Source organism: Amblyomma maculatum, chromosome 4 (assembly GCF_055883805.1).
Source record: "Amblyomma maculatum isolate TAMU_Amacu chromosome 4, ASM5588380v1, whole genome shotgun sequence".
Taxonomy (NCBI): domain Eukaryota; kingdom Metazoa; phylum Arthropoda; class Arachnida; order Ixodida; family Ixodidae; genus Amblyomma; species Amblyomma maculatum.
The window spans coordinates 143,654,016-143,726,104 of NC_139347.1; positions in this window are offsets into that span (position 1 = coordinate 143,654,016).

Genomic DNA, 72,089 nt, shown 5'->3' on the forward strand with positions numbered 1-72,089 from the left:
CGTCGGCCATTAAATACTGACGGTGCACTCCAAGCTTTGGACGGACTTCGTGGCTTTGTCGCGTCTGCGGAGCTGAGTGAGGAAACTGCTACTCGTTTCTATGAGTTCCAAAAAAGCTTTCTTCAGGACCTCGAAAAGCAAAAAGTGCAACGCAAAGTGACGGATTATTTTAACGTGCTTTAATAAAAGCAAGTTCTGTGCCAAGTATGTATTATTCGCGATCTTTTGGAGTCCGTTTTGGATAATGCGATTTTCGGATAATACGCTTTTATTGTCGGAGCCCGTGGGAATCGTATCAACGAGATTCTACTTATACATAATCATGGACAATTTAGGCTGGATAAATATTGAATTGGAAGCATGTTCAAACTGTAGTACATTGGCAGAGAGTGGGATTGGAATGAACTGAATGACATGAGCCTGATGCCTTGATTCTAGAGGCGCTGAAGTCTTTCAGTATGCGTTAATATGTATTTCACCAGCAAGACAAACAGTAGTTAAGGTTACTATAGAGGTAGGCATAATATAAAGAACATATTATGTGAGGTTGAAAATATTCACCACGGGTTTTTATTATGATGTGAATGCCGAACGAAACTTTATGCATGAGCGATTGAACATGCTGATGGAAATTCAAGTCCTTGTCGAGAATTACGCCCAGAATCTTGGAAGTTTATGAGATGGCAGCGCATGGTTATCAATGTCTATTCTAGGAAGAATATTTATGAAAGCGAAAGGAGAGTGAAATAGCACGAAAGTTGTTTTTTGGATATTTATTTTGTAACTTGCTATTTTTGCACCACGTGGTAATGTTATTAAGGTCTGTGTTAAGCATATGTTGAAGTGTGTCGGTGGATCTATGAGAAGCATAAATGGTTGTATCGTCCGAATATAGCATGCAATTTGTATGATTTAGTGCAACAGGCAGATCATTAATGAACATTAGAAAGAGCAGAGGGCCAAGTATCAATCCTTGCGGAACACTTTTGTTTACAGCCTGAATGGTAGAAAAAGTATTATATACAAGAACTACGTGACATCGATATACTCGAGGGGTGGGCCGGAGATTCCAAATGATTCTAGTTTATGATCAAGAATGTGATATGTTAATTGAGTCGAAAGCTTTTGTTCGATCAATAAAAATAGCTCCAACATTTAAACTGTTGTCAATGACTCGCTTCACACTTTCAATAAAATTTATGAGTGCTAATTCGGTAGAATAGCCTGGTTGGAATCCAAATTGTTGCGGAGCTAGAAGTTTAAATGTGCTTAAGTAATTCATTAGCCGTGTGAAAAAAAAGCTTCTCTATGACTTTGCTGAAAAAAGGAAGGATGCAAATGGGGCGGTAAATGTTGATACAAGTTTCTATCGCCTTTCTTGAAAATGGGGATTATTTTACCAAATTTAAGGCAGTCTAGAAGAACACCAGCTCTAAATATCTTGCTTACTAAAATTGCAAGAATTGCGCATATGTCTTCAGAGATAAGCTCAACTTTAGAGGGATGAATAGAGTCTAATCCTGTACCGGTTGTATTGTTTCATTTGATGACTTAATGAATTTCTTCTGCAGGTGTAGGACGCAAGTAAAACGTGTGGGAGCAATGTGTCAAGGAGGGTAAAGTGGTTACGGCCAGTGAACTCTGAGAAAAGGTGAAGTGCTGGTTAAAATCATTGGCAATTTCTCTGGGATTATTATATGTGGTGTTTTAACATGTTATTTTTGCTATGCATGCTTCGCGATTTTCATTGTTGAGAAATTGTTTAATAAGTTGCCAGTTGAGCTTACAGTCGTTTCCATTTTTTAAAATGCGATCTTGACAGTAGTTACGCTTTGCAAGTTTCAGCACTTACGGTAGAATATTTTCGCAGTCTACATCTCAACGAAGTATTAAAATGCTGTGTATTCAGCTTTCTGGGCAAATTATTTTTCTAGTTATTATAACGGACCAGCACAAAGGGAATCCATGGATTTCATGGGGTTCGAAACCACCGCACGGAAGGAATATCTTGATGCATTGATCAATACAAGTGGCAATTTTTTCGAAAACTGCTCAAACGCCTTATTTGGGCATTCATCCGCAATCTCAGAGCTCCAATCTATTTTAGGTATAAACCGGTAAATTCTTTGTAGTTAAATGTTGTTTTAGTATGGTTATTTACGGTCTTCTTCTTTTTCAACTCTAGTGATAAAAATGGGGTTGTGGTCTTTAATGTATACTCTATTACTCCTGCTGTGCAATCAGCATCCGTATTAGTCAGTATGTGATCAAATAATGTATTCGAACTAATAAAAACAGAACGAGTAGGAGGAAGACTTAGAGAAGAAATGCCACAATTCAGCATACATTGCACATATTCAGAATAGCATGAACTGCAAGGTCAAGAATATTAGTATTTCTATTTTTAGTTGCCCCAGGGTTGCGTTCAGTGACCATACCCCTCAGTCATGCGATTCTATATTCGGTATAGTCCTGGTAAGAAAATAGCTAACTGTGTCTTTTTCATGAACTTCGTAATGGGTTACATTAGGTTTAACTTTTCGTGCAGAGGAAATTCTCACTCTAATTACATAGGGTGCGATTTTTGTCATGCGTGAACAAATGTGCACCTTGCACTTTGATTCAAGCACTGGTACGCATGCGCTTCTTGTGAAAATGTTGCTTTTCAAAAAATATTGGCACCCTGTGCACACCTTGGAACAAGCGGAGACTGCATGCTACATCTCCGCATTATTCTTAATCCTTTTACAAAGTGGTGCCTAAAATGAAAGTTAATTTATGCAAAGCGCAATGTACACTTTAATTTCAATGAAGAATTAAGAAAGAACATGTGTACATACCATGCAAGGGGTTCCAACAGGTAAATAGTTGTACTCCCGGCCATTATTGCAACGAAATACACAGCCAACTTGAATAGATGATTGTAAAGTTGATGTAACAGCATGGCTCTGAAAGTAATGAGATGGTGTGTCGTGTTGACATCAGTAGTAACTTTTCGTATGGAGATAAATGACTAGTTTGAAACGCTGATGCGAAAAAGTTTAATGTATGGCGTAGTTGACGAGATTAAAAAAATATGACAGTACGGAATCAACCATGAATAGAGCGACGGGGCCTCCATAGCCGGATACGACACATTAACAACGCACAATAACTGACCGGACCATCCAGGCTAGCATCGTTTGCTACTGCCGGCATTTAAGGGCGATGCTACAATTCTGAAAGGCAGATGTTGCTGCAGTCACTCTGTTATTAATGTTCCATGCCTTCGCGGGAAGTGTTTTCGAGGAGCTTACGTAAATGGCAAAATAAAATTATCGCTTATAAATAATATAAGGCGTTTCTACCACATAAGGCAGTCTTCGCATGGTTGCTTGATACTCAAGTGTTGCGGCTAGGGAATATATAGGTGAAGGCAAAGCGCAGAAAGAAGAAAATCAGTGCCTGGAGATTTCTGCGGGATAGTGACTCCTGCATTTCTTAAGCGCATGCTGCTTGGGCTGATTGCGAAACACGACGACGCAAAAATCGTCATAATATGACTTCTTCCGACATTTATGCCGTTTTTGCCTCTGCCTCCTGAGGTTTCGGTGATGCACGTACATGGGCCTGTTGTTTTGTTTCGAATCAAAGGAAGACAGAGGCTGAGCTGTCATGTTTTGTAACTGCAAATAAAAAAAAACGGTGATTTCGGTGAGTTAGTTTTGCATTTCTTATAAACAGCGCATGGACGCGGGACTAAAGCGGAACGCCGTGTGTGTTTTTTTTCCCTCTTAGGTACGGGTCGGTCTAGGCGCTTTTATATGAGAAACATTGTTAGATTTCACAGTTAAAGTTAGCAAATAAGGAGTTGCCACGGCAACGTCGATCTTCGAGTTACCTACCCAATAGGCTAAGAGTGCGAGTTAGTTGGTTTTTTTTGTGAATATCCACATAACACACCGACAGAGAGAGCAAAGAAAAGCTAAATTTATCCCCTTTTTGTCTTTCCCTGTTTACTGCTGATAATCATCATGTTGTCAATTCGTTAGTGAGACTTTCTTCGTTATGTTTTTCACTGGCGTGATAACAATTATGCTTCCAAAAATAAGCAAATTTTTTTTAATGATGACTTTCGCGAACAAAAAAGACGCTGACAGGAAGAAAATCGAAGAGGACATATGAGGCGCTCACAGGAAGAAAACGAAGAGGACAGAAAAGGCGCTTTTACTGTCCTCTTGGTTTTCTTCCTGAGAGTGTCTTTTTTTGTGCGCGTGCCCTAGTGAAAAAACCTTATGAGTCACAATAACCTCATACAAATTATCATACTAAACTCATACTAATCTCACACAAATCTCATATAATCTCATACTAATCTCATTCATCATATGAGGAATATATGAGAATTAATGAGCTTTATATGAGTTTGATATGAGAAATCCGTATGAGGTTATTGTGACTCATACCGTGTTTTTTTATTTTTTTTTTATTTTATTTGAAAATAGCTTGCAGGCCCATTAGGCATTGTGTAAGGGGGACATAAAATCTATACAGTGCAATGTATACATAAAATGTAAGGAAACAGGCCAAAAATACAAAGGTAATTAATATATGAACAAGATAGTACTACGCGGAAATTGTAGCATCATTAAGAAAAAGAAATACGCGACACAGTATAAAGCACAATGATACACACACAGATTAAGCACAATAAAAAGCAAGCGGCACACAGTGCCCCGAAGGGCGCTTAAAAAAAAAGAAAAAGCCGGAAAGAGTACATAGGCAAACACAAGTAAATAAAACTCATCAAGACATTTAACAGCTGCAACAAATTTAATAAAATGTATATTTAAGACAAATAAGGCAAAATGAAGACTCAGTGATATAATGTGATGAGTTGGCGATGGAACGCTTCTAGATTAGGAAGAGAAGCGATAATGTCTTGCAGGTTATTCCATAATCTGATGGCTCGTGGAAGTGATAATGAGTTGAAGGCTAATGGGTCACCATATATTCTTGTAAAACTGAGGTGATTGTGCAATCTTTTGGACGTGCGGGGCGGAACATCGAGGGGAAGCGGACAGGATCGATTGGGATATGCATACTTGTGAAATAGTGTAAGGAGGGCTATGTCGCGGCGTGTACCTAAGCATTCTAACGAAAGGTTACTTTTAATCACAGTGACACTTGAATGGTAGGTATAGTTTCGAGATATGAATCGTGCTGCCCTATTTTGGATGAATTCTATTGCGGTGATCATGTTGTTATGATAGGGAGACTAAATGGATGAAGCAAATTCAAGTTGTGGACGAACAAAAGTAAGGTAAGCTAGTTTACGAATATTAGCAGGAGAATTCCTGAGATTACGTCGTAGGTACCCTAATGACTTTGAGGCGGCGGCGCATATGGATGTAATATGGAAGGACCATGAAAGATCAGAGGAAAGATTAACACCGAGGTATTTGTAATGGGATACGACAGTCAGTAAATCGTCTTGAATGCGGTATGGAAAGCTGGAATTGTTTCGTTTGCGGCTAAATGATATTATTTTGCACTTCGATACGTTAAGGGTCATTAACCATGAGTTGCACCATTCGTTAATAAGAAGCAGATCTGATTGGAGCGCCAGGTGGTCATCAGAAGATTTAATCGGGCGATAGATGATGCAATCATCCGCGAAAATTCGTATACAAGAGGATATATTAGTAGGTAAATCATTTATATAAATAAGAAATAATAAGGGTCCGAGCACGCTACCTTGCGGCACACCGGAGATAACAGGGGAAAGATTAGAGCACAGATTGTTAACAAATACGAACTGTTGCCGATGCGAAAGGAAGTTACGAAGCCATGTTAAAGTTAACGAGTCTAGGCGGAGTGATGATAATTTTGAAATCAGGCGGCAGTGAGCTACCCGGTCGAAAGCTTTCGCGAAGTCAAGGAATATACAATCAGTTTGAAGGCTTTCATTCATATGGAAACGCAAGTCAGTTGTTAGTTCGAATAACTGTGTTTCGCAGGAATGACCCTTCCTAAATCCAAGTTGATTAGTATAGAAAATGTTGTTCTGCTCAAGATAACTGAAAACGTGAGATGAAATTAAGTTCAAGCATTTTGCAACAGATGCATGTGAGAGATATTGGACGATAATTTTCAGCTGAAGTTTTGTTTCCTGCTTTAAAAATCGGTATTATTTTAGCTATCTTCCAATCCGCGGGCAGCAATCCACTAGTTAAAGATTGGTGAAGAATATGAAATAAAAATTTACTAGAGATTGAAATGGTGTTCTTTAGGATTTTAGAATTAACGCCATCAACACCAGCTGAAGTAGATACCTTAAGAATATTTATGAGAGAGATGATACCTTCCTCAGTTATTTCAATGGGTGTCATGTAGCGGCAATTATTGTCGGGTACCTCCGGTAGGTTAGAGCTATCTTGGGAAGAGAATACAGATGAAAAGTATGTGTTGAATATTGCTGGAAATTTAATATCTGAAACTGGAATGTTGTTACATTGTAGAGATATGGAGTCTCCATCCCGATCTGGACATATATGCTTCCAAAACTTTTTGGGATTAGTTTTTATAAGGGAACGAAGGTCGTGTGAAAAGTGCTTATCTTTCACGGAGGATAAGGCGGAGCAATATGTTTTTAGTGTGTCACTTTATTTATTCCAAGCAGAACTGGTGCACGCACGCTTGGCAGTCTGATATAACCGCTTTTTCTTATTTCGCAGTTGCTTAAGCCTCCTGGTAAACGAAGGATTGGAGTTATCTTTAGTTATTTTGATTACAAGAACAAACTGGCCAAATAGAGAGGAAACCTTATCGCTAAAGAGTACCCAGTTTTCTTCAACACAGCTGCTGTTGATGTGCGGTAGAAATGTATTATAGAAAAATATTTCAAGTTCTGTGTTGATAGCTGTGAAATTGGCTTTATTATAATCGTGAATCTTTTTTAGTCACATAGCCTATAAACGGATCTGGAATGTCAATACTTAAGTGAAGTAAATAGTTATCGCTGAAACCATTCAAATGTGTTATTTCTTTTATCGTATCTGGCGCAGTTGTCGGTATCAGGTCTAATATGTTAGTGTCGCGGGTGGGTTGGTCTACGAGTTGAGACGGGTTGAAATCAAGCGTCAAGTTACAGAATTCAGTTGAAATATGACAAGATGACAATAGTTTAGCCCAGTTGATTAAAGGGTAATTAAAATCTCCGATGAGATAGATGCTATCAGCAGGACACAGCTCAGTTGCTTTAGTTATACTACTAGGGTAACTCTTCATAAAGAGGATGCCATGCACCAACTAGCACAACAAGAGGGTTTTCTGAGCTGCTTAGCAAAGGCGGTCATAATTTTACTCGTGCTGGATGATATTGCTTGACGGACCAGGTCGAAGATATAAGAGAACACACAGCACACTGCTATCTTTGTCCCCAACCTTCGGTTGTAGTCTTCCACAAGTATTTCGCGGTATCTAATACGAGGTACTTGGCAGTCATTCATTGTTTAAGGAACCTGCACTGCATAGGTAGCACTGCACGTGTTCCGCAGCGTGCCTCAAAAAGTGTTGCTGTTAGCCGCTTGGTATGCGATAAACGACCGAGCATGTTCAGCAGCGTTATAGATACGCTTGTGATAGGCAATGTCCTTTCCCAGGCGCTCTCGACGTAGCCCAGTTATCTGACACACGCCACGCAAAGCTTCGAAAGAGCGTGCAATCTGCTCCCTATAAGCTCACGCAGGTGGCGAGAAAACACCCTAGAAAGCCGCCTCAGATGTATTTTCTCTTCTCTCTAGGATATGTGTTACGACGCTGCGATCGACACAGCAAACTTTATTGCAGGTTCCCTGTAGAACGCCATGAATAAATGTATTTGGTGTTTACTTTAATGCTCGAATTGAATTTCTAGCAGATATTTAGCATTGCATGTGATCTCACCAGCGTCATATAACATCATTGATTTTCTTATTATTAACAGTCTTAAAAAGAATGGATAAGCTCTTCCAAAGAATGATACTTATGAGTATGTAAAAAACATCTTAAATTGATAAGATGCTTTGTCTATTAGTCTGTAGATAATACTTTTGGGTATATATAAATTACTTAATGGGAATATTTATGAGACGAAAACATTTCACTTACGTTGGTGAACTGGTATCCCGAACATCCTAGGGCTACCTTAGGCAACAGGCATTGGCCATTTGCACAAGTGCCAGTACGCAAAGCACGCTCGTAAGAATGGTCCTCTTGGAACGTCTGCCATGCATATAAAATGCAATGCATTAGAAAAAAATATTGCATTTCAGTATGAAGCTTTCCATTTGAGGAAGTATTACTTTTCAATTTAGTACTGCTTTCTCTAGAGGGACACGATCGAATGCACGTTGGTTTTCAGCAATACGACAGCGTTGCACAGCAATTTGAGATATAAAGCCTGGACACACCTTTTGTTGATCAATGGACCAGTTAATTTCGTGATCAGCTTAAAAATTATCTGGAATACCCTTGTACACAAGGAGCATGATGGAAGAACGCCTAAGGGATTACTCAAAAAACCAAACGCATGAAATAGCATTTCTTCTTTTTTTAACGAACAAACGAAGTTTAGTAGTCTGGATGTTAGTTGGATGTTACCTGCATGTAAATCGGTGTTTGTGGGTTCGGTTGTTACCATTGGCTCGCTGTTTGTCCATCTTTCTTTCCAAAATATTATAACGCTAATTTTGGTCTAAGAAAAACAAAAACACAAAACATATCCTCCATGCTTTTCTTGGCTTCCCATACAGTTGTCTTCTTTCATTCGTGTTGCCAAAATGAAGTCACACAATGCACTCTCCCAGAAGTTGAGACACGAGTAGAGTGCGAAGCGTTATTGTTCAGTAGCAACGCGATTTTATACCACATATATTGTGGAGGACTGGCATTTGGCTCTGGAATCTCAGCGCCTGACGCACAAAAAGGACGACGTCGACAAACACATAACGCTAGCTCTGACGCTCGTGCGTGTGCTGAAACAAGCTACGACTGATCCCCGGATATCGTGTTCATTGTTCGCGGTGAAGTGTTCTGTGCAAGATCCCTTATTACAAGTGGTGGAGGTGACAGCGATCTCCTTACCCTGATCCTTGGCAGTCGAGTATTGCCTACCCCTTCCATGAGGCCCGAGACTGCCCCAACTTGCCCTATCCCCTCAATCAGCTGTCATATATTCCGGTGTGGTAGCGTGACCCAGCCATCTTCAGCGGCACAAATGACACAATAAGTGCGAAGACACCGCGAAGCCCACCAACGCTATATTTTCTTTGAGCGACGTTGTCAATCTTTGGTTTTAACCACGAGGCAGACATGTCTAGATGGACGGTCTTCAAGACCAGCTTGACCGAAGTTCTTGGCCGTCCCGTTCTCCGTAAGCTTCGCGCTGAGCAACGCTTGCTAAGTCGGGCGCAACAAACCGGCCAAAACTTCACCAGTTACACAGAAGATGCCATCGACCTCTGCGAGCTCATAAACCCTAAAATGAGTGAAGCCTATAAGATCGATTGACGATGATGCCTTCTAGATGCACGTCGCCAAAAACCCACAAACTATGTGCGATGTCATCAGCTCCTGCCAAAGCACCGGGAAGATGCGCAAACAGCGGCTCTCGGCACGACGTGCTGGCCTTCAGGAGGCCACCCCATGGAGCTTGGCTATCGATGGAAACAGTGCTCTGGAACATCAGTCGCTCCTTGAGCACATTCAGCAGTCTGTTCCTGAGGAAGTCGCATGCCAGGTTTTCTTGTCTACTTGCCCGCCAGCGGCTGCGCTGCTGCTCACTATAGGACACTCTAGAGTGTCATACAGAAGCAGGTCGCTGAGGTTCTCCTCCTCAGTAGCCCCTGATCGTGGCTGCTAGTAATAAGGAAGCTTGCACAGGGCGCTACGCCAACAATGAACATAACGCCGGGCGCACACTCATAGCTTGTTTCCGAATACGTATAAGCATCGCAGCGAGCGTTGTGTGGCTGTAGTCGTCGCCGTCTTTCTTGAATGTGAGGAGCTGAAGATTCCAGAGCCGAATGCCTGTCTTACAATTGTAGCAACATGCGCAACCCTAAAAAAGGACAAGATTAAAAAATGAAATTTCATAATTACGATTCACGTCATCGGCTTTCTTTCTTTCTTCCTTTCTTTTTTCCTTCTTTCTTACACCTGGTACTCAGAACCATGATCCTGGACTTAAATTGGAAGTGCGACTGCTGCTGTGTATAGACGGACAGTTAGTCCTTTTGAGTGAGTGTGATTGTTAGTTTTCGAGCTTACCCTCGTGGCACGAGGTGCGCAGGCGTTTAGTGGCAGATGCTGCTTTCGTTCCCTTTGTCTACTCATGTAGAAGTCGCATAGTAAGTTATGGTAATGTATGCAATATGAAGTATAAATTTTCAAGACTGCATATGGGTAAGTAAAATGCGATAGTGCAGGGTTTGCAATGCATATGGACAACGTTGGGATCCATAGCTCCATTTTGTGCGCTTGGTTCGGCTTTGTCAAATAGCGGTTACCTCTGCATCTCGGCATAGGCCGAAACTCGAAGCTGTTATAGTGAAGGTTTTAAATGAGAGCTTTCGTGGCTCTGAATGACTCTTCGCAATACGACGAGTATGACTCAACACAAAATCAGAGCAGCTCGACCAGCAAAAAATAGAGTGGCTGTTCTTGTTGAACTTTTCTAGGTCCACAAGTGAGTGCAATGGTACATTTAATGTGTTCGATATGACGACCATCAGCCAGCTAGCTTTTGTTTCCGGACGAGTTCTTTTTCTAGTTGTAATCAGTTATATAGCTATGTCCTGCAGAATTTGGCCCTAGCTTATTCTAAAGCAATGATCACTCTGATCTCTCCACAATATAAACTGCTGGTAGGATATGTGCGGCTTTTCATCTGAAGTGACTCAGGCTGTACGAGCATAGGACCACAGGGCCCTGAACTATTTTCGGCCACCTGGTGATGTCCTACGTGCATTGACATCATACTGCACATGGACGCCTTTAGCGTCCATGTGCAGTATGATGTCTACTGAAACTATGATGTCTACTATGATGTCTACTCTCTACTGAAACGCAGCACGTCGGGTTCCATTTCGGCTACGTCTGCACAGTAGCAGAACATCAGGTAGGTACCCTTCTCTTAAAGGTTTTTCTGTCGCCATAAATAACCTTCCGTTATAGTATTTCATTAGTAAAACCTGACCTCAATGAATCACAAGACCTTGCTTTGCTCCAACAATATAACACATAAAAGTTTACAGACACAACCTTTGTTTTCATTGATCATAGATGACGTTTATTTTGCTTCGGGTGTGCTCCAATCTCTCTTCTACTTTGTTAAACCTCCTCACAGTATGGTCCTTTCTTGTTGCAGGACCATTTTTGAGATATATATTTCGTTGTACCCGTCTCTACGCATAATGTCGGGGTCCTTGTTTGTGAAAAATTACATGCTTATTAGAAGGAGTTGTTCAGGAAGTTGCAGCCTCGCAATCTGGTGATCCCAAACTAGTGGACAATCAACACAGTTAAATCGTATTGTTTAAATAATTTGATAACAAAAACAAATTTATTGATAAAATGGGTTCTTACCGAGCATTTCGTTCCGTTTGCATACAATCCCGTGGCTCCATTCTCTAAGTTGCACGTGCAAGAACCAACCTGTAATTATTAAGAATGACCGAGAGACTTATTACAACAACGGAGTTTTATAACTAAAAACAGGTGGAAATGCGATCAACTACATTCATCTAGCTGCAGTTATTTACTGCCGATATCAACACTACTTTATTCATGCTTGCATTGCTGTACCAATATTTACTTAGGAATCAAAGCTACGGTATGCCACAGCATTATAAAGGTTCGAATACATAAATTAAGAACATTTATGAATTCTGTAGCAATATCTTGAATTTCGGCCTGTTGAGAAGGATTCTGTTGAAATAATACCGCGTCATAAAAGTATGAAATATTACCAGACATGAGAAAATGATGCGTTATGTCCACCATGGCAGTTTTCAATATCCTCGCAGGCTATGAAAGAACTATACGACAGTTTAGCTGTGTTGTAGATTGCCGCACCAGCATTACCATTTCATTTTGTAATATCAGCACCACAAGCAACATGTTTACATCTAAAGTACTTGCTCTTCAAGTTGCATCTTTATTTTGGTCACAAGTAGTGAATTTCTGTCCCACACGTGCCCAAACCAATTAAAACACAGGTATTTGGGTCGAAACGCTGTTCAGGTATGTTTAGCCAGGAAAAAAAGTATTCTAATCTATACACGTCTAAATTAGGCAGACTTCATTTGCGTGGAACCGTTTTGCGCGTGCAACACTGGTTTGCTACAGCAGCCTTTTTTATCTTCTTTACAAATTCGCTACTACCCAAGCATTGTTGCTACCAAAAGAACACGCAAGCAGATGGAGCAACGACAGGGCAGTCGCTAGTATACGTTCGTGTATGCTTTCATCTCATTTTCGCGCTTGTACTTTTACAATAGCCACATTGTCTGAGCCCAGCAACCAACTAGCAAAATTGGAGCTTTGGCAGTTGAAACATTTGTACGTGTCATGCGTGCTGTTCGTGATCAATCTTGTGGGTTGTCGTAAAGCGATAGCAAACCCTGTTTATAACTCAGCCGCATCGCAAGTTCATGGCTGTAGGGACTGCCAAGCGCACATGGCCCTCAATTCCTACCTCTAGTTACAACCTCGTACCGTGAACCTCATGCTCGATATCATGAGCATGTACAGCAATACGAGTTGACATAGGCACCAATACCTTTCCGCACAGCATACTGGCCTTTATTTTCGCACCATCGCGAGCGTAGCGGGACTTCACCGCATTCGCCTTCTCCTTCATTCCCTCTTTAAAGCTTTAAACTGAATTCGGCAGAAAGCAGCAAGCATAATGTACGGTAAGTATCGCCGCGTATATGCGTTGCTGTAGAGAACGCATTTGTTGCAGATTCCCGCAAAAGCCTGCAAGCAGAACGAGGTGGAGGAAGATGAGGGTTGGAACTCGGGGCATACGAAGGGAAGGACCACAACAACGATTGCGCGCCAGATTGACTGCCGGGAGGGCAGCCAGGGATTAAAATCAATTAGAGGCGGCCTGGTGTCTGCCGCCCTTCTATATTTATGGCATCGAAACTCGGGAGGAAAAGAGAGCTCCTGCATCAATTCTTCATGGAGGCTAGTAGGCAGAACGACATCGAACCTCCAGGAAGAGACCAGGAGCCCCGTAGAGAACCCCAAAGGAGACGAAGAGTTCTTCACCGAGCCATATACCCGCATAGAAAAGAAACACATCATCCAGCGCGCTTTTCAGACCCGGCTGCTTCAATAGGCAAACGAACATATTGTATCAAAAGCCGGAAATATTTTTGCGTTCAAGCTTATTCACGCGCTGTTGAGAACCTGCAACAACGTACGCGTGCTCACCGAGAAGGTGCAGACGTTTCAAAACAACATTTTTTTCAGAAGGCCGCGTCTGCTGCAGTTGGCAGAAAGTGTCGCACGAAGAATGATGTGCCTTCACCACCACACCGAGGTCTTTCAGGCGCCTGCCCCTACTGGCGACAGTCGTTTTATGTGGGCAGGAGTTCAGCTACTCGCTGAAGCTACATCCCCTTCACCAACTTTAGAAGCAAAAGCTTCGGCTGCTTTAGGAAAGCAGAATATGACATAGTACAAGGCCATTGACAAATATTCGCCAATTCAACAAACGTCAGCAACAGCCTATTTCCCACCGGAGGCTAGCGCACCACGACAGAAAACTACGGTGCACATTGGGAAGGCAACGCTGTCGCTCAGCGGACAATACCTGAAAAGATTCGAGGATGCACCTACGAGGTGGGTTAGATAGCAGCGCGCATAGCGTGCTTCGATCTACAGGTGTGAAAGAAGATTTCCAGTGGTTCCAGAAGACGTAAACTATAGAGTCTATTCTTGCTGTGGCTGACTGAACCCCTTCGAAGCTTGAACACCTGCTCAGTGAATCACCGCTCTACCTAAACGAGGAGCATGTCATCGAGCGTAAAGATACAGAAGTGGAATGTTCCACGAAGTTGGCACCGATGACCGACGTCTACTTTACTCGAGTCAGCTAAGGCTTCATTACAGGAAACCCATTGCGTCCAAACACCGGACAGAGTATAATAAACGGAGTGATGAAATCCAGTTGTCTGGACCCGACACCAGCCGTAGCTGAGAAGCGAGTGGCCAATACCGCTCGACACACGGTATGCATTTCATTCAGTTATCGATTCGAACGGTGATACCCAAGTCAAAGGAGCGGGTCGAACTGATCACACGAGTTGGACGACCGACCAGACAATCTGTTGACTTTCCCAGAAAGAGAGTTTGCAGGCTGCTAATGTAAGAAGACTTCGAGCGAACGCCAGTTGCTGAGTCACTTTATGACGATGCAAGTGAAGGGCGCCCACGCAAAGTAATCAAGTCTTTCAGCTTGCTGAAGAGCACGGCTGGCGAGGAGGAACTGCTTATGCGAGGAGGAACTGCTTATGCGAGCAGTGAAGATTACATCCCACAAGAACCTCTGAAGCCGGTAAACGGATACTCTGAAATACACAACGGCCAACAGGTATACACAGGCTTCTTCAAAGAGTTCTGCAGTGCAGTCTTCTAAAATAGAACGCCAGAGCAGGATCGCGCTGCGCTGATTTTAAGCACCACGCCGGTCACTGTATACATTACAAAAAGGTAAAAGGAACCACAAACAGCACGTCTCCGATGTTGCTAAGCTGACGCGAGGACAAATTCATGTTACGCAGCAAGCGTTTCCGCAGTACACACATTTCAAAAGGGAAGAGAGAACTCTTGGAATATCATAGCAAACTCGCCTTTGTTTCACAAGCACAAGCAGACAGAAAGGCCAGTGCGCAGACAAGGAAAACCCAGGAAACTGTACAGAGTGTTGATGTCTAAGCTGCGCGTGCAGAACATTATGCCGCTGTGAACTGATCTCAGGCCTCCAGCTCCAACAATTGTCTGAGATGCGTCTCACCTCACTGGGCGGAGGTTGTTGCGAATTGGCGCATGCGTCTAAGCCGAAAGAGGTACAAGAAGAAGTGGATTTGAACTGAGAGCGTGCGAAGGAGACTGCGCCATACTTCTGGGGAGACCGCCGGGAATTAAAAGCAACTTGAGGCGTCCTGGTTTTTGCCTTCATTCTTCTATAGTATTCACAAGTTTCGTTGTGAAGCTTTATTTTGTGGCGGCCGCATTTCTTTTCTGGCGACAAGCCTTGATACTTCAGGGCTCCACCGAAGCGGACGCTCGGCTTTTTCAGTGCACCTGCTGTCTTCAAGTTAAGGCTGAGTGTTTGTTTACGATGACAGAAACGTTCCCCCTGAATCAAAATGAAGGTAAGAAGCACTGTTGCGTCATGCGCCATCAGAAAACCACACGCAACACTAAATGACGAGGGAATGGATGGTATCAGCTCATTCCCTCACTTACTGCAGCATCTAGGGACAAAGAAATTCGGAATAAACGTGCGTTTTACCTAAAGGACGAGACTATATGTAAAATCCTCTGTGAGCTTCTGCGCAAGGCATGTTTTCTAGCGAAAGGTCTCGGACGTCTCACATATGTGGAAGCGAGAAGAGCCAAGTTTCGTCTGTTGCGTCTACACAAAAATGTCGCCAGTTGACAGCTGTGGCTTGGAGACAGCTGTATACAAAGAGTACAAGGAATAAATACCACAAACTTCAATTATTTTGCTGAATTGGCTGCCCTCTCTCTGCTGCGCCGACATAATACACACCATCCTTAACCCAGTGTTTTTGCTCAGTCACACCAACTCTTTCGCGGACAGCCTCTGTGGACAAGTTCTAAGCTCACGTTTTGCATCTCGTGAGCCATATAGCCTTCCACCATAGCATAGTGTTTCTTTAGGACGCCTTTCTCCGTCGTTCTGACTACTAAAAGGCAGTTACCTCCTCGTGATGACTTATATGCTTGTATAGGATTGTCTTAATGATGTGCAGAGTCTGTGAATTCATGCTAGCATTTCCCACAAGGAATACTAAAGAGTATGGCTTGTCAGGATGAGTTCTTCTATATTTAGCGCATTCCAAAGGGGACCAGATCTTGGTCAAAATACTGCGTTAGTAATGTTCTGTTCTCAGACTTGCATTTCTTTTCTGTCGTGTCATCGGCAAGGAAAAGATAATTGAAAAGGAAGTAATGCAAAATGCAACCAGCGGTATCGATACGCCCTAGAGTAATTAAATCCATATTCCGAGAAAAACGCGCGCGTTGTAGGAGACGGCAGGAAGTCAGTTGGGCTCAGCAGTCTGGAATATTTGCACAGATAACATGAACTCAGTGTTGGCACAGGACCCGGTAATTGGAGAGACATGCGAAAAGACTTGGCACTATGGTATATTAAGTTAATGATGACGTCGTGAAATGCTCGAAACTAGAGCATGCAGTATTGAATTTGCATATGCAGTATTGTCATGTACCAGTTGAGCGCTACATGAAAATTGCTCATGAAGATGTACCACCAACCGCTGTTGCAGCACAATTGAGCCCAACGCAGAACAAATGCCTCTCCTGTATCGCTCCCCCCCCCCCCCCCCCCAAGAGTAGGCTGCACTTCGCTAGAAGCGCCTATCTAATCTCTGCAAACTTTGCAATGTAATGCATTGACTTATAGCACTCTTTTCACGATTGGCTTTTCTTGGAATACAGTCGTTATCGTTAAGGATCATTGGTTACCCGGTATTTGGATTACGTACGTGCCCTGTTCATGTCCATTTATTCTTATTGATCTTGAATACGATGTCATCAACTCGCATTTCTTGCGTCGTCTCCTATCCCATCCCTTACAAAAATGAGTTTTGAAACTCTATTGTTGGACTATTGACCGCCTTTTGAATTTATTGAATTTCGATAGACATTCAACCCCAGCTGAGTGCAATCTTTACAGGGCCAACAGAATTTTCATTGTGTTCTACCCAATAGACTTTTTGTGCTATTTTTTCTATGTGCTTTTTGTTGTCAGTTTTCAACGTCCACGAACAATTAGCGTGTACTGTTCATGCTGACCCATGTTTTTAAGTAGTTTTAGGCACAAATGATAAGAGCATGATGTGACAATTTCGTTATAAATTTTTGGTCTCACTTGTAATCAACTATTGGCCACATTCTGCAAAGGGAAATATAAGAGCAGCATGAAGTTGCGTGCTCGTTCATGTTATATAATAGTACATATTAACGGTGCACACTTAGCTCAAGCTTCGCAACACAGTAAAAATATGCCCTAAAAACTTCATGATGGCAAAGCCTCCACTAATGATGCAAATACATCGTTGAATGTCAATCAGAATCCGTAATGAATCAGCTTCTGTATGTCGCAGAAGGTAACTTTAGTGGTAGGACATATTTTATATTTATCATAAAACAAGTTCAGTGAGTCATCATACTAACAAACAGGATCCTAGATTGAACCTACCATGTAGGGCAGGACAGAGCTTTTTTAAACCAGTTGCAAAGTTCACTATATATATGCTTCAGGGTCTGACATTCTGCCCGAGCCTAGGTATTTTTGCCCGTAGCTTTTGCCGCAAAATGAGGTGCAGTCTGTATTGGAATTCTCCACCGCTGTATGTCTTTGGAGAATTTAACTGTTATTTTTTCTTTTCCTTCCTTTCTTAAAGTGGACACCATGCTAAAATGAAGTCACTTTAAACATTGAGGGGTTCTAATAATGACGGATTGATCCCACGCATACTATAGAGTTAACACGCATAGCAAAAACATTCGCGTATGAAATAAAAAGAAAAAAAAATAGGATTACACGCGTCTTCTATCGGCGACTCGTCTTTTCAAAGAAGCATTCGGCCACTGACTTGCTACTGTCCACACCCATCTTTCCCCCGTGCCGCGAACGGCGCCAGCATGTCCGGAGGGTCGAGGGTTACTTCCTGTCGGCTGGGGGGAAAAAGGGGGAGGGGGGGAGGGGTTGCTCCCTCTGGGTCTCTGCTCTCTGCCTTCTCCGTGGTTTGTCTTCACGGAGATGACCTTGGCTGCAGCATAGCTGGAGTCGCGCAGCGGGGGCGGCGGCTCCCCCTTTTCACCGAAGCTGTTCTTCTGCGCCCCGTTTTCTTTGCACGCAGACGCGGGTACGCCGAGTGCTGCGATGTGCCAGTTCAGTTGGCGTTTTCCCGCCACCGTGGTCGCATCTTGCACTGTGAGCGAAGCACCGTATGTAGGTTTTTCACTGGTGATTATCACGAAGATCGTTTTGTTCAAATTGGAGCGCGAACGTACGCATTTAAGTCTTCGGAGGAATCCGCTCTTGGGTGGCAGCTTCTGCGCAAGGAGGACGTGTTTAAGAAGTTCAACAGTCGCAGGCGTTTTGGATTCTGGGCGAAAAGCCGGCGCGGGCGGAGGGAGCGTCTGCACATTGGTGAGTGTTTTACTTTTTCCTATTCGTGTTTGTGCCAGTCTTGTACAGAGTGTGCTACGAGGTGAAGCACGCATGTAAATATTTCTAGCAGGTAAACCAGCCTCATCGGAAAAAAAAAGGAGGGGGAGAGAGAGAGAGAACGAGGCTTGTCTCTACGCGGACGCTGGGGCCGATGGAACGCCAGCTGGAATGGCGACATTTTCTTTCTTTTTTTTTAGCCGGTGACCGTTTTTGACGGATTGTTCGGCACAGTGCTGTACTCTTTCGATACGCTACTCGCGCTGAGACGGACACATTATCGAGATCATAATATGCCTCTGTCACACATTGTGGATTATTGAATCTGTGCAGCTCCATTATTTTTGCAGTGTTTGTTTTTGTTTCCACTCATTTTAGTGCCTATAGTTGGTAATTTTGCTTCAAGTTTTCTGGGTAGTAATGCTTGTGACTTGCACTTTGCTATTTATATTCACAATAGGATCTTTGACGGCAGCATATATTGTTTATCAGGGAGAAATGAACGATGTGGTAGTGCTGCCGAGCTGTGGAGGCGGCGGTCGATGCCGTCTAAGCAGTGAAAGACAGTGACAACTCATTTTAGACAAGAAATTTCTTGAGCTATGACGTAGAGCAGCGCACAAATGCCTTTGCTCTATTTTTAGGTTAGTATATACCGCAACTTAATTATGATTTATATTGTTTATTTCAGCATCACATGCGAGGAGTTCGCGGACGTATCAGCGTTTTATGCAAAGAACAGCCTGGCGTCATACTTTGCACATGAATTGAAATAAAGCAAATAAACAGCCCAGCTCATGTTATGGGTTCACCAAAGATGCATATTTTTTCTTTCTCATTAACGCGCATTTTTTGTTCTGTGTTCCCTTTCCGCTGCTGATTAACAGAAAATGCTGCGTGATCAACGGTTAGCCAGGAGCAGGCACGAGGTGGTTTACATTAATGCAAAAGTAGCACAGCACATATCCTTGCTGCGGTCAGTCAACACATTCTATGTTCTGCTCGACCAATCAACAATTTAGTCAGTTTAGTGTAGGTTAATGAGTAAGTATAATGGGGCTTAAAAGATCAAGATCTGTTTTGTTCTTTTATGCCTCACTATGCTTATCATTAACCAGCACTGATCAGACAGGATTGTTGATTGGTCGGGCAGAACATAGAATGTGGTGACTTATCGCAGCTAGGAGATGTACTGTACTACTTTTGCATTAATGAAAATCACCTCGTGTCTGCTCCTGGCAAACCGATGGTCGTGTACTATTTTCTGTTGTTCAGGAGTGGAAAGGTAGCAGAAAATCAAAAAGCGTCACTTGCAGAGTTTCTGAAGCATTCGAGCCTGAAATCAACAGAATTTCAGTTGCGCGAATTCCAAAAGCGCTCTTAAGAAACACATGGGCCACTATTTCATAAGCGCTCAACAAGAGGTCAACACTGCATCATCCAAGATGTTGCCGATTATCAACAGACTTTCAACAGCGTGTATTGACACAACGCTTTCGAATTTCTATAGAAACCCTACATGCATTTTTGTAAGGGATATATTGTGTATGCTGAACGTTACACCCCCCCCCCCCCCAATTTTTCTTATCAAGGCTCATTGCGCTATCCAAAATTTGTTTACACTTTTTTCAAGTCACTACATTTCTGACACATAGATGGGCTATGCACTTTACTATGTACTTGCAGTTGTATATCTTTATTTTGAGAGAGTCGTATACTGGCCTCGATCACCTGAGATTGCCTGGTAAGCACATCGCATGTAACACTCCTAATTCTAGTTATTTCACTCTTCTTGGCCCGGTGTTTAGCCAAGAAGAGTGCATTAACCAAGTGCATTATTTATCTCACCATTTTTATCAGATCGCTACATGTCGTAAACTACTGCTCCGTTCAAGGCTGTTCAACATTGCAACATTGTTTTTGTTTTTCTAGATATCAGAGCGTGAGCTTTACTGCTCACGTTGTTCCAGCTCGCGTTATCGCGCAGTGCGTAAGCAATGGCGGTCGCCATGACGAAGAAGTGAATTCATCGCATAGCAACAGCGCGTGTCCCGTGACCTCGGATATAACCACATTATTAAACAAACAATTGATAAAAATATTCGCGCGGCATCCCTGGCCTAGACACGAGAACACTATGCTACCGCTGTTTTTATTTTCTCTATTGCCAACTTGAAAACCTCATTTTACACACACACAAAATGATCTGCTATAAAGACATGGGCTGACGCCACCTCGGGCTGCATAATGCATTAAAAGCTGACCACGCCTCGTGTAATGTTGCAGCACACCCTCGCGCTAGCAGTAAACATGGTCGTCTTCATCGAGTCCCAACTGCCACACACTCTCGCGCAGGGTAGTGAGTACCATCGTCTTCGTGAAGATTGATCGGCGCCGCTCCTTTGTTTAACGTAGGTAAATACGCCATCACATAGCCTCCTGGTTGAGTGCGGCCGAGACAGCGAGGGTTGTGTAGAGCGAATCCATCTGTCTGCATGACAACAGGAGAGAACTTGGCGTGAAGGAAGTTACTCTTGCTAAAGACAGAAACCGCAGCCGGGACAGACAGGTTGTCTAGATCATCGAATAACGAGAAGTCAGACTAGAATGTTGCCGAAATGTACCAAGCGCGGAATCCAGCCGACATCAAAGCCGCGGCAGCAGCCAATGCTCCGCCGGCAGATGGCAAACTGTATTGACTTGGTTCAAGGATATTCAAACCTCTACCATTTTTTTCATAGACTAATCGTTGTACTGAAAATGTCCATTTTCTCGATCATGCTTTGCGACATGTTCTCTAAGTACACAGCAAAGTGATGTCATCAGAAAATCATAAATTATTAAGATATTATTTCTGTAATTATTCTCGAATTCATAAAAATCTGGCTGTCTCAATTCCTCCTGTAAACATACCGGGACATTATAGGAAAGCTCGTGTTCCCTTACCGTACACCTTTCTCTCTCAGTATTTATGAATATATTTAGATTTGTCATAAGATAAAAACGTTAATATATGGAATAATTTTTCTATTGGGTTATGACACTCATACATCTATCCCGAGCTCTCTGAGAGGAAAATTTAAGTAAAGGTAAATGTCTCAAACAAAGAAAAGGAATGCGGTGGCAGTGACAGTAGAACGCCAGTGGCTCATCGCAAGGGTAAGAGCTTTTGTTGTTGTCTGTACTGTGCGTGTTTGAATGAGAGAACTGCAGTGAACAGGCGCCCGTTGTACTAGGAAATTATCTTATATAGCATGCGTACAGAACAGGAACTCGTTTTCATCGACGGGCACATTAGTGCTGCTTGGCTGGGGCTACTTCGAAGCTGAGTGTATTACAATATGAAATACTTTATTTTGGCTTGTGGCGAAAAGTGTAAAGACGATCAGCCTCTTTTTTTTTCCATGAAAAGTTATCCAGCGTATTTAGTGAGAACGTTTCTGTACTTTTTTCATATACCTGCATGACAAGACGTCGGTAATTAAAAGCTGAATTGTTCTGGGCGCTGCTATCAACAACTGAGTTTGACACGCTCTCTGCAATCCCGCTGTGGTGAATTGGTGGTCAGGGCACTCAACTGGAGGATCAGTGGAAGAAAGGTTCTTCCCGGGAGAGGCGGCCGCGTTCACTTTAATTCAAAAGGCAAAGCGCGTATGTACACAAAAGTGCTAGTTTACGTTACAAATTGTGTACAGCGTTCTCAACAGCCATGTTAAAATAAATTGCATTTTAACGAATACAGGAAAACAAGGAACAAGGGGAAAGCACAGTAAGACAATTGTAGGGCCACAGGCTCAAAATAATGCCTAGCGCTTTTCATTCTTTCCTAGATCTATAGTCGAGCGGAACGCTTTGCATTATGAACGTGTAGATATGTTATCCGCAGAAGCTTTTGTGACGGCAATGACAACTTATCTGTGACAGCAAGTATGCTTTGTAATGATGCTTTCTTTTTCTTAGCCATCTAGGTCCCTTTCGAAGATTGAATTTTTTTCTTTTCTTCGACTGTGTGCGTTCTCCCTTGGGTCTTTATTTATTGCTGTTGTCAAAATGCAATTCGGCATTATATGTAGAATAGTGTAAACACTCCTGCTCTGACTGGCAGCGGCTGCTGGCAGTTATAACAAAATATTTGAAATAAATAAATAAATAACCCAAAATGGTCGGAATAGTTGGAGATTTCCACTACGGCGTCGCTCATAGAAATGTGGCTTTAGGATGTTTACCTGTATATTTGGGACGTTAGCCTCTATTGGCACGTTAACCTCTATAAAGCGGCCGTTGTAAACTCCAGTTCAAGCACCCCCCCCCCCTTCGTGTAATGTCCCGCCTGAGGATCTTTGAGGTTCTAACATATAACTAAATAAATAAAATTAATAAATCGATCCTATGGGACCACATTCTATAGCACGACTCTATGGAAATCACATCACAAGGACTAATAACTACGCAGTGCATACCTTTGGGCAACTTAAAAGCCCGCATACTTATTTCTTTTTGCGCACGCGAATAATAATGACATACATTATCAATACTTCAGTGTCACTGAATGATGAAAAACTTGAATTGAAGGAAAATTCCGCTGATGGTCAAAAAACTTATTTCTTTCATTTTATTACTTGCTCCCCAGTCGGAAAAAACTACAGAAATTTTCTGATGTTACAACAAAATTTCTGTGCGGTTTTTGACGGAAAATTTGTTGTGACAACAGAACATTCTGTAGTAACATCAAAAATTTCTGTTGTTACAGCAGAAAACTGCAACAGCACTACAGACAACAGATATATACTAAAGAAAAACTACAGAACTACAGAAAAGTACTACAAAACTACAGAAAAATCTGATAGTTACGACAGAAGTATAGGATATTTTGTCGTATTTTTGACACAGTTCTGTAGTTTTTTTCGCTTTTGTAGTACTCATCATGCTTGCGTCCAATATCTCTAAGTATACCTTTAGGGGTAGTGAATACATTACGTGTGGGTTTTTGTTTTATCTGTTTTATTAACAACTGGTTCGTAAAACTGCATAAATGAAACCCCACCGAATCCGTAACATTATTAGACACAGCGGTAAGCTGAAGCGTTTAAAATCCATAATTAAACATGCACGCTTCATTTTTCGCCACCAAATCTTTCAGTATCACTATTCGCCAAGCATTTAAGACCATATCGGTAGCATTAGAACTTTGCAACCAAAAACTGTTAATGAGTATCTCAGTAAATCGATTATAGTGCGAAAGAACGGGCTTTTGTTTTTAAATTAAACTTGTTTTAACTTAGCGTAATTACAAATTTTACATAGAGCTTTCCTGATTGTTTAACATTCCCAAAAAACACTAGATGAACCGGTCATTCATAATGTTTCCATAGACAATCAGAGGTTACATTGGGATTGTTTTAATCAGATGTACACGTAAGGGTTTTCTTTAGCATGACCCTGGTGCGCTGCAGTTTCTGCTGGGGGGCCATCTGCGAGCTGCCGCGTCAAATCGCGAGACATGGCTTTCGCGATCAGCTCTGTTGCAATAGCGCACTTGATCGCACAGGCCACGGGTTTACTCCCTTCTTCTGGTGACACCTGAAAGTCGCCTTCTGAGAAGGTGGATGTTTAACCCTACTTAAACCTGACTATAACGATTGAAAGCGCTCGCCGTGGTGCCTCAGTGGTTAAAATTTTCAGCTACTGAGCCCGAGTAGGCGGGCTCGAACCCGACCTCTTCGAATTCGCTCCGATGGTTTCTGAGTTTAGAAATACGGCAAGAGGTAATGATCAGTCGCTGGTTAGGTATAGGCTCTATCACTTTCACTGTTGTCTGGCAAACTTGAAACACCTGTGATTGAGAGTCGCGTGTTGGGGCCGCTTTATGTGACTTCTTTTGAATTACCTGCGCGAGGCCACATATTTGTGACCTCACGAAACACCTTAGCCAATCCGAGCAATGACACACATACACACATACAAGATCGGACATGATTCTTGTTCAGTAGCGGTAAGCGCACGAATGCTTTTGCACTAATGTAGATATCACACCAGTTTGGCTCACCGCAGGTTTGTTTAGTGCTAATTGTGCCTTTCTAACTTACGTTGCCTTTAGCTGGTGGCGGGCATGTGATTTCCGGTTGTGGCGTAGTTGATGTTGGCTGCTCGGTGGTGGCCGCTGAAGACGATTCGCTGAAGCAATCAAGCGAAGTAGTTTCAGGACCGTCGGTGCTTTCGAGTGAAGAAACATCTACAAAATTGAAAAAATTCGCCTAATCCGTCTTCGCACGCCTTGAACACATCAAAAACACATCATGAGATTCCCTCGAAAGAAATTTAATTTTATCGCATATGAAAGCTGAACGAGCATTCAGAAAGGAACTCTTTTCGTCCATGTGATACGGTTGATACATCGTAAATTACCAGCGTGATTTATAACAATAACATTGATAACTGCGTACAGAACAGAACGCAAATAGTTGCGTTTGCTGCTGTCTGATAGGCATAAATTCGTTGAGGTATTTCGGCCTTACCTAAACATTCTCACCTAGAGCTCACTCTTCAATAGTAATTACGTAATGCATATTGCATTTAGTAGCAATCTCATATATTTCACATTAATTCATATTATTACCTGTATTTGTTCGTGTGTTTAGCATTTCTGTCTGACTCTTGTTTTTGTCATGCGCACCATGACAGTAATCTTTTGTCTTATTTGCCAAAGGCAGCATGGCTTGTAGAAGTATGCTACATAGTACTATGCTTTTATGTGTATTTTTCTCCACAGCTAGACGCATGCAGCATGTGCACTTGGTAATCGGTCTGAAGCTATACCCGCTAATAGACGGCGGGCAACAATATAAAATCAATAAATGTTGGTTCATGCGTTTCATTGGTAGCCGTGTTCGTACACGTTCGTAGTCCACTGGTGGCTAAAGGGAGCCGCCACACAATTGCTTAAATGAACTCCACAGGTTGTGTGACTCCTTCTTCAATGTGCGATGACTTTAAATAATAGGGAGAGCCAGGATGTTTTATCCAATTTTAGCAGCGAAATCCGACACAAAGGGTAAATAACACTTGGACATTTATAACAGTGCTCAGAGGATGTAGATCAAGTTCCCACAATTAAAAATCCTTCAAAATTGATATTAGTGCGGCTTTAATATACCGACAAAAGAATGGACTTGGATTTCCACATGGGCACTGAACTAAATATATATCTTCTTCATGAAATATATGCATGCTACTCAATAACGTTAAACCTGATAATTTATCCATAGTTCTGGGAATTCTCATCATCGGTTGAGCATCTGGTGTTTTTTCTTTGGATGTCTAGGAACACCTAGCGCCATGCAGGCCTTTCGCTCTGTGCATCTGTGGTAACAGACGAATAATGTACAGGGACTTTTGGAAAATACTAAATTCTGTTTTGTTTTGCTCATATCCGCATTGCTCAAAGAAACAATTTCGGAGATTTATTCCTGTAAAACTTATCCGAGGGTAAGCTCCGTTGAGGATGGCTACACATCAGCCGGACGCCTGCGCCGAAGCCATGACGGAAATGGACAGGTACGCACATCAACCATGGCGGGACTAAGCAACCAAGCGCCAACGAAGCAGGTATTAATATCTTGCCCAATGCTGTGATCAGTGCACGTTAAAGGACCACAGGTGGTGAAAATTTCCGGAGCTCCTCAGTGCGGTTTCTCACGGTTCCTAGCAAACACGAGAGTTAACCGTGATGCAAGTTGAAGGGAGTTGCAGCGCGAAAAGTGGAGCTCAAGCACTCATATTCCAGTGACAATTATGCTTAGAGAGATGTGACTTCTTATGAAAGCTTTTACGCGACGCATTGAACACGACGGCTGCTGCAGTAAAAACGTAAATAAGAAACTACGTCTTTCGCAGCATATGTCTAGTTTAGTGCTCAAAACACTGCAGTGTACTGCGAGGCCCCATAGACTCTAAGAATTACCTTCGTCAGAATAGGACTAAAATTGATATGTAACCTAATTTCACTATAACAGTTTCAGTGATGACCTTGAAATTGGGATGAGCCACTACCAAAAAGTGGCCACTGGACCCCCAAAATTTGACCTCATCAGAAATGACTTCCCAATTTGGATGGGCACCTCCAATATTTGGTCTTTGGGTCCTTGAAATTGCACCTGGTTGGAACATGACCAAAACTGATATCGAGCCTAATTCCATTAAAGCCAATTCAGTGATAGTCTTAAAACATATGTAGGCGACCGCCAAAATCTGGCCCCTAATACCCAAGATATGCCCTTGTCCAAATTTGCCCAAAATTTATGTGTAACCTAATTTGGGTGCGGCCAGCTCAGTGGCAACTTACAAATTCAGGTGGGCCACACATTTCGACTTTCGCCGAGTGGGATACAAAACAAAAGGCCACTAAAACCCGGCACTTAGGAACAAAACGCAGAACTCATAACGGCACTATTTCTGCATCGAAGTAGGCTTAATTGCACACAAGTAATATGTGGTACCATTGGAAAGAAGATTTCAAATCAAAAACCAGATTTCGGAGAGTAACAGAGAACGCATGTGGTACACTTCCAAACCTAATTCGAACTAAACGATGCAGGTGTGTAGATTATAGATTGCGATGTCTTTTGCTGCCGAATAGCCTCTGATGCATGCTAGAAGAGAGGAAAATCTGACATTAAACATCAAATTAGGAAAGTGCTGGCAGACGTCACTTCCATTTTGTGTGTTTCATTAAAACAAACATTCGTCTTTATTTTACGATCAAGGAGGCGGGTTCTTCATTGCGCTAGAGTCGGTGGGCGCGAAAGGCCCAGAAGCATTGCTCCCGATTCCGAGCAAAGACTTTGGCTCGTACAGCAGGACGGCTTCGTCCCGAGTTTCTTTAAAGGTAGGCACTGGCACGTGTTCGTCTCTTCTCTGTGTGTGCGTGTGTGCGTGTTTTTGGGGCTTATCCATGTGCTCCTTTAGGGTATTCACATGGGCGCTGGAATCCCTGTCTAAGCGAGGGCTACTGTGTGGAGGTCACGCCTTCGATAGGCTGCTGGGCGTAGAAGCTTCCGGTTTCTCGCAGCCGGCCACCATCTCCAGGCAGAGGAATTACCCTTGTTAAGACGCACTAAAGGGGGCTATACGCTGAAGCCGCCTTCTAGCCTCAGCGTGCCAGTCCTAACAGTGAGAGCTGTGACCGCCAACCCACGGTGCGAGAAGTCGGCACTGCGGTGGGTTCTGGTCAGAGTTGCGTACTCGAACAGTCTTTATTCTTCCCTAGTACAAGGCGAAATATAGCATTCAAATACAACCACGGAGGGAGGCTACCGGTGTGCCCTCCTCGCCCATCCATCCTAACAGCGTGCGAATTATCTAGCGTAATAATTACAGAAGGCAGTTACAATAGGACAGGGGATTCATGTGTATCCCCACGGGGAGATCTCAGCCGGCCCAGCACTAATGATCCCGCACTCTCTGAGTATCTCGAGAGGGTAAAAAGATGCACGGCAAGGTCCGAGCAGATATCTACCCTATCGCAAACTTTTGTATTCGATGTTTTTTCTGCGGGTCCCTTCCCTTTAGCAAAAATTTGTTTATTTCATTTTGCTCTCTGTTTTCCCTGAACATGTTTGTGTATTGTTTCCCTGACTTGCAAAGAAACGCTAGTGGTGCAGAAACGGCATTTTTGTGTACTTCTTCGTTCCTGTCGTGCTGTCTGAAGCTTCAATGGAGGGTCGCTGTTGGCGACCCTCCATTGCCCGCGTGAACGTATGAGTTCGGGAGCAGGGCATGAAGAAGAACTGAACAAGGATAAATGGGGTACGCTTTAGTTCGCAGATGAGCCAACGTTTCGACAAGGGGACTTGTCTTCGTGTGGGCAAAGCGATCATCCCTGGCCGAGTTTTAAATACGCTTTTGCTTCCGAAGAAAAGCTGGGGAGCGGAAAGTGGGCGCGAAAAAAGTAGGTGTGAAGGAGTGGGGATGAGAGGATGGATGAGAAGTAAGTGGGTCATGAAGTGAAAGAAAATAGAAAAAAAAATCTTCAGTATGTATTTATCAGCCTGGAACCAGGGATACTACGGCCTGCAAAAGAAGCAGGCCGCAGTATCCCTGGTTCCAGGCTGATAAATACATAGGGAAGATATTTTCTTCTTTTTTATACGAAGCATATTAACGTAGGTTACGGGCCTTCGCGCGACGCCCGGCGGTGGCCACCATTGACCCTGAAGTGGGGTCACGTGACATGACGTCAAGTGATGACGTCACACCGGCTGCAGATGGGGCCTCATATCGCGCCGTCGGTCGCCTCCCGGCGGTGGCCACCATTGACCTTGAAGTGAGATCCCATGATGTGACGTCACGTGATGATGTCACACCGGCTGCAGATGGAGCCTCATATCGCGCCGTCGGACGTCGCCCGGCGGAGGCCTCCACGCTTCGGTTCGCGCCGTCGCGCGCGACGCGGCAGCGGCGCCACCATCGCTGCATCACTTGATATGTGACGTCACACCAGGGATGAAGCGGCGCGCGCCCGCCGGCGCGTCAGTCTCTGTGCCCGCAACCACGCCAGCGTCTTTGCGCCGGGCGTGTATGCGGTCAAGATGCCTCCAAACGCTAAGGCCGTTAATAATAGGAATGCAAAACGAAGTGACGTGCAAATCAAGAGTCATGCATTTACGGACGATAAGAGTGTGTTTGTCGGGCTGCAAAGAATAAAGTACAACGATTAACCTAAAATCACGTCTCCGTTACTTAGCCCCATCCACACTGAGGCAGCTGCTTAACATGCTTCGCATCCACTAGGCTTAACCTTGATAAGCCTCCAATTTTTTTTTTTCAACTTCATGACCCACTTTCTTCTCATCCATCCTCTCCTCCCAGGAAAAACTGCAATACCGAATAGGGGATTAGTCACCACTTAAGTGGGTTTGGTGTAGATACACCTTATAAAGGGACAGGCAATACAAAGAACTCTGATAAAGCATATATCTAGGAGGACAATTCTTAAAAGGTAGGGGGAGGGGGGAGTATAAAGACACAGGATAATAACCGCAGAGTGATGAGCAGGGTGAGTTTGACCGGCCCGTGCATACATCCTCACCGAAATCCAGCGTGTGAATACTGCGGAAAGGGTTTCAATGTTAACACAATTGAGGACGTCATTTTTGTGTAACGGAGAGCAGTACGTAAAACGGGTGAGATGAGTGGGCATTTTAGCATAAGCATGAAAAATGAGGCTCAAGAAAAAACGGAAATGGCTACAATTTTCGTCAATATGTTCCTATATGCCACAGTTTTTTTCTACTATCGCTGTTTACGTTAAAAGGAAACCCGCTGTTACCGCGCAGTGACACTCTGTAGATCTCGATCTTTTCACCCAGTTACTGAATATTTTTGTTTGCACTGGGCATATGGTGTTTAATAAAGGTCGGAAATTTTTCGTTGTTTTTTTAATTGTAGGAGTGCACGACAGTGGAACTATCTGGGATGGTAGTTTACTTATATTTTATTAAATCATTGTTAGTTTTGAGACCGTACTTGGCTGAACGCGGACCCCTGCACACTTCAGTCCTTCAAGAGCCATTTATCTGCTAGTGTAAAGGAGCTTGATGGAAATTATGCCTGTTCTCTGATAATCTGCATCGAAATTAATATGCTGTCTTGTCAATCCTTTGTGTTGGTTTATGATCCATGATCAGGCCCGCCCTTTCATGCCGTCCAAAATATTTCCCGCGGGATAAAGTTTTTGCCTAATACGCAACCTCTTCCCAATTTGAGTCGCAAAAAGCCGCGCTATACTGCGCTGCATCTTGAAAATTAGCCGACTCAGCGAAACAATGTTTGAACGGTTTCCATATAGAGTGCAGAAGGCGTGAAGAGTCAAATTTCCAGTGCAAACATTTTCTGCCAAATAAGTGGAAGGAAGGTGGCACAAGAAACCCCACTTTTATTTATTATGCTTTGGTCTATGATTAGATCGAACGAAGCATGAATTGAGTGAAGGAGCGAGACATGAATGGACTTTGAGTGTTGCTCGGCCGTGGTCCCCCATATCATTAACAACTTTACACAAGATAATTTCATTCAAACACAGTTTTAAGACTGTCACATTAATGATTTTAATTTCAAGCAACAAATGTCCTTACAGATTTGAATCCTATTCACGCCGCCGAAGCGGACATCGAGCTTGTGCAGCGGACTCTCACGGCAGCAGCCGCGCTCAATTAGGCCCACTGACATCGGCGCCATCAATCGGCTTCCAGCCGAACTGCGAGGCGCGCCTCGTAGCGCCCGAACATAATCTCGACGCTCTCGCGAGCGCAGTGTCAACACCTCAGTATTCTTGCACCGTGATACTGACGATGAATTAAGCCTTGCAGATGGCTTTTGCCAACAATTTGAAAAGCAGCCGCTCAGTTCCTATATTAGTGTCCAGTGGTAAAGCAGGATCTCACCAGCTTTGCAAAGTTTTCAATCACTTAGACCCGCTTCGAGATGCTCACAAAGCTGCTGCATTTTCGCAAATAAACGAAGTGCCATCGGAAATACTCTAACTAAAGCAATCGGTATCAGCAGGGGTGCAGAAAATGACGATGCTCCAGTTTCTTCGGGCCACAAGAATGGCACGTAGGACAAAAATTCAATTCTGTTAGAAATTATCCGGCGTGTGCTAAAACGCACAAAATATTCCATTCCAAAGAGTAGGTGTGACAGGTGTTGCACGAATTATGATGGGTCGATGTAAACCTGGGACACGGCACTTTCGACCGCCACGCCTACTTGGCAACTGGAAAAAGTGACATTTCATAAAAAACTGTGGCAGTGTGCATCAAACGCGGCACTACGCGAAAGCCGGAAACGTTTGCTGGAGTGTTGGGCACTACTCATTCTGAACATTCCCCAAAAATCAGCAACCGCTGATGTTCTGTATTAGTTGGCGTGACTTCGACAGCAAGAGCAGTACAGCATTGTCTACATCCAGAGGATGTCTGACATATTCTCTGGATGCGTTTAATGTGTGGTACGCAATGAGCTTTCCAATTTATTCGCTTAATCTTGGACCAAGAGACCCTGATAAGGCGTGAAGATGCGTACGGAGACGAGTTTGCTTTGGCGTGGTTTCAGAACTTCGCTGCGCATTATATATTAAGTGCTATGCAATCAGTATGGCGCCGACACTTTCAAAACATTTTGCGAGTGGCGACGTTGTCGGTCATGTTTTGAAGTACATCTTCGGAGATTTGTGTGCTTAATTAATCCCAGACAGCTGAGAGTTTTCTCCAGATTCCTATTTGCACACCTTTTGTTTTATCTCCATCATAAAAACAGAAACAGATTTTTCTCCTGTACAACAATATTGTGCAGGAGAGATTTGGTTGGTTCACAATGTTTACCTCTATAATTATTCGGCAAGCACCTCCGTGGATTCTGTCAGGTATAGCGACCAAGGTAGAAAATACAACTCACCTAGAAACGGTTAAAGACGCTGCTGAAAACACTTGCAGTTGTTTCCACCAAGTTTACAGCAATATCTATCCATCATGGTCACACAAAAGATACAAATTACTCGTGGTTTAACTTTGGTTAATCCTGGGGGGAAGCGAAAGCTTCATGCACATACACTGATCGCCAAGCTTAGATTAAACACGTCCGTTTCTCCAAACGTAAAGCCCGTTCTTCTTTGGTCTGTTCGGCACGCCGTTTTTTCAGGACCTCATTCCGAAGTGCCTTCGCATTCCGACGCGTTATAGTAGCATGGTGTCGTCCTCCATCTCACGCATTGTTGTAAACTAGGGAGGAGGCCGGCGACTCCTAATCATACAAGTATCGCCTCTCTAGCACCCTCTAGCTCTCCGTCATACTGAACTTATCTGCATGGCTGGCTCGTCTGAATAGTCCAAAGTCTACAGCAAGGTGTAGCCTCTGGTCACTGAAACTATGTAACTAGGTACTAAGACAATCTTCTTTGCGCAGGCAAGTGTTGTAGGTTGAACTACAATGTCTAAATTCTCGCACAAATTTGTAGAATAAATAATGTTGATGAATTCTCGTGATATCGCATGTACAACTGTACCTTCAGACACAGAAAACACTGGTAAATTGAGCGACAAGGTTTCTACAAGAGCTGATATCAATGTAGTATTCAGCGAGATCTGCCCACTACGGCAGTGTAAAGTTGCACCACACTGTTGCAAAACGTCTATACCTAGAATTACTTCATGTGTGGAACGAGGCGACACTATGATTCGGTTCGAAATGCTTGGCCGCCAATCACAGCGTTCGCAAAGCACACACCCAAAGACACCAATGATTCACCGCCAAAACCACGGAATAGCACAGCTTGATTAACGATAAACATAACTTTAAGCCCTAAACGATTCTTAAATGCTAAATGCATAAAATAGACTGTTGCTTCAGTGTCAATTAGTGCCATGGTGCGGGTCCGTAAATGAATACTTCGAGTTTGTTCATCAGCATAAATACAAGCAGAGGTACTGGGAACGTTGATTCTCCGGCAACCTAACCCCCATTGGCCGCGCCTTCTAGTTTCCCGAAGGGGAAGAACGGCGCCGAGGAGACGGTGAATGTTGCTGTCTTTGGGTTGGCGGCGTCAGGCTGAGGTGGGAAGCAGGCGATCCATTTCGCATCAGTGCGGGGCAGTATGTATCCAAAGTTGGTGTCTGATAAAACAGTATCGAAACGATCAGAAACGTTGGGCAGCAGCCGATGGTTTTGTGGTAGCAGGTCCCACCAACTGCAATACCGGGAGATGTGTCCGTGTGTGCTACAGCTATAACACAAAGGTTGCTGGCGCCACCGGTTAGAGTAAAAGTGGGTGAAAACCCGTTCTGGTTGGCAGTTGTAATCGCGCCGCCGTTGCTGGCGAACATACCTCGCGTGTGTAGGTGGTTCTTCGGCCCATTTCTGGATGAGAAGAGACTAAACCGTCATACTGTCTGCTCTCGCCAAAGCATGGCGCATTTAAAACCGGTGCCCAGGAAGTTCATGTGGTCGCGGGTTCTACCTACAGCGCGCAATCGTCATAATGGTGTTAATCCCGGCACGCAGAATATTTTTCACGCAGCAATTCTTCCCGCACGATCCGGGGTATCACATCAGCCAGAGACTTCGGAGCACTGACATCAACTGTCGCGACGGGTGTGACGTTGGGCAGCCGCCCAAATTGCGGTGTGAGGCGCAACGTAAAGGTTTCGAAATTGCGGTAGTGCCTGATGACATCAGCTGTAAAGCTAAAATTGTATTTACGGACAAGAAATGTATAGACATATTCACGGTTCCGTTGAGCAAGTGCCCCACTTTATCTTCCTCGGACATTCCAGGGTTTACAATCTTGTGCAATTTCACAATGTCCCGATATATGTGGGGCAATCTTGCCAGGTATCTGGGCTCGCTGCAACAAAGTGCTCTGTGCGTTTCTTCGCGGATCTGTCGTCAAAGTACTCTTCTGTCTCTTCTGCGAAACAATCCCATCTGGTAAGTGAGTCTTCCAAATTACGGCAGTACCTTCGTTCGCTATTTTCACGGTCGAATACCAACAATTGTTCCGCCCACCCGTTCGTAGTTGGTTAGCTACTCGTCGACGTCCTGAGTGTGCAGGTCTTAAGCGAGAGCTTGAAGATACGCGAGAGACGTGTAACGAGCTCTCTCGCAAAGCTGATGAAATAATGAAAGTCTTTAGAGGTATCAGATCTACGTGAGAAAATGGTGGACACCGATGATAAGAAGGGCCAACAGAAGGGTACACCTTCCCCACTGCCGAAAGTCCCGAGGGTCGAACAGCATCGGACGACGTCATAAAAAATGTAATCATTCGGAGAAAGAGAGACAAGGGAAAGACGTACAACGTGCGTTTGCTCACGATGAGCTCCAGCAAATTGTCCAAAGGTCGTCAGGTCCAAGCATAAAGGCCAGGCACGCTAGCGCAGACATAAAATCACTACAAATCTGGCGATGAAACTGCCGCAGCTTCTGTAGAAAGCAGTGCAATCTAAAAGTTTACATGCAAATGGTTCTCGTCAGTCCAGATATTATAGCGCTGCAGGAAACCGACTGCTCTTCTAGTCTTTTGGGGTATGTTTCGTATTCGAGTCTGAGAGAGGGGAAAGCGGTAACTCTGGTAGCCAAAATGGTGACAGTGATTCAACATCCGGCGTTCAACACAGACATCGACCATCTGCTACCCGGTATCATACCGTACAAGTGAGCTAAGGAAAGCATATAGTCCTGGATGTGTACAGCTCGCCAAGGCAAAGGAATGCTGACTTTGAGCTACTAATCAAAGACACTAAAAAAGTAGCAAGAATAACAGTTTGGTCATGTTAGGAGACTTCAATGCGCAACACGAGAGCTGGGAATATGTGGGAGAAACCACCAAGGACAAGTACCTGGCGCAAGCGGACATGGACCTCGTAGCGGATTTTACGAAACCGACTAGACTGGGCAACAGTGCCAGTAGGAATACATGCCCAGATCTCGCGTTTGTAAAACAAAGGAATGGTTACGTTTCTTGGGAATACACGAATACACTGGCCTTAGCAGTGATACGTTCATCCTTGTGATATTCTTGGCCATTGCAAGAGTCAGACGAAAGTTAGGAGAAGTGAAAATAACTGACTGGAATGCGCGTAGAGAACATTGCGACAAAGAACCAATTCAAGCTATCGAGGCGCGCAGCAAGGGACTCCGCAAATTGTACGAAAGGCCACAAATACCATGAAAAGGATGAACGCAGTCCTTAAAGTTGATATCCATCTACTACGGTAATGGCAAGCTCGTAGGAGTATGACTAAGAGGTGGAGGAGACATAAGGACTACAGGAAGCTCAAATTGATGGTTACCGAGGTCACTGCTGAGGTAGAGCAGTATGCGCCAGACCTCTCGAAACAAAACTGGGGACAATTGTGCGACTCACTCAAAACAGTACTAGGGATGGCAAAGACTGGGGCGTTGCTGAGTAATCTCATCGACCCAGCCAAGCCTAAGGCGGAAACCAGCAAGACGCTTCACCGAACCATCCATATGTACCTGGAAGACGATGAGCAGTTGCAAGACAAGATTCGAAAACGGTGCGTGGGGGAGGTGGACATCCACCGCTAAACATAAGTCGATTGAGTAACCGAAAATGAGAAACTCGAACGTCCTATTATGAAGGAAGAGGTGTACTGGGTGGCCAGAATGGCTGTCAAAAACACTGCGGCGGGAGCAGAGAAAATAGGCAACGCCATTATGAGAAATCTAGGGGCGGAACAGATTGCGAGCATAACGAAATCTTTGATTTACAACTAGGAGGCGGAGACTGTGCCGGAGGAATGGTGGCACGCAGAAATAATCACCGTCCCAATCTTGGCAAGAAGCCATGTTTGGAGAATATGCGGCATTTCTCACTGGCCTCAAGCATAGGGAAACTGTATGAAAGGATCGTTCTGATCAGAGTTCAGAACTATTTTGACAATAAAGAAGTCATTCCACATACAATGGTTGGTTTCTGGCCAAAGCTTCGACACAAGACGCCCTTTTCTTCAAAGCGGAGGTTCTTAGTAAAGTGCAAAAGTATGAAGAGTACGTGATCATGGCTCTCGACCTCAAAGGGGCGTTCGATAATGTTAGTCCTGAAGCCACATTATCGAGTCTGAGCAACTGAAAGAAGGCCAGGTCGAGACGCCAAAGTCGTGACGGCAAGGCAAGGTACGCGTGTCAGCGTTTTAATCAGATGGTGAACCCAGGCGCGTGCTGGAGCCGGCGCCGCGGGACGATGACGATGGTATGTACAAAAGAAAGAAGGAGATTATGGTATGTACAAATGTAAGAAGATCCGTGGAAGGCTCACACAACCTTCCCGGCGGGTCGGAAGCGGCCAGCCTGGCCGCTCCTAACTAACCGATGCACCGCGTCGCACAAACGGCTTCAAGCGGGACACATGAACAATTTCAGTTCCACGGTGGCGTCGATCGGCTGGGGGATCAACAGGTGTGACTTGGTAGTTCACGGGGCAAGTTTGGTTTATGATCTTGTAGGGACCAAGATAGTGACGCTGAAATTTATCACTAAGGCCCGAGGCGCGCAGTGGTGTGTAAAGCAGGACTTCGTCACCAGGACGAAAAAAGACCGCACGATGCGTAGAATCGTAGCGACTCTTGCGGTCTTCCTGGCGCGCTTCTGTGTTGAGGCGGGCAAGATGACGGCATCTGTCCACGCGGGATAAGAACTGGGCTGGTACTGATGAGGAGTTGTCAGGCGTCGAGAAGAAGGAAGTGTCAAGCATTGAGTGGGAGGACGGCCAAAAACGAGGAAAAACGGAGAGTAACCAGTAGTCCGCTGTACTGCTGTATTATAGGCGAATGTGACGAATGGTAGAATAGTGTCCCAATTTCGGTGATCCGGTGTGATGTACATGGATATCATATCGGATAGAGTGCGATGAAATCGCTCAGTCAGACCGTTAGTCTGGGGATGGTAGCTTGAGGTTGTCTTATGAAGAGTGGATGACGCATGAAGAACTTCGGCAACGACTGTCGATAAGAAGGCCGTCCCGCGGTCACTTAAGCACCCGAGGAGCGCCATGACGCAGGACAATTGATCGCAAAAAAAAATAGCTACCTCTTCGGCAAAACCAGTCGGTACAGGGGCTGTTTCAGCGTAGCGTGTAAGGTGGTCAACGGCTGTTATAATCCAATGGTTACCCCCATCGGAGAGAGGTAGGGGACCATATAATCGATGCCGACTACGTCGAATGGCGTGGCGGGACATGGAAGAGGCTGTAGGAGGCCAGCGGGCGAAGAAGTCGGCCGCTTGCGGCGTTGGCACAGATGGCAGGAAGCGACGTATTTAGCTACGGTAGAAGATGGGCCAGGCCAAAAGAATCGTCTTTTCACGCGGTCGTATGTTTTGTCAAAACCAAGGTGACCGGCAGTAGCGTCATCGTGGAAAGCCGCCAATATACGTGGGCGAAGCGCACGCGGCACGACTGGGAGCCAACGAGTTCCATCAGGGCAATACGCGTAGCGGCGTAGTATGCCATCTTCGAGTTTGAAATTGCGAAGCTGTCGGCGAAGCCTAGCATTGGGCGGGTTCGAAGCGCCGTTAAGGCAGTCGATGATGGGCCGACAGTAGGCATCAGCTAATTGCTGCGAGCGGAGTGCGTGTTTGTGCTCAGAATCTTCAAAAGAAACTTGTGATATGCGTCGGGGGAAGAGATGGTCGGCTGTGGTCAAAGGTGGAAATTCGTTGCGAAGAAAAACAGCAGGCTGATTCCGTAAGTGGGCAGCGAGAAAGAGCGTCGGCGTCTTGGTATTGGCGACCCGATTTATAAACGACGTCGAAATTGTATTCTTTCAGGCGTAGAATCCAGAGGCCAAGTCGGCCTGTCAAATTTTTCAGTGAAGATAGCCAGCAAAGAGCATGTTGATCGGTCACAACTGTGAAGTGCGGACCATAGAGGTAGGGGCGAAACTTTTGAACAGCCCAGACGACGGCAAGACATTCCTGCTCGGTAATGGTGTAGTTTTACTCAGCTGGAGTCAAGGTTCGAACTGGCGAAGGCAATGACTTTCTCACGCGAAGTTGCATCGCGCTGCAGAAGGACAGCGCCAAGACCGTGACCACTGGCATCAGTGTGCAGAATGGTAGGAGCGCTGTCGCGGAAGTGGCCAAGAACGGGATCTGATGTGAGGGCGTGCTTTAGGTCGGTAAAAGCAGTGTTGCACTGTTCAGTCCACACGAAAGAGCTGCGCGCTTTAAGTAGTTAATGAAGTGATGCAGCAATAGTTGCAAAATGCCTTATGAAACGCCGGAAATATGACGCCAGGCCGAGGAAACTGCGCAAATCTGCAGTCCGTTGCGAACGAGGAAAGTTCAAGACCGCGCTGATTTTATCTGGGTCTGGACGAATGCCGTAACGGCTAACCAGATGTCCCAATATTTTAATTTCCTTTTGTGCAAAGTGGCACTTCTTGGTGTTGAGCTGAAGGCCCGCTGAAGAAAGACACGTCAGGACTTCATTCAGGTGCGTGAGATGGTCGTTAAAAGTTGCCGAAAAGATAACAATGTCGTCCAAATAACATACACAGGTTCTCTATTTTAGGCCAAGAAGTACCGTATCAATCATTCTTTCAAATGTCGCTGGTGCGTTACACAGGCCGAAGGGCATAACATTAAACTCGTTAAGTCCATATGGAGTTGCGAAAGTGGTTTTCTCTTTGTCGCTCTCATGCATTGGTATTTGCCAATAGCCTGAGCGGAGATCCAAGGTCGAGAAATATTCGGCGCCTTGGAGAGAGTCAAGGGCGTCATCTATTCGCGGCATCGGGTAGACATTTTACGGGTAATTTTGTTTAGTGCGCGATAATCAACACAAACTCGTACCGATCCATCCTTTTTTTAACTAATATTACTGGGGAAGACCATGGGATGTTGATGGACGAATAATATCGCGACGGAGCATGTCATTCACATTTTCTTCGATTACATTTCGTTCCGAGAGGAAAATCCGATAAGGTCATCGGCGTACGATCGAGTTACCTTCAGTAATGATGCGGTGGTGTGCAACACTAGTCCGTCCCAGTGGAGGGGAAGTGGCATCAAAAATAGCTTGATGGGCTTGAAGCAATTTCAGCAATTCTTTGCGTTGGTGCGGCGTGAGGTCCGGACTGATTGTCTTCGACAACATCGGAAGAGAGGTGCGATGAATCACGTTGCTGAGGTAGCGGGGCGGTGAGCACCATCATGGACTTAGGGTGAGCATCCACTATGCATGGCAGGGAAGTTCCTTCAGTCAGCACGATGGATTCACGGGACGTGTTCGTGGCAGCTACTATCGCTGAGCCGCTGCGGAATCGTAGAAGACTTGATGGGAAGGCGATTCCACATCCAAGATGACGATGAGATTGTGCGATAAGTACATCCCCGTCAGTGATGTGTTCCGAAACAACGGTAACAAGTTTCTCGCACTGTGGAGGCAATACAGTGTCAACTGCGGCAATGAGAGAATGACGTCCTTCAGACATATCAGATGAAAAATCACTGTCTGTCATATGAATGGCACGGTCGCCACAAGAAATTAACGCTGACGCGGTCGACAAAAAATCCCAACCAAAAATCATCTAATGCGGACACGGTGAAAGCACTGCAAACTGCACATGGTGGCGGACGCCGTCTATAACAATTCGAACTGTACACTTTGCTGAAGGATGTAGAGGGACGTCATTTGCTCCACGTAGTTCAGGTCCATCATATGGTGTCGTTACTTTCCGCAAACGGTGGCATAAATCAGCGTGAATAACAGAAATTGCAGCCCCTGTGTCAATCAAAGCTTCGACCGGTAATCCTTCAGCTAAAACGGAAATCATATTGTACGGGCGATGAGGAGGACTTTTGGTAAGTTCACAGAGTGCAGTTTCACCTCCGGAAACTGCATCGCTTAGTTTTCCGAATGACGGACAGGAACAGTTGCTGCTGGTCGAAGTGGAGAAACAGAGCGGCGTTATGGGGAAAGGGACCGGCGTCGGGAAACATGGGCGCCACTTGGTTGAGACGAGGATACCGGCGGTGGAGAGGATCGACGAGGTGGGCTGTGAATAGATCGTCGCTGATAATATGAGGGTACGTCACTTTCGAAGGCGTCGTAACCACGCCGCTCGTTCTGAATGCGTCGACGACAGAAGCGGGAAATATGTCCTCTGATCCCACAGTAGTAGCACACTGGGCGAGAGGGGTGCCAAGGTACGTAATAGGGTGGCGTAGGCTGAGCCGTCGTCACGGCGTTGATGTGGTTGTAGGGCGGTGCTTGTCGTGGGGGCGGAACAAAAGGAGCAGGGGATGCAGCAACGTGAGCATAAGTCGGCGCTGTACGAGGTGCAGGAGGGTCAGGTGCGACAGGGTGGGTGATAGTTGCCAATTCTTCTTTAATGATGGTGCGGAGGCTGGCGTCATTAGAAGAAGAGTGATCACACCCGTGCCGGCAGAAAGGGCTCAAGGCTTGGAGCTCTTCGCGGATTATCGCTCGAATTAGGGTTCGTAGATCGAAATCAGTAGAGGGGGGGGGGGCAGTAGAGAAGTCGGGCTGCAATCGGGAGGACTGCAGCTGTTCGAGGCGTTGACAGGTCGTAATAATGGAATCAACACTTGATGGATTCTGGGCAAGTAGGGTGTTATAAGGCACAGAATTGATTCCTTTCATGACATGGTGCACGCGTTCAGGTTCAGGCATGGTGGGGCTATTACGCCGGCAAAGTGCAAGTATGGCCTCTATGTAACACGCATACGACTCATCGGGATCTTGACGACGGGAAGCGAGCTTGTTCCTCGCGATCTCAGTCCGAACTGCCGGGTCGGCGAAGTATTGGCGAAACTGCTGTTTGAAGGTGAGCCAGTTAGTGGTGTGGGGCTCGCGGTTGATAAAGCAATTCCTGGCGACCTCCATCAGGTAGAAGGAAACGTTGAGGAATTTTAAAGCGTCATCCCACCGGTTGTAGGCACTGCAGCGTTCATAAGTGTCAAGCCAGTCATCCACGTCCTCGTCGCGACGACCGGCGAACAGCGGCGGGTCGCGTTGTCGTGTGGGCACAGTGGGAGGCGGCGGTGTAGCCGAGGTAGAGGGTCCGGTCGGGTCGGGACTGCTCTCGGTTGACATAACGATGGTGGTTCTTGCTAAACGGCGACCGGAACGTAGCTCCAGCGAAAGGCAGGGCACAAGGCAGTAAGGGGATCGAATTTCATCTCCACCACTTGTGAAAGAAGGCCAGGTCGAGACGCCAAAGTCGTGACGGCAAGGCAAGGTACGCCGTGTCAGCGTTTTAATCTGATGGTGAACCCAGGCGCGTGCTGGAGCCGGCGCCGCGGGACGATGACGATGGTATGTAAAAAAGAAAGAAGAAGATTATGGTATGTACAAATGAAAGAAGATCCGTGGAAGGCTCACACAACTTACAATGTGGGCGAAAGATTCATGGTTAAGTCAGGGCATTCCTTACGGGTAGGACCTCGATTATAGGTTTCGGGGACCTGCGATCGGACAAGACCAGGGTGCCTAATAAGGTTCCACCTCAAGGATCTGTAATCTCGCACCTTCTCTTCAACATCGCTATGGTTAGTTTGGCGGAGAGGCTGAACGCCGTAGACGGCATTTGGCACACAATGTACGCCCATTTCATGACTCGCTAGTTTCGTGCATGCACAAAAAATGTGAAGAGTATAAGGCCCCGATACGACAGTAAAGTTGGCATCACCGTTATAGTAGCCAGGGCTCACATACCAGAAGTACACGTGCTGACAGATGTGAGAATGTGGATTCAGTCCAATCAGAGTTTTACCACACGATCTGATTCCTATCTGGTTCTGCTGTCCAGATAAAGAGAATGATAGCGGGAGTGACCAATAGAAAAACAGGGATGAAGAAGACACGCTCAAGTTAGTTCGGGTGCTTGTGGTAAGCAGAACCATGTACAGCCTTTTTTATCAACACCTGAGTCAATCGGAGAACGAACAAGTGGAAGCGATCCTCAGGAAGGCGCACAAGGCTGCACTGTTGCTGCCAATAAGGACGTCAAACATGAATTGAATGGCTCTTCACTTAGCAAACACATAAGAAGAGCACAGGGAATTTCCTCTCAGAAGATAAGGCTACAATGCACTACGGCGGGACGAGCTCTCCTCCGGAGACTTGGCCATCATGATCACATAATGAAGACTGAACGGGCTGTAGATATACCGGATGAGATCCGGTCCACGCTTGCAGTAGTGCCTATTTTCTAGAACATATATCCTGTCGTACATCAGGGTAGGCGTAGGGCCAGGGCGGAAGCTTTATCCAAGACCTATCAGGAAAAGAACACCGTCTATGTTGATGCTGCGTTGTACTCAAACGAAAGAGATGCGGCCGTGCCGGTGATAGATTACCCTCTAAAAGAGAAAATGAGCGCCTCGCTATGGAACTGCACCGTGACCGATGAGGAGGAGGTCGCTGTTGGTCTAGCTGTCGCTGAGGGCAATAGGTCCGGGTGTTCCCTGGGTGTTATGACCGATTTGCAAAACCCTTGCCGAGTATTCATCAACGGCAGGATTGACGAAAAAGTGGCCGCCATATTGAAGGCCAGTTGGATAAGAGACGAAGAACAACTCATACTTTGGGCTACAAGGCACGAAGGCATTGCCGGGAACATCCAGGCCTATCTCGTAGCTAGAAGTTATACAAATTGAGGGAGGTCAGAGGCCGAAGAGGTAATGACTCGTACCTACACACACATTTTGACGCGCTTCCGTGGTACCAGAAGACGGTATCCTCCGCCCATAAGTTGTTAAACAGGGTTCATGTCTTGCCGGCAACTAGATAAATTTTTATCCATGCGTCGTATTGCAGCAGGATACATCCGACCGTATACAGGGACATATGTTCTTGGTATGAGCAGAAACCGACACTTTATCACACTACATGGGCTTGCCAGAAAATAGACGCAGTGCCTAAATTCACAACGCCCCGCCGGAGGAGTGAGAGGCTGCGCTGTCCAGTTCGGAATCGAAAGAGCACCTTTGACTAGTTGAACGGGCCAGCCGGGCAGCAAAGGCCGCGGGAATCATTGGAATGAGGACCCAACCACGGGCGCTCTAAATTACGTTTTCGCACTATATAAAGTTTACTCTCTCTCTCTCTCTCTCCAGTGTAGGTAAATACGTCGCTTTCTGCCCCCTGTGCCAACGTCGCAAACGGCCGAATTCTCCACCTGCTGGCACCCTACAACCCCTTCCCTGTCCAGCGACGCCATTTGAAGTAGTCGGAATCGACTTATATGGTCCCCTGCCTCTCTTCGATCGATGCAACCATTGAATCACCACCGCTGCCGTTCACCTTACGCACCATTCGGAGACAGCACCAGTGCCCACTGGATCGGCTTTAGAGGTTGCAAATTTCCTTTTGCGATATATTGTGTTGCGGCATGGCGCTACCCTGGCATTGCTAAGTGACCGCGGGACGACCTTCTTATCGACAGTTGCTGCCGACGTTCTCCACGCATCATCCACTTTCCATAAGGCATTTTCAAGCAACCATCCCCAGAATAATGGTCTGACTAAACGATTTCATTGCAGCTTATTGGATATGTGCTCCATGTACGTCACACCGGGTCGTTGAATTTGGAACAATGGTTTACCGTTCATCACATCTGTCTATAAAACAGAAGTACAGCGAACTACCAGTTACTCGCCATTTTTCCTTGTTTATGGCTGCCCTTCTACCACAACACTCGATAATTTATTCTTCTCTTGTCCGAATGTTCCTCGAAGGGAGTAGCGGCCCAGTTCGCAGCCCTTGTGGCCAGATGTCGTCACCTTGCTCACGTCGACACAGAGGCCTGCCAGAGAGTTCGCAAAAGTCGCTACGATTCTGCTAATCGCGTGGTCTCTTTCCTTCCTGGTAACGAACTATTTACACACCACTCTTCACCACTGGCCTTAAGGAGAAATTTTACCACCGCTACATGGCCCATACAAGGTCATCAACCAAACTTCCCCACTGGACTACAAGGTCACACCTGTTCATCTCCCTGCCTATCGACGTCACCGTAGTAGTGTAATTGTTTATATGTTCCGTTTGAAGTCATTTGTGCGCCGCGGTGCATCGGTTGCTTAGTAGCGGCCAGACTTGGCGCTTCTGACTCCCAGGGTATATTGTGTGAGCCTTCAATTGATCTTATTTCACGTGTATCCATACCATTGTCATCATCCCGCGGCGATCAGGCCTTCATCCACAATATATATATATATATATATATATATATATATATATATATATATATATATATATACAACTTCCCCCGGGTGAAAAGACGCCATCTTGGCGGCTCATGGCGATGTGACGATGGCCGGATCGTAGTAAGGTTTCAGGCGGTTACTGTGCACTATTTCACGATTTCTGCGACAGTGGCCAGTGGATGTCGTAAGGGGTTCGACAAGGTAGTTGACGGGGGATGTTTGCTTGACAATACGGTAGGGGCCCTAATACTTGCCCAGAAGTTTGGTGAAAGGCCAGGACTGGAGGAAGGCACCCATAGCCAGATCAAAGTGTCTGTACGGTAAGTAGGAAGAAGTGCAGATTGATCTCGGGTGGTTTTCTGCTGTTGCTGGGCATGAGAAGTGAAGGACCGGGCAAGCTGGCGGCATTCTTCGGCATAAGTTGCAGCTTGTGAAACAGTAGTGAATTTGGAAGAATCCGGTCGGTAAGGGAGAATGGTGTCCATGGTAAAAGAGGGCTCACGACCGTACAGGAGGAAGTATGGCGAGAAACCAGTGGTTGCTTGTGTGGCAGAGTTATAAGCGGATGTGACGAATTGAAGAACGCTGTCCCAGTTGGAGTGGTCGGAAGCGACATACATTGCTAGCATGTCGCCCATGGTGCGGTTAAAACGCTCAACCATTCCATTTGTCTGCGGATGGTACGCGGAGGTGCCGCGGTGAACGATTTTGCATTCTCTAACAACAGCTTCGACAACTTCAGAAAGGAAAGCGGGACCTCTGTCACTCAGCAATTCTTTGGGAGCCCCGAGGCGAAGAATTATGTGATGGAGGATGAAGGAGGCAATGTCTTGGGCTGTAGCAGATGTCAAAGGCGCCGTTTCGGCGTAGCGTGTGAGATGATCGATTGCAACGATGATCCAGCGATTGCCTGTTGATGTGCTAGGAAGCGGGCCGTATAGGTCTATTCCAACGTTGTAGGATGGCGACAAGCTGGGCTCGCTGTAAAGGCGTCAAGCCAGCGTCGATGGACCGGTGGAAAACTTCGAGGGATGATGGAGTGGCGACAGGAATAGGTGTTATGGCGCTGATGTGAAGGCCGGCGATGGTATTGCCGAAGGGATAGGTGGCCGTGGAATCGAGCGAAGCAACGCTACCCAGTGACTGCCCACGAAGTAAAGTGGTAGGGCAGGGGCACGAGTTACAAACAAAAATAGCACTTGAGTTGCGAAAAATTGTCAGCACAGCATGGGACAGCAACACGGATTTTTGGTCAGCGCATCGTAACGAAGGTGTGTAGATAACAGTGGCGTCGGAAAGAGCAGCACAATAAAGAGGCACAAGCACTGAGGAGAAAGGCGGAACGACAGTGTCCTCTGCGACGTGCACGGTAGCGGCAGCAGCAGCGGGTTTGTCGAAAAAAATGTCACTGAGGGGTGATAACTCAAGTTGAGCACGGGCGCAGTCTATTATGGTGTTATGATTGGAGAGAAAGTCCCAACCAAGGATAACGTCGTGTAATGAGCGGGCGAGGATGAGCAATTCTATTGTGTATTGAACGTCGTCGATGACAAGGCGGGCGGTGCAGGCGGCTAACGGTCGAATGTCCTGAGCGGTGGCTGTGCGAAGAGAAATTGCAGGAAGCGGCGTCATCACCTTTTTGAGTTTGCGACAGAGGGCGTAATTAAGAACAAAAACGGCTGCGCTAGTGTCTACAAGTGCTTCGACAAGCGCCAGCACGTCGTGTGGAAAGCCGCCTCTTGCGCAGCTCATCGAAGCTTTGGCAGAAGCTGATAGCGTCGGACACAGTTTGGGGGTTTTTGGCGACGAGCATCTGGAAGGCGTCATCGTCAATGCCTTCCATAATGTGATAATGTGTCCGATCTTCTCGGCGTCGCTCATGGTAGGGTTTACGCGCTTGCAGAGGTCTACGACATCTTCTATGAAACTGGTGAAGTTTTCGCCGGTTTGTTGTGCCCGACTTTGCAAGCGTTGCTCGGCGCGAAGCTTACGTATAGCGGGACGGCCAAAAACTTCGGTTAGGCTGGTCTTGAGAGCCGTCCAGGTAGAAATTTCACTCTCATGGTTGCGAAACCATAAATTGGCACCGTCGCTCAAATAGAAAATGACGTTTGAGAGCTTCACGGTGTCGTCACACTTGCTGCACGCACTTACGCGTTCATATGACGCTAACCAGCCTTCTACATCCGTGTCATCGGTGCCGCTGAAGATGGCTGGGTCGCGCTGACGCGCTGCACCGGGACAGATGACAGGCGATGGGGTTGGCGGTTGGCTGGCGGTCTCAGGCATCGCGGAAGTGGTAGGTAAAGCTCGGCTGCGAAGCTCCAGGTTGAGGGGATTGCTGGCACCTCCACCACTTGTTGTAGAAGACCTTGAACAGGGCGATACGTCGTCAACAGTCAATGGAACGTTCTGCAATCAGTCGTGAGACGTGTCAGCACACGTACGAGCGTCGAAGCGAGCTTTGTTGTTTTCTTTCCTGCCCGTCACGCGCTTTGAACATGCTTGTCGTCGTTCTCTTCAGCAACATGCGCTGAACATATCAGAGTCCAATACCTGTTTTACAATATATATATATATATATATATATATATATATATATATATATAAGCAGATCAATCAAGGGGAAATGAGGGTGCTCGTTATAATACATGAAGGAAAGAAACCAACAGTCGGCGAGGCCAAGGAAAAGCGTAGGGGATGTTACTTTATGTCCTTTTTTTATTGTTTACTTGGATAATCACAGAAATTAGTAATGTTATCTTATTAGGGGAAAGATAATTAAACACAAAGTAGCAAAAAAAACAACGTGCCGATGGTGGGAACCGAACCCACGACCTCCGAATATCGCGTCCGGTGCTCTTCCAACTGAGCTACATCGGCCGTTGTCCCCCCTGCTACTTGCTTGGGTATTTATGTTATCTGTATACGAACCTTGACAGTGTTCACCAGCGCCACCCTCAACCATAGCGGCGGACGTAGAACGTCCTTTGTTACCGCCAGCGTCACGTAGAACGTGGTCAAGAGCGAGGGCGAAAGCTGTGCTAGAACCCTCTTACGCTACCTAAGGCTTCAAGACTGCCCGAACCGAGACCCCCGTAAGCTACAAGCAGATCAGTTAAGGGGAAATGAGGGTGCTCGTTATAATACATGAAGGAAAGAAACCAACAGTCGGCGAGGCCACGGAAAAGCGTAGGGGATGTTAATTTATGTCCTTTTTTTATTGTTTACTTGGATAATTACAGAAATTAGTAATGTAATCTTATTAGGGGAAAGATAATTAAACACAAAGTAGCAGAAAAAGCAACGTGCCGATGGTGGGAACCGAACCCACGACCTCCGAATATCGCGTCCGGTGCTCTTCCAACTGAGCTACATCGGCCGTTGTCCCCCCTGCTACTTGCTTGGGTATTTATGTTATCTGTATACGAACCTTGACAGTGTTCACCAGCGCCACCCTCAACCATAGCGGCGGACGTAGAACGTCCTTTGTTACCGCCAGCGTCACGTAGAACGTGGTCAAGAGCGAGGGCGAAAGCTGTGCTAGAACCCTCTTACGCTACCTAAGGCTTCAAGACTGCCCGAACCGAGACCCCCGTAAGCTACAAGGAGATCAATTAAGGGGAAATGAGGGTGCTCGTTATAATACATGAAGGAAAGAAACCAACAGTCGGCGAGGCCAAGGAAAAGCGTAGGGGCAGTTACTTTATGTCCTTTTTTTATTGTTTACTTGGATAATCACAGAAATTAGTAATGTAATCTTATTAGGGGAAAGATAATTAAACACAAAGTAGCAGAAAAAACAACGTGCCGATGGTGGGAACCGAACCCACGACCTCCGAATATCGCGTCCGGTGCTCTTCCAACTGAGTTACATCGGCCGCTGTCCCCCCTGCTGCTTGCTTGGGCATTTATGTTATCTGTATACGAACCTTGAGAGTGTTCACCAGCGCCACCCTCAACCATAGTGACGGACGTAGAACGTCCTTTGTTACCGCCAGCGTCACGTAGAACGTGATCAAGAGCGAGGGCGAAAGCTGTGCTAGAACCCTCTTACGCTACCTAAGGCTTCAAGACTGCCCGAACCGAGACCCCCGTAAGCTACAAGCAGATCAATTAAGGGGAAATGTGGGTGCTCGTTATAATACATGAAGGAAAGAAACCAACAGTCGGCGAGGCCAAGGAAAAGCGTAGGGGATGTTACTTTATGTCCTTTTTTTATTGTTTACTTGGATAATCACAGAAATTAGTAATGTAATCTTATTAGGGGAAAGATAACTAAACACAAGTAGCAGAAAAAACAACGTGCCGATGGTGGGAACCGAACCCACGACCTCCGAATATCGCGTCCGGTGCTCTTCCAACTGAGCTACATCGGCCGCTGTCCCCCCTGCTACTTGCTTGGGTATTTATGTTATCTGTATACGAACCTTGAGAGTGTTCACCAGCGCCACCCTCAACCATAGCGGCGGACGTAGAACGTCCTTTGTTACCGCCAGCGTCACGTAGAACGTGATCAAGAGCGAGGGCGAAAGCTGTGCTAGAACCCTCTTACGCTACCTAAGGCTTCAAGACTGCCCGAACCGAGACCCCCGTAAGCTACAAGCAGATCAATTAAGGGGAAATGAGGGTGCTCGTTATAATACATGAAGGAAAGAAACCAACAATCGGCGAGGCCAAGGAAAAGCGTAGGGGATGTTACTGGATGTTACTTTATGTCCTTTTTTTATTGTTTACTTGGATAATCACAGAAATTAGTAATGTAATCTTATTAGGGGAAAGATAATTAAACACAAGTAGCAGAAAAAACAACGTGCCGATGGTGGGAACCGAACCCACGACCTCCGAATATCGCGTCCGGTGTTCTTCCAACTGAGCTACATCGGCCGCTGTCCCCCCTGCTACTTGCTTGGGTATTTATGTTATCTGTATACGAACCTTGAGAGTGTTCACCAGCGCCACCCTCAACCATAGCGGCGGACGTAGAACGTCCTTTGTTACCGCCAGCGTCACGTAGAACGTGATCAAGAGCGAGGGCGAAAGCTGTGCTAGAACCCTCTTACGCTACCTAAGGCTTCAAGACTGCCCGAACCGAGACCCCCGTAAACTACAAGCAGATCAATTAAGGGGAAATGAGGGTGCTCGTTATAATACATGAAGGAAAGAAACCAACAATCGGCGAGGCCAAGGAAAAGCGTAGGGGATGTTACTGGATGTTACTTTATGTCCTTTTTTTATTGTTTACTTGGATAATCACAGACATTAGTAATGTAATCTTATTAGGGGAAAGATAATTAAACACAAGTAGCAGAAAAAACAACGTGCCGATGGTGGGAACCGAACCCACGACCTCCGAATATCGCGTCCGGTGTTTTTCCAACTGAGCTACATCGGCCGCTGTCCCCCCTGCTACTTGCTTGGGTATTTATGTTATCTGTATACGAACCTTGAGAGTGTTCACCAGCGCCACCCTCAACCATAGCGGCGGACGTAGAACGTCCTTTGTTACCGCCAGCGTCACGTAGAACGTGATCAAGAGCGAGGGCGAAAGCTGTGCTAGAACCCTATTACGCTACCTAAGGCTTCAAGACTGCCCGAACCGAGACCCCCGTAAGCTACAAGCAGATCAATTAAGGGGAAATGAGGGTGCTCGTTATAATACATGAAGGAAAGAAACCAACAATCGGCGAGGCCAAGGAAAAGCGTAGGGGATGTTACTGGATGTTACTTTATGTCCTTTTTTTATTGTTTACTTGGATAATCACAGAAATTAGTAATGTAATCTTATTAGGGGAAAGATAATTAAACCCAAAGTAGCAGAAAAAACAACGTGCCGATGGTGGGAACCGAACCCACGACCTCCGAATATCGCGTCCGGTGCTCTTCCAACTGAGCTACATCGGCCGCTGTCCCCCCTGCTACTTGCTTGGGTATTTATGTTATCTGTATACGAACCTTGAGAGTGTTCACAAGCGCCACCCTCAACCATAGCGGCGGACGTAGAACGTCCTTTGTTACCGCCAGCGCCATGTAGAACGTGATCAAGAGCGAGGGCGAAAGCTGTGCTAGAACCCTCTTACGCTACCTAAGGCTTCAAGACTGCCCGAACCGAGACCCCCGTAAGCTACAAGCAGATCAATTAAGGGGAAATGAGGGTGCTCGTTATAATACATGGAGGAAAGAAACCAACAGTCGGCGAGGCCAAGGAAAAGCGTAGGGGCAGTTACTTTATGTCCTTTTTTTATTGTTTACTTGGATAATCACAGAAATTAGTAATGTAATCTTATTAGGGGAAAGATAATTAAACACAAAGTAGCAGAAAAAACAACGTGCCGATGGTGGGAACCGAACCCACGACCTCCGAATATCGCGTCCGGTGCTCTTCCAACTGAGCTACATCGGCCGCTGTCCCCCCTGCTACTTGCTTGGGTATTTATGTTATCTGTATACGAACCTTGAGAGTGTTCACCAGCGCCACCCTCAACGTGGGTTCGTCGTGGGTTCGGTTCCCACCATCGGCACGTTGTTTTTTCTGCTACTTTGTGTTTAATTATCTTTCCCCTAATAAGATTACATTACTAATTTCTGTGATTATCCAAGTAAACAATAAAAAAAGGACATAAATTAACATCCCCTACGCTTTTCCTTGGCCTCGCCGACTGTTGGTTTCTTTCCTTCATATATATATATATATATATATATATATATATATATATATATATATATATATATATATATATATATATATATATATACATATACCATATATATATATATATATATATATATATATGCTTGCGAAAAAGACGTTCTTGGCCGCAGAAGAACTAAATAGAGAAGAACCAACAAGCCCAAATGTCGACATTATTGAAGTTCATTAACACTTCATTTATTCTTCGTCGACGTTTCGACCGGGTTCCGGTCTTTTTTAAGACTGTCGTTACATTGCCTGTGTTTTCGTTTTAAAGTTTGAAAATTGTACAGACGCAGGAAAGAAGGACCACTAAATAAAAAGAAACAGGAGGAGACGAAAGACGGCCATTGGGATCTGCTGAATGCTATGAAAGAGAGGACAAAACATGACTACGGGCGGGCGGTTAAACCAAGAAATTGCAGGGAGCGTGAAGATTCTGAAGGCCCGGAAAGAGGGGTCAAGCAGATTAGAAAAAAAGGAGATGGCAGGGGAGAAGAAAAGCAAGAAATGGGGAGGGGGCGGGTGGAATGGGGAGAAAATGAAAAGAACACTTTCGGTATGGTCTCAGGCGACGGCGCCGGCTGTCTCTTCGAGAAGGCAGTTAACTAAATGCAGGTGCACAGGGCTAAGGTTATCTTCATAGCGAATCTGTTACTTGGAATGGCTTCGATAGGTTAGTGACCCTGAAGGGCCGAAAGGATTCCCGGGCGTTCATTTATGCCGCAATCCACTGTATTAATTTATAAATCATATACGACTCATGTTGCTCACGCTCACGATTAGTTCTGAAGTTGCTTTGTAGTATAGTAACTTTTAGTTTATTGAATTCATGACCTGTTTGATTAGTGTGCTTGGATAGGGGAAGGTTAGGTAGTGACTTGGTGTGTGCGCAGTGGTTATTGAATCTTATTCTGAAGGGAGTGTGGGTTCGACCTATGTATTGCATCTGGCAGTGGCGACATTCCAGTTGGTATACAACGTTGCTCGAGCCCCAGTTAAGGTTTTCTTTAATGTGATGTTTGAAAGCTGAATGTGTGCTGTTAGCCTGTTTTGTTGTTTGTATGTGTTTGCACAACTGGCATCGACTTTTGCCACAAGGTAGGCAACCTGCGGGAGGTGCTTTGTTTACTTTAGTGTGAACATAGATCCCCCATGACTGTCTTTCTTCTCCTCCACTTTTTTCTTTTTTTTTTCTTTAGTGGTCCTTCTTTCTGGCGTCTGTACAATTTTCAAACTTTAAAACTGAAACAAAAGCAATGTAGCCACAATCATGAAAAAGACAGGACCCCTGTCGAAACGTCGACGAAGAAAAAATGAAGTGTTAATAATCTTCGCTATTTTTATACAGGGACTTGAATATTTGGGGGCTGGGATTTAAAAAATTCCTATGCAAAATCTACTGCCCCATTCCAGCTGAAATAACTTTGACAAAGTAGCAAAATATCGTCTACGTTATCTGATAAGTGATTCAACATCGGTACTTGCCTAGATTTTCCGAAATCGAGAAAAAACTGCTCTCGGCGGTGTGCACAATTTTCGCAGAAGAGAGTTGAAAAGCTATTTTGACATGATACGTCATCTGTCGAGCAGTGAGACAAGCTCCATCCCGGCCGTTGGCGCGCTTGCCTCACTGCCCGACAGATGACGCATGCTACTTTGTCAAAGTTTAGGGAATTTTTTAAATCCCAGCCCCCAAATATTCAAGTCCCTGTATATATATATATATATATATATATATATATATATATATATATATATATTATTTATGTGTGTGTGCGTGTTTGGGTTTATAGAAGGGCAAGACATAGAGGTTGGTCAGAATGTTTCAAATCTGGCCTGCTACTTTGCACGGGGGTAGGGGAAGGGGAGAAGAAAGAGGGTCATGATGGGGGACGGTGTAGGAGAAGGCATATGAAAATATATACAGGCACGGCAATTTGATTTACAAGAGTGAGTCAAGTCCGGTAGCGCACAGAAAACGGAAAAGAGCACGCACTGCCTGGACACCTTTCCCCTTGTCCTCTTAAGCGCCCAGCAGCAACTCCTCTGACAACCAGTGTCTCGCTATAAATTACGCAAGTCATTCGGAACCGACCTCCTCGAGAGTGCTTACGCGCACACTTCGGGCCGTATGTGATCATTCAGTCGGCATTTCCAACCGCAAAAAGGATTAGGCGATCGACAGGGTTTGGAATTGCTCTAAACTGACAGCCGAAACCGATCGCCTGGCTCAATGGCGAGCGAAAGATGTAATTAGGAGTGTGTCTAGGAAGACCTAAACACAGCTAAGCCGAGGCTCGACCGGGTAATATAAAGCTTTCGCCTGCATAGCCAGGGTTATGTGAGCTAAGCCGCGGACCTTTTTATGCTATCTTTCATTTTCCGGTTGTACAGCATAGCGTTTTTTAGCAAGAAACGCTGCTGCGATTGCATTTGCACGACTATCCCCGAGCCGCTGCCAGCAGCTCCAGCCGAAGACATAAATCGACCTGTTCGCGAAACCATATTCTGACGTGAATTCACTAGATCCCCATTGGTCAAGGCATGTTGAAATGTTAAAAAAATACTCAGTAGCTCTTCACAAGTTTTTCGATATGCTGTAATATTCAGACGGCGGATGGTCGAGTGGTCTTGAAAGGGACCGTGAAAAAAAAAACAGTCAGTATTCACTCAGCCTTCCATGCAACTGAAGATAATAAGACCAGATTTATTGACATTGATGATATGTGCCCGCGATAGAAAATGGCCCTACTCCTCTCCCCCCAAATTAGTGCACCACAGTGAGCAAAAAAAATTAAGAAAGAAGACAGCGAGGGCTCTCCACCGTGTCCCGTTCCGACTCCATTACTCGGGAGTGCCCAATCAAAGGACGCACCAAGAAAGCCCAGATGACGTCAATGGGAAGGGAGTGGCTACGACTCTGCGGTGAAACATTGCACTAAAGGGTGGGGAGAGGTTTCAGGAACACGTTTTAAAAATTGGTTTCAAACTATGAGGTCCACGCAGGCCTTTTAAATTTGATTCGAGCATTCGAAAAGGCAACCCCCACGTGTTTGTCGAACAAGAATATTACCAGAAATATTGCTTCAGGGTGCCTCTAACTTGGTGCTACTATCCTGAAGTTTTGTTTTCTTAACATCTGCAGCAATTGCGTGTACTCTACTTGCCTCCCACAATGTGCGGGTCATTTAGGTGCACACTTCCGAAGGTGTTCAAACACAGGTGCTGATGATATGTCTAGCCACGTCGCTGTGCAGATCTCACACTAAGCGAAAAAGGAAAAAGGCTCATGTGAGCGCGAAGTTTTCCTGTATTTTAAAACCATTTTTGTGACTGCTGGTGCTGAACTGTGAACTAAAAATAAAAAAAAATATTGAAAGAAACGTTTTTGCTCGCTTATTATCTTGTTTTCAGGCCTGTAGTAAAAACATTTGTTTCGCATTACTGTGCTCAGCGGGGCATGGAGAATAGTGGAAGAGAGAAAGTGACGAAAGCTACAAATCACTTAACCTTAAAGCAAAATTTCAAATATTTTCTTTTCTTATTGTCGCGTTTTTGGGATTTCGTTTTCTTTGTCATAACGGTGTAGACGTTTTCTACGATTATTTGTGCAGCACCTTGTTGTATTTTTTTTTCTAAACTCTCAGCTTATACAAATTGCTAGTCTGAATCCTGATATGATGCAAGATAAGGCAATTACAAAATATCCTGTTCCGAGGTTCACCATTTAAAGCTTCGTTTATATGATTGAACAGTTGTTTCGATTTGTGGTGCAGAGTAAAACCAACGCTTGTATTTTTTTCCAGCATGAATGTCCCTACTGTTTAGTGTGATCCTGTAAATATGATAACATTGAACAGGCAGTAGGCACCATTTGCCAGGAGTCATTTATGCTGCGCGATAAAAGCGTTTGTCCCGGCATTTCGATATCTTGTGAAACGACTACTCAGAATAAGCATGAAAATGCATTACCAGTTTACCATATAGACAAACTCGGAATGAAGTATTTGAAAGGAGAGACTTACCCAATGCGAGGACCATCAACACAACTGCAGCTACAGTCAAGCGGACCATTCTAACACCACCCTAAAGCACAGAAAAATGCAGCTTTGAATATGTAGCATGCACTTTTGCATCTAAAATTGTGCGAGTGTCTTTACTCTCAAGGCGGTATTCGGTGGTCAATTTTTCTTGAAATACCTTGAAGGTTTCACACGCGCATTCCGCTGGCCACGTGTGGCCCGCCAATGATCGTCAATTTCTATAGTGCAGCCCACAGATTCAGAAAGTTCCACCTTTGTCCCAAAAGTGCAAGCTAGATTCCAGAGTCGGCTTTGCCCCTAGACTCGTTTTCGAACTTAGGTCAACTAAAAGGCCTCCTCCCCACACAGCACACGTTCTTTGCATAAATGAAAACAGGCATCCGCGTAAACTGAAAACGTACGTGACCTGCTTTCAAGAGAAAGGGGTTGCATGTTCTGCCTTGTTTTATACTCCAACAATATAAATATGCACCAACTGTTGTGCCCTTTAAGTACCATTCTCTGAGCCAACCTGAGTTGGTCCGATGTTCAGGCAGGCATTGCTTTTCATCGCTACCAAGAATTGGAAGGCGTGGTCCGACAACGAGGTATGTTTTGTTTGAACTTTATTTATTTTAATAACATGTATTGCTCTTTCCAATTCATTATTGCTTTATTCAGTGTTTATCTTTGCTTTTTTTTCGCAATTCAGCCCGCGAGGCAAGATATTTTCCAATTGCGGCCCGCGTCGGGCAGTGCCAATTCGCTACCTTCGACGTAGAGATTGTGCCACGTAGCTTGAACCATGATTTTAAAAATGAAAGACACCGATGATGACACTAACATAGAGGTACTGAGGATGGTTCTTATTTCGCCCTTCATCAAGTGATTCGGTATGCTCAATAAGTTACGTTTTTAAATACTGACTGTAGGCCCCAAGAGTGAGTGTTGAAGGCGTAATGCTCCTCCAGAAACATCTACTTATGCGTCTGGTATCATTGGCGTCTGAACTGGCTTTCATTTTTCATATGTTAATTGGCTCAAGTTATGCGGGACGACCTGTATTAAGCGGCATACGATATTCTAGATAGATCCTAACTCTGCGGAGACGCAATGTTCCCCCAGTATTAAGCTGGCGGATACGTACGAACAGCTACACTCTGCATTTTTGATAATGAGTCTCTATAAATTGTGTTCTGGTTTTTTCATTCGTCGTAATAATCATTGCAAGTGTCATTATGAGCTCCAGCATTGAAAGATCCACTCCCACTATCTACACCTTCTTATTACCAAGGGAAACTGCACTCTGCTATTAGAGATTTACTCGGTGAATGTATTTCTTATTATCTTATTTAGGCCTATGGTTTGATACTGTAGATAATACATTCTAACACGCAAAACTTAGCATATCCAAGCACTCGCGTGTCCTGCGAAATGTGCACGCTTGAAAACTCAACCTGGAACCACTACCTATCATTTTATGACCATGGTGGGATTGCTGTTTTCCAATTAAAGAACAAATACAGCGCTAACACGGCGTCCTCAACGAGACCAGATGGCTGTAATATCGGATTATCTTTTAAATCTCATGCTGTCACTTTTTCGTCAAGGCCAAATTAGGAATTTTTCTTGCCATTTTTTTTAAATATGGCAACCGCAACTGTAAGGCGACCAGTAAGATACGTGGGTTGTCAACATACGGAGAGGTAAGAGCTATTGCATGATTCCTGGCCGAGCTGAGAAGCTACCGATACTTGATAAGAGGAGTATTGTAATTGGCGTGGAAGGCGGAACCAGTGCACTGCTAATGGACGTCACAGGTAAATATATCCCAAGGAAAGTATGTAAAACATCTTTATAACCAAACTGGTTTGTTGGGCGAGTTGGTTGGACATTGTTTTAAAACAGGGCTAGAAGTACGGACAAACAGAAAGACAAACACACATTGCACTCTATAACCTCCATATCATAGTCTCAGTAAAGCGGATAATTGCGCTTCTTGGTGTGTCATCGATTATTAGGCAGCGCAAAAGGAAGCACATAGACAGGAAAAGAGACAAGCGCTGAACCACAACTTCTTCCTCGTAGTCGGTGGTCCACGTAGTCCAAGTGTGGCCTAAAGGCAATTCTTGCACTTTTTTTTTCGAAAAGTTTGCCACAAGGCATAAGTTGAGAAAGGGGAATGGGGTGCAGGAGATAGAAACTTAAAAGAAGGAGCGAAGGGAAGTCCCGTTGCGCTTATGTATTCGCAGAGGTTGGCAGTGTAGCGAATGTCCATTGTCCATTTCTCATAATCACAATCGCAATTCCACCGCAGGCCCACCTTCATGATTATCCGTTGTTTAATGCAAGTCGTTGATGGATACGTCCACAACAAGTGACGCACATCGCAGACGTCAGGTTCAGTGTCACAGTGAGGGCACCTGTCAGTCACTGGTAGATATTTCTCCCGCCATCGATGTCGAACAGATGGGGTCAGAGCCGCCCCTGCCCGGATCCGGCGCACTGTTACCTCCTCCTAGCTCGTTATACTTTGAGGCACGGGCAGTAGCTCTTTATTTTTCTTTCCTTTTGCATGCCTCAGCATAATATATGTTACCTCCTTTTGCCGAGTAAGACTACGGGGGAGAGGGTGCGAACACGGTGGATTGAGAGCGCGTGTTCGCTGGCGCAGAACTTGCGAATCGGAAATGTGGGACAGGAACGGATCTGGGGGAAGAGGGGAAGGTGGTGGATCGCCTGATGTGTTTATGTGCGTCATAGCATCCCCTTGAATATTATGTGGATCGCGAGCATGGCCGCGAATCCAGTGTGTGCGCACAGGACATGGGTACTTTGAACAGAGCAAATGTATGGACTGTGTTATTTTGAATGTGCGTCGAACGGCCTTAAGCTGTTCAAGGGCAGTGAGAGAGTCTGTGTAAAGATGAACTGCATTGAATGTAGGAACTGGCGGAATGAAATGTATGGCATTGTAAATGGCTTGAAGTTCCAGTGCCAGAAGGGCGCACGTATCCGCGGTATATGTCACTTAAGTGTTGAGGTGCGGATGAGAGGGACTATACACCGAAGTAACTCCTCGCTCTGCAGTATGTGATGCATAGGTATATATTATGCACCCTTCGGGCAGATGTGCGGATGATACCGACGGGGAAGCAGTGGGGCGATTGTCCGTGAGCTGGCAGTAGACCATGAAGGTAGTGTCTTTAAATGATGTAGTTGTAAAAACTGTTGGCGTGTTCACTGAGCGTATTTAGCTGGGCGTACTCCTGAAGTATTGCTATGGGTGTTAGGCGGGGAAGATATGTTATTGCACGCATAGCCTCACGATTGATGGCCTCAAGGGAGTCCTACTGTCTGCGGGTGTAACGTTGAAACTGTGCCTGGTAGATTATACGCGGCTGGAGGACAGAGCGAAAAAGCTGGCGGGCCGTGTGAGCACGCGCGCCGCCAGAGCGCATAGCTATGCGACGAATCAGACCTAGAGTAGCGTGAAGCCACGGGGTGCCAGTCCCAGAGGAACGAAGAAGAGTTTCAAGAATGCTAACGATTTGTGCCTGAGGAATCGGGGTATTATCTATCATAAAATTTATAGTGGGAGCTTTCCGTAAGCCAGCTTTATTTCCAATGCGAATGAAACAGGATTTTGTATGCGAAAGAGTTAGACCCAAAGGAGGGAGGCGAAATGTCAATACATCCAGCGCATGCTGGAGGGCCGCCTGATGGACAGACGTATCTGGGTGACAGCACCATAAGGTGATATCATCGGCATACACAAGCACGCGTTTAGAAGGGATGGCCTCTAGGACTCGAACAAGTGGAATGAAGGCCACATTAAATAATGTAGGGGCGAGAATGGAGCCCTGGGGCACTCCTCTGTTTGAGGGGAAGTGACCAAAGGGCTTTTCTTGGACACGCACACTAAACGTTCTATTCGTCAGAAAGGCGTTATAGACACGCCTCTATCTGCGATTTAGACATGAGAAGCTTGAGAAGCCCTTCCAAGGGGCATGCCGTTAGATTGTGTAAGCTTCTCAAGTTTGAATGGCAGAGACAAGCGCTTATGTAAAAGGATTACCTTCACGCCAGAGTTGAACTACACGGACCGCCGACGACGAGGAAGAAGGTGTGGTTCAGCGCTTCTCCCTCTTCCTGTCTACTTTTTCCTGGTGCGCTGCCTCATAATCAATGGCATAACCACAAAAAACATGACACAGCTCCAAGTATACTGATACAGATCGGTACTGGGAGACTGGAATGTGCATGCCTTATATACAGCGAGTAAGAAAGCAAACTGACAGCCCGACCTCTAGGTGCTTACCGGAAATACATGCACTGACTTGTGTGCCGGTTTTGAAAAAAACGATTAGGTCAATGGTCTTAACAGTGAAATAGAGAAAGCGACATTGCTTTTTATTTTATGTGTTCTCCACTTTCGCAGCCAACACAATTTTCTACATTTCATACTAAGGTGCACGATCAAGGGAATGTAGACGGAGCCGACAACAACGAACAAAACTGTGAACGGATTATTCAAGATAGGAAAAAAAAACATGAACGCGGCTTTGGCACACACGTCGATTAGGACACTTGTGCTGGTCACGAAAATGCCCTTTTCGGTTCCTTTTTGAGAACGAACGTGTAACCCAAACTCTTTTGCATGTTTATCGCTGAGGCTGATAGGACTCGTCGACCTTACCTGCGGGAGCACTTCTGCTGGACCTGTGTGGCGATTGGATTCTCTAACTGTTGATGTAATTGTTTTTTGTATGTGGTCCGTCTGCTGGGCTCTTTCTGAGTGTACAGATGCCCTGCTTCGACGACAAGGTGAAGAACGCTTTAATTATTGTGCATGCTTCGCAAGACGCGAAGTCTGGGTGGTCTACATCTATACTAATGCTGTGAGATATAAAACGACCATGCTTGAGGAAAGCTTACACACTGCGAGCAGTTTTGTCTTGACACAGCTTTACAGACAGATGCAAGTCAATACGAATTGAAGGAGGCAATTAAACTGACGCATGTTGCGTTTCGCTCGGGGAGAGTATGTCGAGAGGAGCCACGCTTTATTCTCTGCTCCTTATTTATCTTTTTCAGGTATCAAGATCTAGTGGAATATTGCAACTCGGTCACCATGCACAACTAGATAAAAAGAAGAGCGAAAGCTCTCGTAGGTGATGTGTGATTTTATTGCGTTGAGTTTGCTGGTGCCCCATGAGGGCCACCGCAGTGAAAAACTTTGGAATAATGGCTACCTCTAGTGAACTGGCATGGCATAGGGCAAAGAAAGTGTGTGCTTAGTTCAAATGGTAACATAATTGTTAAACTGCCTTTTTATCGCAATTATTTGTGTCAAGTATCCTTCGTCACATGATATTGATATCTGTTCTCACTAAACCAAGTTACCAAGTATCAAATATTGCTACCCCGAAGGCAGATAATATCTCGCTGTCATGAGCGAGTACAGAGCCCCTTCCCCCCTTCCCTCTCCCCCGTCGCCTCCCCTCCTCCCCCAATACTGGATACACAAAAATAAACTCAGCTCTGGCTCGCCTTATTGCCATTGCAGTGTCTTCTTGTTTTCTGCTTGTTTATTTGCCCCAACTTAGGATGTATAAAAATCTTTTTCGCTGGTAAATCGTGGCAATGCTTGTCTAAGACGAGGCCGCCAATTATGAGAAAAAAATAGGTACGAGCAATCTCCAGAATTTCGGTTCAGCAGTAGGCAACCTCATGTGGCGCGTCCTCTTTTGACAGTTTTCAGCATTGTTTTGTTAGACGCGTTCCCCAAAGTGTAAGCATGCTTTTCGTTTTTTGGTATCTTATCTCTGTGTGTGTCACTGAACTGCACGTATATGTGAGAGTGCATATGAACAGAGGTCATGCATGTTCTTAATAACTTCAATAGGTGCTTCAAAAGATACGACAGAAGCTTGCAAGAACTCGACAAATAGTATTAGGATTGTTCCCTTTACTTGCGACGGAAGGCAGTGTTATCAGGAGTGCCAGTACTGCATGACGCCATGCTCATCACTGCGCTCGCTGTGAACTTATGATGTCAATTTAACAGAACGTGTTTGAGCATATTTAACAAGTACCGTAATTAATATGTCAAGCAGTTATTGACAGAATGTGTCTGCAATTGAATATACACTCTTAAAGAGGTACAAGATTTTATGACAGATAAATTGCTGTGCAACGTGAATTTGGAAACAAAACTATCCGTTTTTTCTGCTACGACCATATCGGTAGAAAATCCCTCCCTCGCGGTTTTTAAAATGTTCTCACAGGACTATTCCCTAAATGTAAGTTACTAAGAGAGTTAGTCAGATAGCAATGTGACAAGTATTTCTAAAAAAAATGGTGAAAAGTGATAGCGGGAAAATATTAGGCTTCAATTTCTTCTGCTATCGCAAAACCCGTTACCATATTTGCACGATCGTTCTATTACGGTCGATCGTCTAATCTTCTTACGTGTCATGGCAGCCGAACATTTTGGTTGTCATTATATTTTTTTAGCAGTTATATGTATTATTTGCCTTTGTTTGCTTGGCTGAGAAAAACCGTTGCACTTCGCTTCAAAAAAATGGCAATAAACGTCCTATTTTTCGCCGTATATTTTGTAACTATTACGAGTGCGGGACCTTGTGGCTGTTATATATTTAAGACATGATATTGGATGCAGTAAAACAATGTTGATAGAATAAAATACATTATACTACTTTACTATAATACTACTTTACTTTATTATACTATATTATTTTTATATTTATGATCATGTATGACTGCTGAACAACCCTGTACTACCCCCCCCCCTCCAAAATGTAATGCTCCGAACGGGACCTTTAGGGGTTAATAAATGACGATGATGATGATGATACAAAACCTTGACCACGAAATACGCCAAAACTAACCATTAGCATACTATCAAATAAGCAGTGAAGAACACACCATTAGGCGGGAGTGCTACTTCCACTCGAACTCTGTCTGAGAATACAAAAAGTATTCTGTTGAGGCGGTAATTAAGAGAAACAGGAGGCTCGCAATATAGGTATATGATGCGTGTTTTCCAGACACTGTTAAGGCAAGTTACATCGATCGCGTCTGATAGATAATCAGTAAACGGAAATGAAGCTAGATATCATACATAATGAGGTGTCAAGTACGGCCCGTAGCAAGACATCCCAGATGAGTACCCTTTGTTCACAATTTTGAAGGAACACCAAATTTTTTAGGGAGCCATGTTTTTAAGGGCATTGTCTTGGTGATAAATAAAGAAAAAGTGTTGGTACATTGTGAAAGAGGCATTTCACGTACCCTCAAATGTGCGTGATAGCCCGGTAAATCAAAACTCACCGAGCGGTACATCAGCAGAGAGAAAATCATGCAAACTAAATCCTCGCGCAAACGTTTCCTTCACACTAAAAGCAGAATTGGGGGAAAAAACTAAGAAGTATAAAATGAAGAGAGCAATAGAACTCATACACTGCAGGACATAAACGTGGACGGACAGAAACACGAGACGACACAATGAGGGTAGGTAAAGCAACCTAATAAACAGAAAAATACAGGTACTAGCAAGTGCGATGTGCAACTAAAAAACACGGATCGTGAATCTATCTGTCGGACACAGTACAACTAAACCAAGGCCACAAACGCTTATAGGCAGCAAATGGTTATCCCAGTTCCGTTCAGCCGTTCAGTCGTGTCCGACTCTTCGTGACCCTACGGACCATATCACGCCACGCTTTCCGGTATCTCACTCTCTTCCTAATATCGCATAGCTTCATCTGCAGCGCCTCGAGGATGCCATTTAACCATCGCGTTCGCTGCATACCCCTTCTCCGGTGGACCCTCAAACTTTCCTAACATCAGATCTTTCTCCAGCGACTCCTCTCTGCTCATCAAATGACCAAAGTAGCTGAGCTTTAACTTTAGAATTTGACGCTCCAATAAGCAGACAGGGTTTATGGTCGACAATATCGACTGATTTGATCTTCTGGCCGTCCAAGGAACTCTAGCGAGTCTCCTCCAGCACCACCATTCAGATGCGTCAATTGTTCGGCGGTCAGCCTTCTTCACAGTCCAACTATCGCATCCATACATCACAACTGGAAAGACGGAAAGACGAGTTATACGGATTTTGGTTGCCAGTGTAATGCCTCTGCTCTTTACTAGGCGGTCAAGGCTAGCCATGGCTCTCTTTCCCAGAAGCAGGAGTCTCCTAATTTCATGGCTGCAGTCTCCTTCCGGGGTAATCTTAGTGCCCAAGATGGAAAAATCTGTCACAGCTTCCACTTCTTTTCCCTTGATGCTCCAGGACTTGATAGGCCAAGACGCCATGATCTTTGTCTTTTTAATGTTCAGTTTAAGCCCAAACTTCTCACTTTCTTCTTGTAGGCGCATGAGAAGTCTGTTGAGTTGCAGTTCACTACCTGCCATTAAAGTGGTATCATCCGCATATCTAAGGTTGTTGATACGTTTACCAGCAATCTTCACTCCAGCAAGACTCGTCCAGACCGGCCTTCCTCATGATGCACTCAGCATATAGGTTAAATAGGCAGAGCGACAGTATGCAGCCTTATCTCACTCCTTTCTCAATCGGAAACCAATAGATCACCGCCTTGTCGTGGCGGAGGGGCTTGCGAAACTCGATAAAATCGTGAGCTTTGCTGTGTAGGGCCACCCAAGATAGACAGGTCATGGCAGAGAGTTCTGACAAAATGGGATTCACTGGAGACGGTAATGGCAACCCAGTCCAGTATTTCCTGCCAAGAAAACCCTATGACCATTGACCAGTCACAATGGTTATCCCACCTCACATTATATACCAATCCCACACAAAAGTAGTGAAAACTCTATTACTGTGCTCAAATAAGCCTGATGGAATGAACAACTTGGAGTACATCATCAATTTCAGTACATTGAAGGAGATTTCGGGCGTCGCCCTGCCGTGAAAAAGGTTACGAACGATAGAAGTCTGGGTGAAGTGCAGAAGAGTTGATACGAGGGTTCTCCAGTAATATGCACTATGCCTGTAGGTACACAAAGGGACTCCAAAATGCTTGGGCGTAGTAGACAGAGATACCCCACAACATATTCTTGTCTTGACCTTCACATACAAAATCAGAGGACATTATGAAAGATTGATCCTAGCCCATGACGCCAAGTCAAAGCACTCCGGAATACTAGCAACTTGATCTACTCTGTCGTTAATTATTACAGCAGAGTGATGAGTGCTTGTACATTACCTAGTATCTTCAGTTCGTGCGCAGTAATGCGAAAATAACTGACGCCTCTGTTGTTTATAACAGTTCTGCAAACTTAGTTCAAATATTGGGCAAACAAGAGCGGGCAATATAAGGAATAGCGGATTTAAAAAACGCAGAAGGCTGAACGGAGGCCGGTTCAGATAGACAGAGATTTGCAACCAAGGGTGTGTAGTTTCAGTAAGAAAGTCGCACTTGAATATAACTATTTGAACTAATATATACATGATTTAGAAGAGAAGAAAATGAAACAGTGGCAAACTTGGTCAAAAGTCCTCGAAAAATCGATTTGGGGCTTTGCAAACTACTCTGTAGGGTGCGTCGGCCTTGTCAAGCCTTTCTACTGGCTTTTTTCCGGCGCACCCAACATCCTCAAGATGTTGAACACTCTTCTTATTCTTACTCCTGCGCGTCACTGTAGTGTGACGGTCGCCCGTCCCCGCAGGTTACCACCCAATTTGTTAATATACCCTTCTCTCGCGCTTCGCGTTGCATGTCCTTTTGTAATCATAAACCCGATCCGTGTGTAATACATCCAAACACACCGCTCTCGTAGTACCCTTCAGAGGGGCCTTAAGCGGCCCTGAAATTTAACCAGTTCACTAACACTAAGGTCCCCAGTCACTGTTTCTACCGGCCTTTGCCTACAGCCTCACCTTAAAATCCTAACCACTAACCGAAACGAAGCGAAACATTGTGTGCTTACGCACGTACCGTCTTTGCCAAAAGTAACCAGGCTGCTCCGAAGGCTGCCGGAGCAAGCGCGCGGCCGTGTGGCGGCGTTGCGCTCGCTGTGGCTTATCGGCGCTCGTCAGCTCCGAGGGTACAACAGCTGACGTAACTTCGCACCCTCACTCTCGCCCGTTGGATGATAAAAACTAGGCGCGTATGATGTGTGGGCTGCGGTTTCACGCGTGCGAAGCCTGGTTGTGCTCAGCGAGGGCGCTCAGTATAGCGACGGGGCTATTATCTCTTCTCGGCAACTGCGGAAAACAGAAAAGCAGGTGATAGTAGACACGGTGAGCTCTTGTTCGTTTCAGGACGAATATGTGCTAGATTTGCCAGACAATGCTGCTCTGAAATAATGGTTCCGCGAACGAGAAAGAAGTCATGTGCATATAATGGCTAAGCGTGAGGAAGCTTTCATTATCGTTTGTTACCTATACCAAAACTTACCTACAAGCAAATGCAAGAATTTGTTAGAATCAAACATTGATCTTATTTATACACTGCAGCCTCCCCAAGGGACTAGCACAATTTCGCAAGCCTAAAAGAGAGATAAGGCGGCTTGGAAGGGTTCACAAGCTTTCCCATAACTTTGTACCGGAGTTACGGTCCGTAAAATTGCAGTACCCAAGGCACCTAGGAGAAAGCATGTTGAATTTGCAAGGTGCGTTATCATTCTTTATGTACAGGCGCATCAAACACGCAGGAAAGCGCAATTCTGCTGGTGTGTTTCAGTAGCGGATTGCAGAACACAAGCACGTATAATTATATAGCGAGAAACGCGACATCTGCTTCAGGGCAGTTGCCTAGAAGAGCGAATAGCCTCGTCGCTATACTGAGCGCCCTCGCTGGGAATAACCAAGCTTCGCACACGTGAAACCGCAGCCCGCACATCATACGCGCCTAGTTTTTATCATCTAACGAGCGAGAGTGAGGGTGCGAAGTTACGTCAGCTGTTGTACCCTCGTAAGCCACAGGGAGCACAACGCCGCCATACGGCCGCGCACTTGCTCCGCCAGCCTTTGCAGCAGCCTGGTTACTTTTGGCAAAGACGGTACATATAAAATGGTCAGCTGAGCATTTATATGGGCAACCACGTTGACGTGATAGAGTTTTCACGGCAGGCAACAAGGCCGTGCACTGATGGTAATTGAGTTGAGCGGCATCATAAGTCTAAAAATGACATGGTTGAGTTGGCAAGCGCTAACTTATCGGGCATCGCCTTCGACATAGGAGGGTGATCACACTCGATCTTTCCAGAACCGCTGGATACAGAGTTTGACAGGCTCCCTTTACAGGCACGTTCGTAAGGTTCGGTTAAAGGCAGAATTGATGTCTATATTGAGAGGCCTCTCGCATAATGTGGTATCAAGCACTACATGCTAGTGAGCGCGTCTTGGGGTAACCGAGGCAGGAAGTGAAGAGACACCTAAATTGCGCCTTTAAGTGTATGACAGGACAGCATGAAACACTTTTGCTCGCTGGTCCTCGTTCACAATAGTTCGCTTTGCTGCTCACTTGTTCAGTCATATTTTATTTGTCGTTCTGTTATATTATACTCATTCAGAGAGGCCCAAGATGCGGCATGCGGCAATATATAAAAGATTGTCCTATATATATACACACACATATATATATATATATCGTCATCATCCTGACTATACCCACTGCAGGGCGAAGGCCTCTCTTATAATTCTCCAATTAACCCGGTTCTGCGCTAGCTACATCCACTTAACCCCTGCGAAGTTTTTAACCTTATCCGCCCGCCTAACTTTCTGCCGCCCCCTGTTACGCTTTCCTTCCCTTGAAATCCAGTTTGTTACCCTAAGGGACCATCAGTTATCCTATATATATAGCAGATCAATTAAGGGGAATGAGGGTGCTCGTTATAATACATGAAGGAAAGAAGCCAACAGTCGGCGAGGCCAACGAAAGCGTTGGGGATGGTAATTTGTCTTTTTTTAATGTTTACTTGGATAATCACAGAAATTAGTAATGTAATCTGTTTAGGGGAAATATAAACCGAATATCGCGTCCGGTGCTCTTCGGAAGAGCACCGGACGCGATATTCGGAGGTCGTGGGTTCGGTTCCCACCATCGGCACATTGTATTTTCTTCTACTTTGTGTTTAATTTTCTTTCCCCTAAACAGATTACATTACCAATTTCTGTGATTATCCAAGTAAACATTAAAAAAAAGACATAAAGTACCATCCCCAACGCTTTCATTGGCCTCGCCGACTGTTGGCTTCTTTCTTTCATATATATTGATACAAGCTATAGTCGACGGCGAAGCGGAGAGAATCAGTGGCTAGTTGGTGTAGACAATGAAGTGGTTGCTGGTTGGCATAGACGACGAAGTTGGTTGCCTGGAACCGCGCTAAGACCGCTGCTCGGACCGATCTCGGACTTCGGCAGTCTTCTAGACTCAGGGCGCTGCCTGAACGTTTGGCTCTATACCCGGTATACAGTCTGATGGAGTGCGCTGGGTACGCTTTCCCACGTATACATGCTTCACGACGGATCTGACTCCGGTCCACCAGCGACTCAGTCGCCGCCTCCGCGGACAGTCGCCTGAGGTTGGGCCCCTTTCCACCCCTACGAGGATCACGCAGCCGCAACTCTCGAGCTACCTCGACATGGCCACTTATTCCAGGCTCTCAGATCCGATCCTTTGCCACCCGCCGCGAACACCACCATCTTCACGGCGACGTCTTCGAAGACGCTGAGGATTGGCTGCCGACCTTCGAGCGAGTGGCTCGGTACAACGGCTGGAGTGACGAGCGAAAGCTCAATACTGTTTACTTCGCCCTAGAAGACGCTGCGCGTACGTGGTTCGAAAACCACGAGGGCGCCCTTACCACCTGTCAAGCATTTTACCATCAACTTCTGACCACCTTCCCAAACGCCGATCGCCGCGAGAAAGCTGAAGCTGCACTTCAGTCCAGAAACCAGCGGCCAAATGAAAGTGTACGCATGTTCTGTGAAGACATGACCCGTCTTTTCCAGCGCGCAGACCTCAATATGAAAGAGGAGACGAAGCTTCGCCACCTCATGCGTGGAGTTAAGCAGGATCTGTTTGCGGGCCTCGTTCGCAGTCCACCCCGTACCGTTGCTGAATTCCTCGCGGAAGCAACGACCATGGAAACGACGCTCCAACAACGGGCCCGGCAATACAACCGAGATGTCAGGAGCCTGGCCCCAGATGTTTTTTCGTCGTGCCATGGAGGCGGTGTGGACGCCTTACGTGACATCATTCGGTTGGTTGTTCGAGAGAAACTCCAACGTTTCCGTCTGCCACAGAGTGCGCCAGTGACATCACTGACCGAAGTCTTCAGAGATGAAGTGCGCCAGGCTGCTGGTGAATTCCCGGTCACCAACGTACTGCAGCGCGTCGATGACATGCCCACGCACACATCCGTTGTTCTTCAGGCACCTGCCTACGATCCTGTCGCTACCATGCCTCCACGGGTCAACGACAAACTAGCGTACGCGTTCGTTGCACGTCAAGCAGCTGCCTGTGGTCCTATTGACCCGACACCGGTGGTTAGCCACATCAGACCGTATGACGCATCGGCTCAAGCTGTGATGCCTGTCACACGCCCTCGCAAGTCGGACGTGTGGCGTACGCGCGACCGCAGGCCAATCAGCTACCACTGCGGGGAGGCCGGCCACCTTTACCGTGCATGCCCGTATCGCCGAGTGGGACTTAGCGGCTTCGCACCCGATGCGCCCTGTCCACGGAACGTCGAACGGCCGCTCGAAATAAAAGCTCGTCTGTCGGCCAGTCAGAGGCCTGGGAGATACAGGCGCTATGACTCAGGATCGTCATCTGCGCTGCGGTACCGTTCCCCAAGCCCTCGCAGAGACGCCAGCAATACTGAGCGGCGTTCTCCAAGTCCACACCGGGAAAACTAATTCCAGTGGTCTCCGGAGGCAGGGCCGCTGCTGTCGGAAACATTGAAGATCCTCCGGCGCCGATACACCGATACGCTGATTTCTCACAGGGGTAGGGTAGCGACAGCATCCGATGCGCTACTTCTGATTTGTGTGTGACACTTGACGGAACTGACAAGATCGCTCTACTTGACACCGGTGAAGACTATTCAGTGATGAGCCACGCCCTCGCCCAGGAATTGAGCACAGTTGTGATGCCATTGCTGGTCCCCAGCATTCGCACGGCTGGAGGTCACCTCATTAGCCTGGCCGCAATGTGCACAGCCCGAATTGGCATCCGCGGTTTCGTCTACGTCGGGGAATTCGTTGTCTTGCGCGACTGTTCAAGAGATTTGATTCTGGGGCTCGACTTTCTGCAGGCAAATGGTGCTGTGATCGACCTACACGAGGCACGAGTCACATTCTCGACTAAACGGGCAGTGGCACACCTCGACACCCGCGATCCCTGTAGCCATGCTCTGCGTATTGTCGAGGATGATGTAACAGTGCCCAACGGTGCAGTGTCGTAATGCGCGTGCAGAATGACCAATTTCATAAGTTTAAGGGCATGGCGGAGGGTCATATTCCGCTGCTGCTGGAGAAGGGTCTCATTGTTGCCCGAGGTCTCGTCCACCTACGGAATGGCTGCACTACCGTTCTGCTCACCAACTTTTCGAACGAATTTCAGCACCTCGTCAAAGGCACGGTGATCTCCTTCCTCCAAGACGCCGCGGAGTGTCCACATTTGTGCACTGTGCCCTTCAAGATGACACTGGACCTCGCCATGTTCTGCCACCCGTCAAAATAAACACCGAGTTATCACCGGCTCAGAAGGATCTGCTGTCGGCTGTCTTGGCAGATTTCGCAGACTGCTTCGCAACGTCTTCCAAAGTGGGCCGAACTTCGGTCGCCAAGCACCGTATAATAACAGACGAGACCACGCGCCCCGTATGCCAACGCCCATACCGCGTTTCTCTAACGGAACGAGCAGCAATTCAGAGACAGGTCTCCGAAATGCTTTCCGACGATGTCATTCAGCCGTCTACAAGCCCGTGGGCTTCGCCGGTTGTTCTCGTCAGAAAAAAGGAAAACACTCTGCGGTTCTGTGTAGATTACAGAAAACTTAATCTCATTACTAAAAAGGACGTTTACCCACTTCCCCGCATAGACGACGCACTCGATCGACTGCGAGATGCCCGATACTTCTCGTCGCTAGACCTAAACAGTGGGTACTGGCAAATAGACGTGGATGAGAGAGACCGGGAGAAGACGGCTTTCGTGACACCCGATGGCTTGTATGAGTTTAGGGTGCTACCGTTCGGCCTATGTTCGGCACCGGCCACGTTCCAACGCATGATGGACACCGTTCTGTCCGGTTTGAAGTGGCAGTCGTGTTTGGTTTACCTGGACGATGTCGTAATATTTTCGACCACCTTCGACCAACACTTAGAAAGGTTACGCCTTGTGTTAAAAGCTCTCCAAGACGCCAACCTGACAATCAAACCGGAAAAATGTCACTTCGGCTTTGAGGAACTTCGCTTCCTTGGTCACGTGGTCAGCGCAAAAGGTGTTCGCCCGGACCCTGAAAAGACAGCTGCCGTTTCTAGTTTTCCGAACCCTACTGAAAAGAAAGGTGTTCGACGGTTCTCAGGTTTGTGCTCCTATTACAGACGCTTTGTACGAGACTTTTCGCACATAGCGGAACCGCTAACCACACTGACTCGAGATGACACGCCGTTCCTGTGGGGAAGTGAACAAGAGACCGCTTTCCTTGAGCTTCGCAGCCGCCTACAGAATTCCCCGATACTAGGCCATTTTGACGAAAACGCCGCAACTGACGTTCACACTGATGCCAGCAACGTCGGAGTTGGTGCAGTACAAATTCAGTGGCAAGACGGTGCAGAACGGGTCATCGCTTACGCGAGCCGAACACTTACCCGCTCCGAAACCAACTATTCAACAACTGAGAAGGAATGTCTGGCGGTAATATGGGCCCTCACCAAGTTCCAACCATACCTCTACGGCCGACCTTTCCGCGTTATAAGCGACCACCATTCATTATGCTGGCTCGCGAGCCTCAGAGACCACTCAGGACGATTGTCTAGATGGAGCCTTAGATTACAAGAGTATGACGTAACAGTCGTATACAAATCAGGACGGAAGCATCAGGATGCTGACTGTCTGTCGCGCTCGGCCATCGCCATATGTCCAGAAGAAACGGCCGATGATTTTCCCTTTCTGGGGGCTATTAGTACAACCCAAATGGCGCAGCTGCAGAGAATAGACCCAGAGTTAGCGTCACTCGTCGACTATCTGCAGGGCGTCGATGCCCGTATTCCCCGTGTGTTTCATCGTGGGCTTCAAACGTTCACTCTGCGTGGTAACATGCTCTACAAGCGAAATTTTACTAACAGTGAAGAGCCGTTTCTCCTTGTTGTGCCTTCCGAGTTGCGCCGAGATATATTGAGTGCCTGTCATGATGAACCCACCGCCGGCCACCTGGGGGTGAGCCGTACACTTGCACGAATTCGTCAAAAGTATTATTGACCCAGGTTACTCCAATCGGTGCGGGCCTGTGTACGCTCATGTCGTGACTGCCAACGTCGGAAGTCTCCGCCATTGAAACCCGCTGGATTTCTTCAGCCGATTGCTCTGCCGAAGACCCCTCTCCATCAAGTGGGCATGGATCTTCTCGGTCCTTTTCCGAAGTCCTCGTCTGGCAACCGTTGGGTAGTCCTCGCGACAGACTACCTAACACGGTACGCAGAGACCGCGTCCCTTGTTAAAGGTACTGCAGCCGATGTTGCTCAATTTTTCGTTCATAACATTGTCCTACGTCATGGCGCCTCCGCCGTGGTAATCGCTGACTGTGGAACAGCTTTTACGGCTCGCCTAATCCGGTTGGTCATGACTCTGACTCACACTAGTCATCGACGTGCGACGGCGTATCACCCTCAGACCAACGGGCTGGTGGAGCGCCTCAATCGCACCCTCACCGACATGATTTCTATGTATGTGGACGCAGAACATCGCACCTGCGATGCGATTTTGCCCTATATAACTTTCCCGTACAATACCGCCACTCAAGAGACGACGCGACTGACCCCGTTCCAACTTGTCTTCGGTCGCCAAGTGTGCACGTCGTTGGATGCCATGATGCCAGTTGGTCCTTCTTGCGGCTCTGACGCCGAACTTGACGCCGACATCTTTGTTCAG